Here is a 52,624-nt window from a genome sequence, read left to right on the forward strand (position 1 = left end):
GGAGATACACTTATTATTGAAGGTTGATACATAAAGGCTGCATAATACATTGATTTTTTTATTAAACGACTTGGTTATCGCCTTAGAACGGTCAGTGAAACAATACTTCAATGGGAGTTTAAACTAGTTAACGAGTACTCCTGCATGCTCATTCAAATAAGTACCAATGAAAATAGTTGTTTTGTTCCAGCGTGTGATTTAGTATGATGCACCGTGTGATCACCAAATGTTATATTTCACGATTTGCGATCTATTTTATGCATACAAGTTGTTTTAAAAATCATTAAATTGTACTTTATCAGAGAATACATGCCAACTTAACGTCTGTTCGCGTTGTTGTCTGATTTGAATAGCAGAATTTCAGAAAAAGGGATAAATTAGCTAAATAAAATCAATGTTTGAAACAGTGAAAATCACTTTCATCACTGACAAAAGGTATAGAAACCGCCGGTTAGTATAAAGTAAACACGCCTGATCGGCTCAAATTAAGCCTATAAAGTTAAAACAAACTCAGTGATCAAAGCTTATCCAATTTCAGCAGTTTATTGCACTTTTTACGTGTACGGGAAACAACTTTTACAACAAATACCTTTAACTTGGCTATTAGTACAATAACGTTTTTCTTTTTGAATAAGAATCGGGCAAGCCATATTGTTAAATGTGATAGATGTTGAGTCTTCACAGCCGGCAGGTGGTCTGGACGGTTTGGCTGGTCTCCCGCTCGACTTGTTGGACTTTCCACGGCCGCTTGAGTATTGGCGATCTGTTGATCTGAAAAATAAAATTTGAAAAATAAACTTGGTACGTGCTTTTCTTAATAATACACACATATGAAAACAAGATTAAGATGGTAAATTATATTACGAATATCAATTCCAATTATTTTGAAGAAGAAACAAACAAACAGTTATTCTAAAATTCTATGGTTTTCTATTGAAATGTCTTGTTTAAACTATACAGTCGTCATATTATCATAGTTGCCTTTGTTCAGTTAATGTGTACATGGACTTTGTTGCCTAGAATTATTCTAGAACACTGGATAGGTATTTCCGGTGAGTTTAGCCGTGCTGGAAAATATTTATCAGGCACCCCCTTGCTAGATTAGTCTCGCGCTATGACGCAGTACTTTTTATTACTTTTATGATATGCTTTAATTGGGCATAAATATGATATTTCAATAGATGATTGAAGTGTTGAACTCTATTTACAGAATTTTTGCTTATTTAAGATGAACTCGATACATCACATGTATATGTGGAAGCAATTTAAAAGTATGTTATTTATAAGTTGGGTTACTATACAAAAAATGGACATGCATGATATGTTGCTCTAAGATAAATAAAACATTTTCTCTGAGATGTTAACACTGGTTTTGAAATGTATGTAAAAATAGTAACTGTAAGCAATAACCATTTGCATACCCAATTATCAACAAACAAAGTTATTGCCCTGTCTTCATATTTTCAAAGCCAATGTTAGGTAATTACAGTTTTTTCTAAGAAATAATACATGTCAAGAAAGACTGTTGGACAACATAGTTATAAGTCTTCAAATTGATATTAGCATCAACCAATTCTTAATTTGATCTCTACCGTCAGTAATTTGGCCAAGCCAACTTGTGCAATTTAGGACGAAAAGAGGAGTTATTTCAAGTTTCCTTCACTGTTTGAACTTTCGATAACACATTTTCATATCATGGGAGGCAAGTTCGTAACAATGGTCACATGTTTATTATTCTTTAACAACACACAATATTGCATTGTCGTCTATGGATGCTTTAATATCATAATGAAAACTACATGGACAAGCCCATATGTCCAAATTTCAACAATAAACCCTGCTTAGAGGCAAAAAGCAGTTATCCAAACGACAATGTTTGGTGATAGCGTTTGTAAACTTACTTTGATATCTTGTTTGAAATGTACGGTCTTTGGTTGGAGGATAGGCCCGAGTATCGACCATCGAAAGAACTTGATCGACTTCCGGATCCAGTGGAGGATGACTTAGATTGACCTCTTATTTTAAGAAGTTCTGAAGCATTTGAATGTGTTCTTTTTATTTCTTTATGCGGAAATTTTGAGTAAGTAGATAAACAGCGTTTCTCGTCATTCTTGTCACAGAAGCTACAATAACACAAATACCTATTTCACGATTTAAATGTTTTGGCCAAGTTAGCGATCCGCCATTATAAAAACAAAACAATCATATAAAGGATATTATTTCTCTAGGATTTGAATCTGCGACAGAATCTATTCACAATAAATATCCAAAGAACAAAACATCGCAAAAGTAAGCAATCCACAAAATGCATATACATCTTGAACATTAAACACATCTCACATCACCTCCGTTTAACGTTGGGTTCCATTTGGAAGGCAGTGAAGTTCATGAGATTTACCACAAGCGAGCCAAATATATTCCATAAACTTACTTGTACACCCATCACAGCACATCTCTTTAACGTTTGGCTCCGTCTGACAGGCATAAAAGCCCATGGTCTCCTTCATAAGCTGATCACACGTAAACCCGTTGATAAGTATATGGGAGTCCTTGCACACGTTCTTGAACGCTGAAAACAGATGTTATTTATCATTCAACTATAGTTACAAGTTACAGACCATGGTGCCGTTTCAAAAAAGAGTCGATTTTAGTACACTGACCAAATCTTAGTGCCATGGTTTCATTATTTTGCTATATAATTGAGTAAACTGAAATAGGCCAGTGTTAAAAATGAACACTAAGTTGAGGAAATAAAACATGATATATTGCCATATGTGACGTTTATACAGATTAAGAATTATTGATGTTACGACTAAAATCCTTTATTGAAACCCATACATCTTGTAGTCATTTTTGTTTTAACACAGTACCATTTCCTGTGCTCGAACGGGTTATGTTTAGAGACTTGCATGAAATAAACCACCAAATTGACTCCAGACCCATGTTATGTAGCTTTTTGCATTAGAAATCATGTTTTATAGTATCGAAAGCTTTTTGACGATCCATCATAATCTTGCCAGTAAACAAACCTTTAGACGACTGTTTACGTGTCTAATGTGTAGGGTGTGTGAGGCAGGAGTCAGAAGAGTAGTTAACCTAGAAACCACTTCAACAATCATACAACACACCATTGTTACCAAAACAAATAAGCTGAGTGTACACAGTACGCTCAAGAATTTGGACACAATTCATCAAAGAATAACTGGCTTATAGTTCAAAAATTCTGTCTTACTATTTTTCTGAAAAAGCGGTTTGACATTAGCATTTTTTAGGTTCTTTGGTATCCCCTCATTAACAATGGAACTATTGATTAAAAATGTGACATGTATTTAAATGATAGGAGCTGCAAAGATCTAGCAAGAATATCATCAAGCCAAGTTTAATTCAAACAGTTTAATTCGGATAATTTAAAGACAAATTGCATTTACACTGTATGTAGTTTATTGGATTAAGACTTGGGGTTACTATGCTTATAAGAAGTATTGAAAGACACTAGATGAACTATTTGGCATGCTACTGGCAGTTTCTCCAATACAGCAATAGTAAAATTGTATTAAGATATGTTACTTTCGTATTAATGTCAAGACATGTTTGTCATTTACGTAATGGAATACGTTCGATAAAGATTTAATACTTTTTTATTCCTATATCATTCAACAGATACCACAGACACTTTGGATTGTGTTTAACTTTTGTGTTTGTTACATATTTGCTTATGTGTGTTTTCCCATTCCTTTGAACTTTTTTTTCAAAATGAAGAGAAAGGCGAGTGTGAGTCAACGAATAATTCGAGCCAAGCGAGTTCGAGCCAACGAGGTTCGACTATATATTTAAACTTGAATCACTAACGTTTACTGCATGACTGACAACATTTCTGTCTGAACTTTTCCTGCTGACAGAAGTAGGGCGTGGCATCCTCACAATGGGCTCCGTTTGATGGCAGGTCGGGGTAGGGACAATCATCTGTAAAATGAAATTAGTAGAGCATTTAAACAAACTCAAGTCAAAATGTCAACCGTTTTCAACATCAAATGTTTATTATTGTATTCAGTAATATTTAATATTAAATAAATGTGATAAAACTGCGATAATGTTGGATGCGAACGCTTACATAAAATATGATTACACTACCTGGTACATCTTTGCCCTTGGAATCAGTAACACACTTCCCCATATTGCATATCTGCAATGGAAACAAAGCTTCACAATCATACATAAAACATAGGCATACCTTGCGAAAACAGGTTTAATCAGTCAGGTATGTACCATGTCAACGGTGGTTACCAGGAGTGTCTTGAAGTGACCAGCGTCTTCCTAGTCCACCTTTGTAAGGTTCTAAACAAACATTTCAATTCAATATTTCAAATTATTTTAAAATCTGTATAGTGACAGGCAGGCAATATTAAATGTTTTATAGATGGCTAAGCCTATCTTTAAAACAATATATAATTATAAAGTTAAAGAAAAAACAACCTATATATTAAACCTTTATTAAACACTGTTTTGTGTTGTCTTCAGTACCTTATATTTGCCACACGGCGTACCCGGAGCAGCCATCTGCTCACTGATAATTGCGCATGCGCCTCGTGAGGGGTCGTAACAATACATCCGGTAACACATCTCCTCTGTTGACGTTGGCGGCTGTAATGAGTAATATGTCAGATTAAATAATTAATTCGTTAAAGCTGAAGTCATTCGTACGGTCAAAAAATAGCTCAAGACTTAAAACTGCACATCTTGATTTATTGTAAATTTTCATCAAGTAAAATATTTAAGTAGGATGCAACGTGACAAAATTAACTTAAATTTAATCTACTGCATTTATCATATATAAAATATATGTATTTACTTACACACATGAAAGATCCATCGCCATACAATTGGCGACACTGACTGTGAACATCATCGGTAGTTCCCGGAAGAGTTTTCAAGTGTCGAGCGACTTCCTGGTCCACCTTTACGTCTGTTCGTGACGCACGCGCCCTCTTGCTACATTGGAGACAGTTCCGACCCCTGCAAAAACCAAGGTATACGTGAATGTTAACCTACTTTAAAAAGGACTTTGTTAGGGGAACGCTCGTTTCAAAAACCGGTAGCGTTGGTAGTTGTTTTCTTCTTTTTTCCTAATAAGACTTTATGGAAGAACGTAATTGTCATAATTGGAGAATGGTGTTGAAGTTAGCTTCTATATAGAGCTTTAAACATTTTTAACAACATATTGGAAAACAGACTTTTTAAAAAAAGGTTACCAACCCACTATAACAACGTTAGGGTCGGTGCCTATTTCGTAGGTAGGGTCGGGTTATCCGTACCAAATGTATTCTTAGGTCATATACTAATAATGAAATATCACACAATTACATTCGGACACATAGATACATCAATATAGAAACTCATCATTCTAACTGTCATACTAAAATACTTTTGGCTACTGAGCTTGTTTCTGTAGTTATTCACATAAGTATTGATCAGAATTAACCATCTAAATGATCATTTCTTCTTCTTTGGGAGCAGCGTATATCAAAATTAGAATATCACTTAAGAGAGTGTTAAAGGCCGGTGCCAGTGTTGCACTCGCAATACCTGTCAAGGAGCAGACAAGTATATCAACAAGTTTTTTTGCTCGATTACAAAACTCATCAACATCTTCCCTTTTGATGCTATTTTTATATATCATATATAGCTATATATTTTTAGTATGACACTTAAGATGATAAGTTTCTATATTGATGTATCTATGTGTCTGAATGTAATTGTGTGATATTACATCATTACTGTACTTCGATAAGTTTTACCTTTTGCGTTTTTTTCTTTATTCTAGATTGTTTGGATAAGATTGCGGTTGTGCACACAACTTGGTTTAAACCCCCAGTACATTTACATTTTACTGACCGTTCCAAGCAACCTAGTGTAAAGAGGCACTTTTTCAGAGTGTACTGTACAACGAATGAGGACAGTGCTTTAGTTTACTACTTTAATTAAATGCGAGTAAACCTTGATCTGTTCTGATTTCCAGATAGTATTCTTACATGTTATAGGCGCTAAATAGAGGCTGACGCAAAATATTTTAATGCATTATCATGATTGTGTAACTTATTTGACTCAAGTTAAAAAAGCACAAAAAATCGTGTAAGTTTGACCATTAAAGTAAAATGAATAAAGCATTATAATACATTTTAATTAACTGGTTTTTTGCATCATCCCATATTGTACGCCTTTTATGCGAGTATCCAAGTGATCCTTCATATTTCCACAAAAGATCTTTGAAATGAGAAATTATATTTCTGGCTGTACAATAACGAAGGAGATCGAAGCCTTGGCTTACATATTCATGATATAATTCTTACATTTTAATGAGAGTGTCCATGTGGTCCTTTATCTGTTCTAGAGAACATTTTGAAAAGGAGAAGCTATATTTCAGGTTGTTTTTGTCAATTAGGAAGGATGCCGGTGCCATGATGTAGTTTAATGATGAATCACATGCGGAACCCCTCGCTGTACCCTCGCCATCGTGGAAAAACACACCGAGGCTGAAAAGATAGAAATATGAAATAGAAGTGACTGAGGTAAATAAGTAAATTATATTTTTTGTTCTTCATTCATTTTAAGGGCATTTTAATAGTTAGTTAATTTTCATAGAATTTAGTTTAAAGAAGTAGTTAGATTCCAAAGCAGAATTCGGATTTTCTTACTAAATTACTATTATTTTTGTAATCTGAAAGTGCATTTAACTCGTTATTTATTTCAGTATATGTCTTGTTTGAAAACATGTCACCAAGAAATCGCAAGCCATGGTTTATCGGGTAAATGTGAATAATTTTCGCATAATTACATATTCATTAAGTCTAAACACAATTTTGTTTAAATGAAAAAATAATTTTAACATTTCTCCGATTAACCAATATTAACATAACTACACACAATAAAGATAGTTTACCTTGAAGTGACACTCGTATTTAAAATCAATACATACTGTAATATGTTGTACCCCCTTTATATTTTAACAATTGTCCGGATATCCGAATTTACTTACACTCTGTTGTCTTATCGCTGTTTTTCCATTTCTTGTATGAGTATTCCAGAAGTCTTGTAGTAAATGAATATGTAGATAATTACAATTTCAATTCAGATATAAATTCCATAAGTATACCTTGAATCGAAGCTGTATAACCCGTTTATAAATTTGAAGTACACACGACTGTCACAAATATGTCCGCCATTTTAACTGTTGGGTTACAGCGCAGTAATATTTATTAGATATTTATTCATTGGAGTAAACTTTTCCTGTATGAATTGTAAAGTTAAATTGTTTCAAGCATAATTTTATTATTAATGTTTTATATAAATGTGCTCATGTTACAGATAACAATTACAATGCTGCGACCGCACTATTTGATTCGATTGTTGCTATGACACTATTTCGAGGATGAATGATAATATTATTTCTGCAGCATTAAGATATTTGTTTCATTATAATTAGATTGTTTAATTAAGTGTTCGAATAGGATGCAATTTGTCATTCTCGATCGATTGATGTATCTATTATTATGAATGTCTTGCAAGACTTTTCATATTTACTTGTTTTATTGTACTCGAGCCTTGGCACCTTCTTCTCACATGCAAATGTGAGCTGCAGCCCTGCAGACCAATCAAAAGCCTTGCAGCATTGCTGCAGCATCTTGCGGGTATATAAGAAGTGTCAAGTTCGAGCTTGGGAGTTGACATTTCTGAAACTTGAACTATTTTCAACATCTTGAAAACAAACATGCGAGGTATATTCTTTTGACACGTATTATAATTAAATCAACGCGCACATTTATTAAGTAAATGAACCTCGCATATTATTTAAACTAATATAAGAATAAATAATCATTATAATTACATTGAACTTAACTTTATTAAACTATTGATCAACTCGTCAACTGTCCACTGAACATGTCCGCAATTGTAATTATTGACTTAGCTTTGTGGAGTTGAGATTTACTTGAATAAATAACGTTTAATTGAGAAACGGACTTGCGTTTTCGAATATTCATCACTGATCATTATTAAACTACATATACCTTGGCTCACCAGGCACTAGGCCTGGTGTAAGCAGTGATTCACCACAGATATACTTTGGCTCACCGGGTAAAATACTTGGTGTAAGCAGTGATCCACCACATATCATCGAAAGTTAATAATCATTTAACTTTAAACGTATGAGACGGATGTTACAATACACATATATAACCAACATTAAATTTAAGTGATAAACCTTTAACTACTTACTTAATAATGAATGTATGGTAAATATTAATTACTGATAACACGATAATTACCGTGTATTTTAAAGCTGAAAACGCAAAAATATTAAATGACTGGTGGGTCCTAAAGATTTACAATGATCAACTTTTGTCTCATAAGGTAACAATACCTTGTTTGCTGCAACTTTCTTTCAAATTAAACATTGTATCCTTCATAAGAACCATTGTTTTCGATATATATTCATCCTTTTCGGTACATTTAAGCAGTTGTATTAATTGTGGAACATCTTATTTGGGAATAAGAGTGCATCTTTAAAACATGTACCTCAAAACTTAAAAATGAAAGTTTAAAACATTTTGATGTTTTGCTTTCCCTGCCAACTTTATAATATGAAATGCGTTTAAATGCCCGAATGGACACTACAAACTTATTAAGAAATTAAAATTGAATATTCGTTCTTATTTCCTTGTGTGCATTTACTTACTTGTGCCCCAGTTCGTGTGTGCCTATCCCCGACGCGGTATACGCTCCGTGGTCTACCACCAGAGATGTGCTCTTGCTATCTGAGCAGATGCCGCTCACAAAACTTGTACCTACAACCAATGTATATGGGTGTAATCCGTGATCATTGTTTTTCATACCTGTTTAGGTATTCATTGGTTTAGTAGAACAGCAACAACAACAACAAAAATAATAGTAATTTACGTATTGTTAAAATGTGTTTTGTGGAGAATTTAAACGTGTTGCTTAGGTAAATTCCTTTCACCCTATTATTATCTATAACGCATCATTGTAATCAATATTTATGTCCCTATTTTCAAGGACTATGGTTCAAGCCAATGATTCAATGATTGCTTTTAGTTTCCATTGTAATACTATAGGTTAAACAAACTAAACTAATTGATATGTTAGTACAACATGCGTTTACTTAAATAAGTACGTTAATAGTTTACAACCAAGCCAAGCACAACAAGCATTCAATGCGGACCTCCTATGTCCCCCGCCAAGCCGCCCTTTGGAGGTCCGTGGGTCAAAGCCTCCTCGACCACTGCCTGATCCAACACGTGGTTCACGGACTCTGTAAAATCTCCAGTGGTTAGTACATTTTCTCGCTAGATATGTGAATTAGTTTGGTATGTATTGTTAGTAAGTTAGTGGTAATTGTTAATGTTGTGCGAATACAGAATGTATCATAACCTGCACACAAAAGACACGCTAAATTACTTTTACAATGTTGTCTTTCTCGTTATGATCATAAACAGTCTTCATAATACAGGGACTAATATTGTTAAATGTTAGTTAAATTTGTTAATCTGAAGGTTTATTATCTTTTAAAATATATAAAAGTATTATATCAAATGACACTTGGTATCGTTTGGCATTAAACATGTGCTGAGTTAATGGATTGTCCAAGTAATCTGGCTTTGAATGTTTTTATTCGTTCCAAGGTAAGTTCGCAAAGCTGTTATAGTTGTTCAATAATAAGTGGAAATCTACAGATACAAGTCGAGTTACCAAAACTTTATCGAAGACCCCATGACCTAACATATTTCGTTATTGTTATGGCAATTAGTAGCAAGCAGAAAAGTATGCACGCATTTGCAATTTAAATCCATGTTAAGTAAACGTAATGTTCGTAAAAAGGACGAGTCAAAGCGGCCCAAACCCTACTTCACTCTTTGCAAATGCCTAGTGACAAAGTGACCACAGCAGCAAAATTTTACTTTGCTCTTTGTTAATGCTAAATGTCAAAGTGACTTATGAAGTACGATTACTTCTTTGCTCTTTGCTAACGCCTAATGACAAAGCGACCAAAGAAGCACAAATCCTGCTTTGCTCTTTCCTAATGCATAATGACAAAACGTCCAAAGTAGCACAAATCCTACTTTGCTCTTTCCTAATGCATAATGACAAAGTGACCAAAGTAGCACAAATCCTACTTTGCTCTTTCCTAATGCATAATGACAAAGTGACTAAAGTAGCACAAATCCTACTTTGCTCTTTCCTAATGCATAATGACAAAGTGACTAAAGTAGCACAAATCCTACTTTGCTCTTTCCTAATGACAAAATGACTATAGAACCGGATAGACAAACTATCGTACCCATATAGGACACCATACAACATGCTTTACTGTCCCTGTAGTGTTAAGTGAGAACGTCAAAAAGCACAAATGAGTCTTATAGTAAACATGGCGTATTTGCCACAAAAAGAGGTCATTGTATCCTATGACTAAAATTAGAATGACTAAACATAGAATGACAGCGTTATGGTAGTTTTAAGGAAGTTGACGCTTCTTTTCAGTTTTATGAAAGGCACATTTGATATGATGCCAAAAACTGATATTAAAGCCTTTATAATAAGACGCATTTCTGAACATAACAGTGAACAGGTTATAGAGCATTCCAAATGTTTTTGCTATCAAAGAGTGAACGTCCTTCTACAAAAAGTATGCGGTGTTGATATCAGTACATACCTAAAACAGTACCACCCATACTAGCAGATGCATACCTGAAAAGATTGTCAATATTTAAGCTTTATTTTCGAACTGGTAATGGTACAACAATTTTGTTTTGACTGACGTAATCAGTATTAAATCATATTTAAATGAAGTCGATTTTTAAAAAAAAAAAATCAGTCAACTTTTTCAAAATGGAAAACGAATCGTTTCTACAGACAGTGCAAGAAAGAGGCTAGGCCGACACTACATAAATCACACTGTATTCTTCAATTTCGTAAGAGTACAATAAACAATTTAGAATTAAGAAATCCATTTATGAATTTGATTTACTTACTCAATGAAAAGCATGGCGTGGTTATAGTCGGGGAGTGTCCCCTGGCGTTTTCCAGTTCGTTTAAGGAAATTATCCAACTCTGTAAGGGTATGGTTACTGTCTACACGATAACTGGGGTCATTTTGTAGCTTGTTCGCGTCGATGAACTGTAGATCGTTTGATGACTGAAAGATTTATAAGCCATTTAAATGTTAAAAGAAAACATAATCTAGTGTATGCAATCAAGCAACGGGAAATAAAACAGTCCAACAAATCAACCGTATATATAAGTAGTATTTCCTTTATTTTATACAGTTCAAAGGTACGAACTTCAAGCGAACGACTACTCAAGCCAAGCAACATATTGACAGTCTAAATGAATGTACGTTATTATTTTGTGATTTTACATGATCCCTTTTCAACAATCCATTTCGTTTTTAGTGTTTAGTTTTATTTGAAAATAATAATTTAATTTAATAATAATAATTTATTAAATAAAAGGAATAAAGATTTTAAAAATATACACATTTACTTGACAACATGGTAGTATGTGCATGCCTTTTGTTATGGCAGGAAATATTTATTGTATCTACCTTTGCAATAAAGTATCCAGCTAATCGAACGTTTATACTTAAATCCTTGTCACCAATCGACGAGTATCTTAGATTTATCTGAAAATAAAAATAAAAACATAATGAATAACAAGCTTTCTTTTTAAAGCATACTAATTAGACTGCAATAGAATATAGCATACTATTAAACAATGAGTAAATACTTGTTTAATAATATTTTATTTATAGTGATGCCATTTATTTTTTCAAATATCAGTTTTAAAATTAGAACTACATTCGGGAAACGCGCGTTATAATGATGTTTCCGGTACATATTTGGAACTATTTACAAAATATGTTTAATAAGGTTTCTTTAATTCGACTAAATTAAAGCTGTTGATTTTGATATATTAGTTCATAGGTAATGAAGAAAGGGTTGATAATACAGACATTGATCAGTATGTATGCATACGAACGGTTATACGATTTCTGCGACAACTATAAATATAACTCCCGGAAATGATGATATCTTAAAATAGATATCCATATATTGCTTTTAAAATCAGAAATGTTTATGTTAATAATTTTCTTATAATTCTGTACTTGAAAATGGCCGATAATTACCTGTTTATTTATAGATTATTCGTGGCAGGTTTAATTTTCAACATGTAGTTTGACGGGCCTTATAAAAATAGTGTTTTATAAGCCCTCTGAAGACCAGTTATGTGTTGCCGCTATTAAACTTTAAAAGGCAGATATTTAAACTTTAAAGTTACCAGTCTTAACAAAACTTTGATTGAATTAAAGGTTACATGTTTTACAAAATGTTCATGTTAAAAACACTTTCTGTAAAACTTCCAGGTTTTAAAGAGCGGTATAATATAAGAAATAGTACAGACCACTTCGGATCTTCTGACCTCCGAGTCAGCCCAGAAACATTGAATTGACCTCAACCATCGCCTCAGTCTGTTAAATGTCTCTTGGCTGACTGGTCGGTTACTATAATGAAAGGATCCCCTCAGTGATTTATTTTTAAAATATTGACCAACATTTGGATATATGAACTGACCTGAGATAATATTCATTAAACCTTACCCCATTTATAACATGAGCGTAATAATATCGAATCTTCTCCATGGCGTTTTTTTCTGACTTTTCTTCTTCCTTAAACCTGGAATAATCCAAACAAATAATTCTGAGATTGAGTGACAGTGTCAATCAAACCTTAACTACTTTTGCCATACTTGGCTTCCTTATAAATGTTCTTGTATATCTTATAAGTTACCTACGATTTAATGTTGATCTGATTGTTTAAAAAAAAACAAAAAAAAAACAACATTGAAGTATAATTTAAAAAAGGGTGTTTTCTCGACTAGTGTATAAAGGCGCACAAAAAAGATTGATTCATTTTTTTTTAATTTTAATGTATTATCGTGTTTAAATAATTTGACTTTAATGATAAAATATGTATAAGATCTAGGTACAAAGAAATTTAGCCAAGTAGAAATTGGCCACGTATATATTAAATAAAAAAATAATTAAAGGCTTATATATGTTGTCTGTACCTTAATCATATCCTTTTTTGTTTCTATCAGTTAAATCGATACTGCATCAAAATAAATAAAAAAAATCATCAACCTATATTGTGCGCCTTTAAGATATATACAATGAATACTGAAGAAACGAAAATAGAAGTAATTTTTTTATTGTTAAATGCATATGGACCAACTCACAATATACACTCAGACACCATTTCAATAGTTAGTAAAGAAAAATGCAGACATAAACGATTAACTTAAGAAGAAAACCCATACTTTCGATAAATGCTGTAGTCTACTACCACAAGGACGTCCACACAGTAATCGCTGGCAGAAGAGACCGATGGTATTTTCTTGAAGGGGGACGGCTTCTGGCTAGGATAGGGGCTGTACTTCTGTACTGGTTTTCCTGTATAAAACATTCAATGATAATAATAGTGACACAAGATACGCATTTACGGATTAGAGTAAATGAGCAGTGGTTTATACATTTGTGCGTGTTACATTGTGCCCTATTATTCTACGAAGCAAGCTTTTGTTGAAAATAACATTTATGGTCTTTATTATGGTGAGGTGTCACAAACGATAATTTTGCTTTAAGTCGGCAAAATATATTATGCCATTGATACTGTTATAACTCGTTGTTCCCATGATACCATTACTAATTCAAACGGTTGTTTATTAATTGATTTTGTTCAACAGGGGTGGTGTAGATGCTAAGATTGGAGCTCATACTTTTGTTGGGCGCACTAGATCTGGTGTAGTAGAGTACTGCGTCGTTGAGGAAAAGTTATTAGTACGCTGAGTAATATGTCGGATCATTATTATAATTATTATTATTATTATTATTATTATTATTATTATTATTATTATTATTATTATTATTATTATTATTATTATAAAAGGGAGTGTATAAACAGGTCTTTTTTCAGTAATTTTATAAATGATGTAGGAATGTAATATTGACAATTGTAGTTCAAACGAAGATATTGAAAATAATTTAAATATGTTTTCGTCAGAACTCGAAAATATGTGCATGTATGTATTTGGTCGATCTGGACATAAAATGCAACAGAATTCTGGAAATTACTCAAAGTGTGTGCTACTACAAAATCTCCAAAAACATAACCAACGAACCGTTACCGCGAATATTAAGGCAATATACAAACCCAGAAGACATGGTTTTTTCAGTCAGACAAAGAAGTTTTGAATGGTTAAAGCTTTGTAGATAAAGAGTTAAACTCAATGTTTTTAACTGGATGAACCATTTACTCTACAGAATTTCAACAAAGGCATCTTAAAGCTAAATCCAGCAAAAAGTGCAGGGCCTTATTTATTTTTGAATATATTTTTATTTATGGAAAGCAATTTTTTTTCAAACTGTTTATTGAAATAATGAATACAATTTAACAGTTTGGTTTCCATGGAAAGAGGACTATTTTGTTTCAGTTCATAAAAGGGAAGCGTTAATGAGGTAAGTTATTTCAAGGGAATAACATTGTTAATTGTTTTGGGAAAGTTCGATAAATGAGAGGCTTTCTTAATAGGCAGAATTTTATCATGTATACATTGAATCACAAGTTGGGTATAGGGTGAAATTGGGTTATTTAATCATATTATATTCCAAACCAAAAAGCTATATTGTGTATTTGTTGACTTTCCCAAAGCCTTTGATTATATTGTAAGAGAGATCCTTTGGTTTAAGATATACAGACTCGGAATCGGAGGCAGGCTGTTTAACGTTATAAAATCAATGTATGGTCATGTAAAAACAAGAGTTATACTCAATTGTGAGTTTGGTAATATTTTAAAAAGCTGTTAAGGCGTACGGCAAGGTGAATGCCTCAGACTTTATCTTTCTTCAATGCAAATCAATGATTTAGAAGAGGTTTTACATTTTCAAGGTGCCTACAGGTTACAGTTCTTCATGCTTATGCACGCAAACGACATAGTCATATTTGTGGAATCAGGTGAAGAATTACAATCAAGTTTGAATATACTCAGTAAGTATTGTAACAAGTGGAATCTAAAGGCCAACATTGACAAAAAAAAATTCATCTTCCCAAAGGTGCAAAACAATCCACGTTTATATTATGATGGTAATATTTCAGATAAAGTCAGCAGTTTTACGTATCTCGGTTTTTACAACAGGTGGTTCTTTTCTGCAAGCAGCAACAACATTCGCTGGACAAGCATGAAAAGCAATATTCCGTTTGAAAATATATTTAAATAAATTAACAAATATTACACTCGGTCATAATTTAGAGCTCTTTGATAAACTAATTATGCCTATATTATTGTATTGGTTTGAAATCTAGGCTACCTTAAAAAGAATGGGCATCCATTTTATTTATGATAAATCTTTTATTGCTGTAAAAACAACAACACAAACTGACTTAGCTTACGCTGAGCCTGGTAGACTTGATATTAGATAGTAAAATTAATATTGTACGGTTTGGGTTTTAAGTATACAATGCATAAGCACACCGATATCTTAACATCATTTATAAATTTATGCTGCATGATTTTGAAACACGCCCACGAAGTAAAACTTGGGCATCGGGCATCAGGAAAGATTTTACAGATTTAGGATTGTATCATGTTTGGCTAAACCAGGGTGTCAATGATATCCCGTTATTTATGGCTATTTTTAGACAATGTGTCAGAGATATTTTAATTCAAAACCTGGAAATAGGATTCATGACTCTTAAAGGGCAAAGTTTTACAGTACTTTCGTTAATTTTAATTTCCAACCTTATAGGAATTGCCTATAATAGAAGTGAGAAGATGGAATATAACGCCTGTGAATGAAAGACTGTGTCCTATATGTAATGAACTTGAAGACGAGTTCCATTTTATTTTTGAATCCCAGATGTATGTTGAGATAAGATATATTGCATACCTACATATTTTCGTCAACGACCCTCTATTTTAAAAGCTATAGACCTTTACACTAAAAACATAACGTATACTACGTGAAGTTTCCATATTTAAAATGCTACGACATGTTCATTGCTTTGAATTCGTAACAGCAACAATTTTGAAACATATTAAGATTCGGTCGTTGAAATATACTTGCCTTCCTTGGGTTTTTTTGTCTTCCTAGACTTTTTGGATTTAAACCTTGACGTTGCTCCCCTTTTCAGTCTAGTTTCTGGTTAGTAAGCGGTGAAAACATGTTAGTACAATAATAAACATGCACAAAATGTCTGTGAAAAAGCAGCATACAATTCATACATTATATGGTTTTATTCTGCATAAGTAATTATCCAAAATGCATGCAATGGAGTGATATTAATTAATAATGATTAGTTACGTGGATTTTTTTAAATAATCATTGTTACAGGGCGTTTTTCTAATAAAGTGCAATTGAATGTCATTAAATACCGCTTTAAGACATACAACAAAAAATATATGGTTCGTTTCAGTGTAAGATCGCAATATTCACGCCTCCAACATAAATTACGCAACGCCATTGGTCCAGGACTTATCACGCGGTGATCCCATATTATTTTGCCATATAGGGTCACCAAAATTTATATCGTACCAAAATGGCGTCTATTTTCCGATTCCGATTAATAAATGAAACATTTAAACATATAAACAGGTTATCGAAATGATATTTACATTACGGGGTTAGTAGGTGACCCGATAAGGGATACAAGGAGCAAAGGAAACTATATTCGGGTTCGATCTTCGATCTAACCCGATATGGTTTCCTTTGCCACGTATATCCCATATCGGGTCACTTTCTAGCCCCGTAACTTATAATATTTCACCACGTGAACACCAAAAGTGAATATTTCATGTCACACTTTCAAAATAACCTTCGGACTAAATTGAGTATATGTTTAGTGTCAGACTCCTATTTTAAAACCTACCTGACAGAGGTTGAACAAAACAAACTAAATTTTAGAAGAACAAACATAAACTTAATTTCTTTGCCTCTGACATAAACAACAGGCGCTCCGAAATCCGACAGTGTAAAACTTTGAAACAAAGCTATATACTTGCAGGTTCATTAATTTCTTACACAAACCAGTTGATGGTGAGTGAGCATGTAACATGATTAGATTATGCTTATTCATTTGTCATAACTTCATAGACAATGATGCTGGTGTTACTGTTGCAAAGGCCCAAAACCTACCAGCCAGATGATGCTTAACATAAAATCAAGCTCGAATGGTCTTATGAATTTACAAAATATCACAGGAGTTGCGCCCGATATTTTAAACGCTATATATTTTGTATTGACAAGGGGTTCTACACCAATCGCGCAATCCTGGTACGCGTAACAGCGTATGTAAAGGTATCCCTATCATCGACAAAACAGACGAATATCTAACGTTGTTAATCATTACATAACATACAATATTCAGATTGTATGCGCATTTCTTACCATTACATTCGGAACAAGAGCTCAATACACCAACTTTTCACACAATATTGATATGAAAAATTATAGAGCCCAATAGCCAAACGTTTAAACATAGACAAGTTTGATGGCACTGAGTAAACGCCAAAGACAACACTGTTATTTAATTTGTCAAACTCGCCATTTTATGTGACGCCAGTCATCAGCCAATGAAATCGCTCGATACAAACTTTGTGTTCAGAAATCAAAATGACCAATAAAAGACTAAAATAAAAATTGGTTTGTGACTTTCGCCAATTCTAGAATAGAATAGAATTTCATTCTTAAACAACGTAAAAAGTGGTTGGAGTTTAAACTTATGAATCTGCATTGAACTGGACGTGTTTTTGCCTACAACGTTGAACACAACCCGATTGTACTAAGGTAATCTCATTTTTTCGAGGGTTTGTCTGATTGCAGTCATATATATTGTTGTTAGTGATTACTCAATACTGTGGTGATTTCGGACATTTAAAAGTTTTTTTTTCAATATCAGTAACTTTATTAAAAAATATATTTGAACTTGTATACATTGTTTATTTCATTATTTTTAAAAATTGAATAAATAGTCTATTGAGAATTGAATGAATTGTGTTGTACCCCTTGTCTATACTATATAAAGGATAAAAAGAAAGAAAATCCATGTGCATGGAATATAACAGACTACACACGCAATGTTTACGATTGAAACTTACGTAATATATTTGCAGTCCAGCGCTTTTTGATCACGTGGTATCTGTTTCTAGGCAACCCTTTGCCTTGAAGAGGCTCCAGCTCCCGAAATCCTTTTTCATCATTAACCATACCTTTCTGAAATAGCGATGTATTTATTTTGAATTATATGTATGTATGTAGTAACAACTATAAGTATAAGTAACACGATTTTAATTCATGTTTCTATTTTTAGAAAAGCTGTCATTGTATTAAGTATTACACTGTTACCGTATCTAATAACAAACTAAATAACGAACTCGTATAGAAGATTCATGATCCATGATTATCACAAGGGAGAGGCTGATTACCAAATGTCAAAACACGGTCTCAATATTTAACATCCGCATTTAAATCCATATTTTATCAAATTGACGGGAGCTGTTTCACTTGATAGAAAGTATATGATTTTTTGCATGTGTCTTGAATGCTAAGTTAAGATAGGAGCTTAAACTTTACGAATAACATAGTCAATTGTTATGAGTATTTTACGAATACTCCGAAAGCCAGATATCCGAAATAACATAAAATGAACAGTCCCTTGTAAAGGGTAAATAAAACACCTGCAGTCAATTGTATTAAACTGGTTATTTTTTGTATGGGCAAAATTAGACAAAATATGTATTTATTGGTGCTATTAAAATGTCATATCAGTTATATGTGCAATCCAGATGACCTGCCGAAACTGTAAGACAACCAGTTGCTGTCCTCTTTTGAACATGTTGTATAATACTTATTAACTTATTTTGAACCATCACCATTTTGCTTAACCATCGAACCAATAGTGCGCGGTTTCAATTGCACTGTTGCATCTGTTGAGCGATTTACGAGAGAAGGATTATAGCTTTATGAAGCAAAGCGGCATAAAAACAGGCCGCCATGTGCATACGGACATATTGGACAAAGTTTAAGTGCTATGTAACACAACATGATAAATCCTCTGGTATTTGTATAACTCATGTTTTATTACAGTTGTTGCCTCGGTGTATGCAAATGTATTGACAGCAATAAATGTTGAATATGTGTTGTTGTGTAGAGGTTCTCGTTTACTTTAACTTTTACTGCTTCTTTTTTAAGGAATGAATTGCGCTATTGATGTCATAATCGGGGATTGAATGCAATTGGGTTGGTATAAGTGTATGGAGTACGAAAGAATAGAAGTTGAGGTGTGAATATTTGGCCTTGAGCTAAAGTATAAATTTTGGTTAAAGGAATACTTTGGTAATGCAATCTCTGTTTATTTACCCGGGTGTCCGCTATTTTTATTGGCTAATCGCCATTCGGGCTGTTTTAAAACAGGCTGCATCGGTTCATTTATCAGAAATCTGATCGATATTAGCAGACCCCAGCGGCCATCAACAACAATCAACAACCTCATATTATACACCGGATTTAGGCGCGGGGGTCACTTTAAGAATACTTTAACTTGGCCTTTAACCATTTTAAAGATAACACTTTATTGTCAGCAAACATATCTATTCTTCATTTTTTGCATTAATATTTGTGTTTGTTCTGTTTAGACATGACCTTGGATGCTTTCTTCGTCATGAAAATCATTATAAAGTACTTTTAACAATTGCTTCAAAATATGTTACAGTTCAGATAATGTTGACTCACCAAAGCTTAATTCTTTCCTTAAGAGGTTTCCTTAGGCATTATAAGCATTTCAAAGGTAGATAACGTTGAATCATCAAGATTGAGTCCAAACATTACGGCAAATTCATTTTGGGCACAAGTTTTTGTTTCTAAGTTATTTCGATACCATGTAAGGATATAGACCCATCTAGTATAATTTACTAGTAAATTGTTCAAATACAGAAAGAAATATCATTCATATAAATTAAAACTATTCAAAAATGTTAACTACAGACCTTCTTAGTTTTTCTACTATTTTAAAACATACTTTTCACATATTTGTAGGTTCTTGGTGTTGTTTGAATACGAATTTAATTCTGACAAAGTGGGGTCAAACAAAGGTCGTATGCAAGTGCTCTTTTGAAATAAACTATTATTACTTTCGTTTCTCAATGCATTAGTTCTTTGCATGAAATTCAAGAAGGTTTAGACAGTTACACAGGTTTGTCAAAGATTCGTCTTCAAACAGAGCATTTAAATAGTGCAAATTGAGTTAAAAAAACCAATGGTACTACATAACCGAACTTCTTCTTTTTCATTTTTTGACGAAACCAAAATTAAGCTGTGAGCTATGGCTCAATTGATTCTGGATTAGCAAAATAAAGCTGACTAGATTGCTGCATTACATACCAGGTTAAGAGTTCCATTCACATTGGATACAGCTACAGCTATCGTGTTGTTTTCGTCCTTGAAGAACTGAATGTCCTGGAAATACAAGTGTTCGTTGAGATTTTTAGAGATAAGCAAGGAAATAAAACTTATTCATAATTGAAGTTATAAGATTGACATTTGTTCAGCTAAGGACAAAATTTGAATGTTTTCAATCAATTTGGTCATTTACATACAAGGCAATACGGCAATTTTATTGTTTAAAAGTTAATCTATTTCATTCTAGTTTCTTTTTATTTAATTAGAAAGCTTGCAAAGTTAAGAATTAAATTGCATATATCGGCTGTTTCTGCAGTATACTTGATAATACTTTGAAGGTCGTCCAACTGAACTAAGGTCACCTGTGTTCCAGTGAAAATATGGTTCAATGATCTAGCCAAGGCTGTTACCCCTTCGTATATCAGTAAAGTTATATTGATGCGTGTGTTTTCTGTGAAATTTGTACATGTGTTTGTAATGTAAATACGTTTGTGTGTCTAGATCTATTGCTTTAAGCCCTTGCCTAATGCCTTTTATCAGGGTTTACATTTTTTATTACTGGACTTGTCCCTGTTCTTTCAATTAGATTAATCATGTTATAACTATTCCAATAATCACGCCCTTGCAGTGACGTCACAACAGAAGTAAGCTCTCAAGTGCTTCATTATCGGTAAAGCTATATTGATACGCGTATATTTACACCTCGGCAATTGCGTTCATCTATCGATGAACGCAACATCTTCAGTTATGTTCGGATCGTAAGTCATCGCATAACAATATACATGAAAACTATTGATCTTGTTTGTGTTTGTATTGTGTCAGCAGGTCCCATAAAATATCAATCAACATTTTAGGAAGTGTCCTTCTGACTCCACACACTTAGACCAGCCCAATTGCGTTCGTACCCCGATAATGACATCAACACCGCAATTCATTCCTTAAGAGGTGTGGATATGGTATTTGTACGTGTGTATCTCTCGTACATTGTCGTCCCTTATGCCTCTAAACAAGTCTTGTATTTCATTTGTTTGTGCTGGGGCGGTGCTCATAATACACCATTTCTATACTTAAAGCTGAACTCTCACAGATTGAACGTTTTGACAACTTTTTTATTTTTTGTCTTGGAACTAGCCAATTTTTGCAAAAATCCATGGAAACCAATTAAATAAGACTGCTGACAAAAAATTAGATCGCAGATTTTAATATTTACGTTCAAAAATTGATATTTTATGCATTTTTCGAAAGGAAATATGAAAATCTTAGATCTAATTTTTTGTCAGCAATTTTTTATTATTGGTTTACAGATACTTACGCAAAAATTTGCTTTTTCCAAGAAAAAAAGTTGTAAAATTGGCATATCTGTGAGAGTGCAGCTTTAAGTCAATTGCCTAATATTTTCGTTGTCATATTATCAAATCAATCAAATATAGTATTTCAGATATTATTAACCGATAATATAATATGATAATTGAGATATTTGTTTGAAGAAAATGACTTAAGTTAGAAAATGACTATAGTTGTATTATGAATATTAACCCTGGGCCAATATTTAATATTGATCTTATCTTTATCCTTCAGAGATGCCTCAGTGACTCCGTTCAGCCTTTTGATAAGTTAAATATACAGGCCAATCAAACCTCATCGTTTTTAAATTTAAGTTCAATCTAAGTTGCTTATTATCATCTTGGGGCTACACCCTGTGTTTTCATTGTATTATTGATATTAAGCACGTCGAGAGGTGAATGCGAAAAGGTTCTAAGTGACATTAAATAGAGAAGAAGATAGAACCTTTCGCTTTCAGCCCTCGAAGTGTTCTTATGTTTCACCTGTTTGTTTCCATATTCACATTTAATTCCGCCATTGTCGATGTAGCACAGTGGTGAGTTGAGATCAACTGATGGATTGCGCATGAGCGGCTTGTAGTTGTCATGGCGATTTGACCGGAAGTAATACTGTAATGTGCTGACGTCTTCACCGCTATTATGGAAACCGTCGTATGTGATGTAAGTATGATCTAGATCGATGATATCATCTATAACAACTGAAAAGTCAAAGTAAAAATAGAAAATAAAAAAATACCTTAATAAGTATTAGATACGTTGTCCTTTCAATCAGTCCAAAAGCCAGGACAAATATTTACATAACAATATTTTATATCACCACAACATTCGCAGGCTTTGCATATTCTTTCTGAAGAAAATATATTAACACTAAATAACTAAGAATTGGACTGTAACACGTTTTTAGTCTTCCCAAAGAAAACTCTCCCTTATATCGTTTGTAAATCAGCATCTTCGAACTACCAGTGGATGCAAACCAAAGGAAACACTATAATTACATGAACACTATTTTACAACGACAAAAACATTCCATATATTATTACAGTTGACGCTTGCAAAGAACAAAAGGTCAACTTAGTCATGGACCAACAAGTATATTGGTTAACAGTTATTTACAAAATATTGACCAATAATTGTTTACGTAGGGCTACCTTGTGCTATTTTACAATGTTGCTGATACGACTTTGCTCATACGGAAGCAGAGAAAACTGTGAAGTGAGCATCATTAATGGTGTTTTAAATATATCACATTACTCATATATTATCCAAATATATTATACAAGGTTTACCAGCATGTACAACTGTGTCATATTGTGGGCGGCCGTTTGTTCGTTCAATGTTTTGCACTTGTCAAGATTGTTTTAGAAGGCAAATGTTACCGCAGGCTGTATGTTAAAATGATGTAAGAGGGATCTCCTTTCGCTTGTCACTCCGCGTAATGCGATCACACGATGAGTGCTGAATGCATGATCATGTCTCATCGCAAGTGTGAGAAAAATATGCACACCGTCTAGCATACGCTGTGTACATATTTAGTGTTGTATTTTTTGTTTGCTGTTGTTGTTGATGTTGTTTTTTAATATTTTTAATTTAGCATTTTATAAAACGTTAAAAGTGTGTTTAACTTGACTGCTTTATGTTGTTAAATGCATTGAATCCTTGTGATCTCGATGCGCTTTACAATGCATGTCATACTGTCCTTGTATAATCGCTGAGCTTCCCATTACATGTCGAACAATCCTTGTGATATCGCTGAGCCCCCCCCCCCCCCCGCAATGCATGTCAGACAAGCCTTGTGATTTCGTAGAGCTTTCCAATACATGTCAAACTGTCCTTGGCTTCCAAATACATGTCACCATGTCCTTGTGATATCGCTGAGCTTCACAATACATGTCATACTGTCCATGTGATATCACTGAGCTTTCTAATACATGTCAAACTGTCCATGTGATATCACTGAGCTTTCTAATACCTGTCAAACTGTCCTTGGCTTCCAAATACATGCCACGATGTCCTTGTGATATCACTGAGCTTCACAATACATGTCATACTGTCCATGTGATATCGCTGAGCTTCATAATACATGTCGTGCAATCCTTGTGACATCACTGAGCTTCCCAATACATGCCATTCAATCCTTGTGACATCACTGAGCTTCCCAATACATGTCATACTGTCCTTGTGATATCACTGAGCTTCCCAATACATGTCAGACAATCCTTGTGACATCACTGAGCTTCCCAATACATGTCATACAATCCTTGTGACATCACTGAGCTTCCCAATACATGTCATACAATCATTGTGACATCACTGAGCTTCCCAAATAGATGTCAGACAATCCTTGTGACATCACTGAGCTTCCCAATACATGTCATACAATCCTTGTGACATCACTGAGCTTCCCAATACATGTCAGACAATCCTTGTGACATCACTGAGCTTCCCAATACATGTCATACAATCCTTGTGACATCACTGAGCTTCACATTACATGTCATACAATCCATATGATATCACTGAGCTTCCCAATACATGTCATACAATCCTTGTGACATCACTGAGCTTCCCAAATAGATGTCAGACAATCCTTGTGACATCACTGAGCTTCCCAATACATGTCAGACAATCCTTGTGACATCACTGAGCTTCCCAATACATGTCATACAATCCTTGTGACATCACTGAGCTTCCCAATACATGTCAGACAATCCTTGTGACATCACTGAGCTTCCCAATACATGTCATACAATCCTTGTGACATCACTGAGCTTCCCAATACATGCCATACAATCCTTGTGACATCACTGAGCTTCCCAATACATGCCAGACAATCCTTGTGACATCACTGAGCTTCCCAATACATGCCAGACAATCCTTGTGACATCACTGAGCTTCCCAATACATGTCAGACAATCCTTATGACATCACTGAGCTTCCCAAAACATGTCATACAATCCTTGTGACATCACTGAGCTTCCCAATACATGCCATACAATCCTTGTGACATCACTGAGCTTCCCAATACATGCCATACAATCCTTGTGACATCACTGAGCTTCCCAATACATGCCATACAATCCTTGTGACATCACTGAGCTTCCCAATACATGCCATACAATCCTTGTGACATCGCTAAGAGCTTCGCAATACATGCCATACAATCCTTATGACATCACTGAGCTTCCCAATACATGTCATACAATCCTTGTGATATCGCTGAGCTTCCCAATACATGTCAGACAATCCTTGTGATATCGCTAAGAGCTTCCCAATACATGCCGTACAATCCTTGTGACATCACTGAGCTTCCCAATACATGTCAGACAATCCTTGTGATATCGCTAAGAGCTTCCCAATAAATGCCGTACAATCCTTGTGACATCACTGAGCTTCCCAATACATGCCATACAATCCTTGTGACATCGCTAAGAGCTTCGCAATACATGCCATACAATCCTTATGACATCACTGAGCTTCCCAATACATGTCATACAATCCTTGTGATATCGCTGAGCTTCCCAATACATGTCAGACAATCCTTGTGATATCGCTAAGAGCTTCCCAATACATGCCGTACAATCCTTGTGACATCACTGAGCTTCCCAATACATGCCATATAATACTTGTGATATCGCTGAGCTTCCCAATACATGCCATACAATCCTTGTGATATCGCTAAGAGCTTCCCAATACATGCCATACAATCCTTGTGACATCACTGAGCTTCCCAATACATGCCATACAATCCTTGTGACATCTCTAAGCTTCCCAATACATGCCAAACAATCCTTGTGACATCACTGAGCTTCCCAATACATACCGTACAATCCTTGTGACATCACTGAGCTTCCCAATACATGTAATTCAACATAACTACAATGACGAGATGGCTCAGCTGTTGGCCGACAGTAATGTGACTAAGACCGAGGATTAAACCATGACTTATGTATTACTGATTATTAAATCATCGTTCGTTTCTTTGTTTGTGAAGTATTTTCTGTCTCTTTGGTCTTTGGACTTGGTTCTTTGTATTTTGACCCTTTGAACTTTGGTCTATGTCAGTTGTCTTTTGGTCTGAGGTCTTTTGGTCTGAGCTCTTTGTCCTTTGGTTTTTGGTCCTTTGTCCTTCGGTCTTTGGTTTTTGCCCTTTGGTCTCTGGTTTTTGTTTTTTGTCTTTCGTCCTTTGGTATTTGACCTTTGGTTTTTGAACTGTGGACTTTGTCCTTTGGTCTTTCGTCATTTGGTCTTGGTCCTTTGTTCTTTGGTCGTTGTTTTTTGTCTTTTGTCTTTCGGTCTTTGTCCTTTGTCTATTGTCATTTGGTCTTTGAGTTTTTGACTCTTTGTTCCTTTGGTAATTGGTCAATGTCTTTTGGTCATTCCGTTGTTGTTCTTTGTCCTTTGGTCCTTTGTCCATTGGTCCTATGTCCGATACGTGGTCTTTGGTCTGTTGTCGTTGGTCTTTGCGACACTTGCAAGTCGTAATACAAAAATATAAAAAATAAATCGTAGTAGGTGGTACTTGGCCTGTCTCTGTATTTTCTTGGGGATAATAACTTGTTCTTGGTGTACAATTACATCGAGCACATTGTTACATTATCGTGAACTCGATATATTTAGAAGAACAATCAATCTTAGCATGAATTGCAGTAATAAAATGATCTGAAAACACATGTTGCATGCGTATTTTATGTCTTTGTTACTTCGGGCACTCCTTAATTTAGTAGTTGTGCCCATGTTGATGCTGTTTAGATAAAACATTAATGTTCTTTGGCTCACCTACGCACAAACCGCCTCATATCGGCATAAAAAGATGATATATATCAGCGTGGTGATCACGACTGCTTCGAGGGATACACATCCCTTTTTCAGATTAGTTTGTTTAAAACAGGTAAAACATACTTAAAATAATTTATTTTGAAAAGAAAATCGAAAACCTGATTAAGCACGGTTATAACCTGCCCCCAAGCCCTTCCCTAAACACAGGGATAATTTGGTAGAAAAACAAAGGGCAGCTCAACGGTATGGCCTTAGACGGGGTTGCATATTTTCGGGCGAAACATTTGATGTTTCAAACCCTTCCTTTGGAAATACCGAAATACATATGATATAATTGTATAAGGGTTTAGGTTGCTTCGTTAAGAAAATTGTGTTTCTTTAGTTTCAAATGGCTTATCGTGGTGTATTCTAATCGTATTTGTTCTCCGATATTGACTTAAAAATACATTTGAGCTTTAAAGGAGGAGGTGCCCCGACCCCCCACTAGAGCTCCTTAAGTATGTGTGATGAATTAATTTCAATCGCAACTACAGGGGCAACCATTGTAACAAAACAAAGGACATGTAGTTCACTGACATACTCATGAAACTGTTTGCTGTTGCAGAAAAAATATGTGACTTCATGGCACTGTTTCCAATTATTGACCAACCATATCACGTCAATTATGACACTGCTTGCAATTGTATATTAGTGGTGTCACGTCAATCATGACACTGATGGCAATTGTAGATAAATGGTGTCACGTCAATCATTACACTGCTTGCAATTGAAGATAAGTGGTGTCACGTCAATCATGACACTTCTTACAACTGTAGATAAGTGGTGTCACGTCAATCATGACACTTCTTACAACTGTAGATAAGTGGTGGCACGTCAATCATGACACTAATGGCAATTGTAGATAAGTGGTGTCACGTCAATCATGACACTGCTTGCAACTGTAGATAAGTGGTGCCACGTCTTTCATGACACTGCTTGCAACTGTAGATAAGTGGTGCCACGTCTTTCATGACACTGCTTGCAACTGTAGATAAGTGGTGCCACGTCTTTCATGACACTGCTTGCAACTGTAGATAAGTGGTGGCACGTCAATCATGACACTAATGGCAATTGTAGATAAGTGGTGTCACGTCAATCATGACACTGCTTGCAACTGTAGATATGTGGTGCCACGTCTTTCGTGATACTGCTTGTAATTGTAGATAAGTGGTGCAACGACAATCATGACATACTTTCAATAGAAGATAAGAGTCACGTCCTTCATGACACTGCTTACAATAGTGAATTAGTGGTGTCACGCCAATCAAGACACTGCGTGTAATAGTGGATAAGTGGTGTCAGGTCAATCATGACACTGCTTGCAACTATAGATAAGTGGTGCCACGTCTTTCATGACACTGCTTGCACTTGTAAATAAGTGGTGCCACGTCTATCATGACACGGCTTGTAATTGCAGATAAGTGGTGCAACGTCAATCATGACAATGCTTTCAAAAGTAGATAAGTTGTGTCACGTCTTTCATGAGACTGCTTAGAATAGTATAAAAGAAGTGTTACGTCAATCATGGCACTGCTTGCAATAGTATATAAGTCGTGTAACGTCAACCATAACAATGTTTGCAATAGCAGAAAAGTGGTGTCACGCCAATCATGACAATGCTTGCAATTTGTAATAGGTGGTGTCTAGTCTTTCATGACAATGCTTGCACTTGAAGATAAGTGGTGTCTCGTCTTTCATGACAATGCTTGCAATAGAAGGTAAGTTGTGTCACGTCAATGATGACACTTCTTGCAATAGTAGATAAGTGCTGTCACATCATTCCTGACACTGATAGAAAATGTAGACAAATGCTGTCACGTCAATCATGACACTGTTTGCATTTATAGACGAATAAAGCGAGTGGTATCACGTCAATCATGACACTGTTTGCAGTTATAGACAAATAACGCGAGTGGTGTCACGTCAATCATGACACAGTTTGCAGTTATAGACATATAACGCGAGTGGTGTCACGTCAATAATGACACTGTTTGCAATTATAGACAAATAACGCGTGTGGTATCACGTCAATCATGACACTGTTTGCAGTTATAGACAAATAAACCTACATTAGTCATAAACATTTACCTTTTTGTGGCTTATGCTGCATGTGGTAACGTTTTGTTTCTATACCGTTTTTAGCGTCAATCATATTCTTCACTTGAAAGTGACAGATCCTCAGGCACTGTGTTTAACCTATTCTTTATGATTTACATAAATTTCTTGGGTGTCTTTATGGCTTGAAGGCAAGATCATTCGCTGACACAAGACATTATTTCGCCATTGCTTCAAAACCTTGTTTACTTTTTTTGATTAATTTCACACGGATTTGTCATCAAGCTAATGTTTATTTTATGGCCTGAACTACATACAACAATACCTTTTCATACCATGATATCAGGACACTAGTATATAGTCCACTGACGTGGTTTCAAGTTACTATACGTATGAAATAGTTTCAAGGATAGAAATGATGTAGATAAAGAGAATAACAAATATGTATACCAGGTGCGGTTGTGTGTGACAAATTGTATTTTAATTGATACCATATAATGGTGAACCATATCATAACCTTGACCATGGCGTCAACACTAACCTATTCTCCCCTCATGAACTTGAACACTGCTTCAGCTATACTAACCCTGCAGTTTTAATAAAGATCTTTAATAAAGGTCGTACATAGAAATCTTGTTAGTGTAATAGATTCATTATTTTCTGCCTTCTAAAGGCTGTTTCCCCTTGCTGAAAACTGTCAATTATTCCCCATTCTTTTTTTCTCCATTTTTTAAATGCAGATAACATTCATGATAAAAGAAGAAATGCATTTCTTGATATTTTAACACAGGCTAATGTATGCATAAGAAAATAAAAACATGTATATTTTCCATTATATTACCTTTATTGGTCTGATTTTGTATTTTTCTCAAAATTGACTTTTTTCAAATTTGCAATGTACAAGCCGTAAAATAATTCCAAATCAAATCACTGATACGCCAGTTATAAAATGACACGATGTTGGGGAAATCAAACAGTTTGTGACGTTTATAAATACAGATTTAAGATCATTATAGGTACGGTAAAATCCCTTATCAACACGGCCCCATGGGGTGTTATATCACAAAGTGTACAATAATATATCGTAATCATGAATTACTAATATGGTAATTATTGGACCACCGTTATGAATGTAAATGCATGACAGTTTATTTTAGCAACCTATTGACCACATTTTGCCCGAAGATCCTACCATTATCACGAAAAAAATGCTATTTATGGCAACGACTTTTTATTTCCTTCACAATTAATCATTTTAACACGGTCTTTACCGCGTTCGTGCATAATGAGACCTGTTTTGCACTTCAGATTAGCAATGTTCCAAAATAGTTTCTGATCACTTCGGGTGATTGGTTATGACTGGGAGAAAATAGTTTCTGATCACTTCGGTGGTTATGACTGGGAGATTCTTGAATAAACACTACAGCTAAAAGGATTTAGTTTAAAGGCACACAATATAGATTGATGCAAACAATAATATTTAAATGCATTATCATGTTTAACATTTGTATTATGTGATAAAAACATAACATATAATGTAGGTATAGATAAAATCCTTAATAAATGTGGGTTTCCTTAGTTAATATTTATGTGGCCACCAGTTTCCCAGTTAAAAAACGCGGAAACATTGCTAATATTGTTTTTAATATTTAAGTAAATCTAAAACATTTTTTAAGTCATTCCAAACCCCGCATTTTTTTGGTTTTAAGCAATTAAAATCTAATGGGTAAAACACAATAAAGCGCTTCAGTAAAAATGATTCAACCTATATCGTGTGCCTTTAAGCTTACATTAAGTGACCTAAAATAAAAGGCAACGTCGGTTGTCTGTCATTTATCGATCACAGTGTGTGTATACCACGTGATAAATTACGTCATATATGCTACGTTAGAAGGCAACATTTTGCATAAATGAAGACTTAAATCAAAGATAACTTTTCTTTTACCCCACCATTTTAAATATATCAAAGGACAGTCTATGCCGCTTAAAGAGCCCCGCCTCCGTTTTTTTACCGAAGTTTGACAAGGTGATTAGTTTCATCAAACACTTCGACAAACCTGCTTCCAAAATAATGTTTTGACAGTGCAACGTCAGACGGCCGTATTTGAAAAGGTTTGTCGAAGTGTTTGAAGAAACTAAACTCTCAATCAAACTCTGGTAAAAGACCGAAGGCGGGGCTCCGTAAGCGGCGTAGACTGCGCTATGTTTCATCTAAAATGGTGAAGAAATGGTGAAGTTATCTTTGTTTTAAGTCTTTATTCGAAGCAAAATATTGCCTTCCGACGTAGCATTTATGACGCAATTTATCACGTGGTGTACACACACTGGATCAGATCTTAGTTCAATGAATGTTGATATGTCAGATCCTGTGGAGGTTTTGAGTATATAAAGTCTTGCACTCGGGCAAGGCCCATTCGGCGAGTGTTCCGATAAGATTATAAGTCAGTATATGTTTTTAGAGCATAATGGATAGACAGAATGTAACCATCTTAGAGCTACACTGGTTGTTTTACGTGCACCAGTGTATAGCACTGTCGGACGGGACCCCCATTTAACGTTCATCCCGGAAGACCATAAGTATTTATTAGTGATGCGGTGGGAAAACGTACATGCGACCCCTGGATTGAAAGTCAAGTTTGTTACCACTAGATCACGGATCCACCGTCATGTCAGATCCTAACCGGTGCAACCGTTTTTATTACAACGCACCACTCATTTGCCATTCGCCAATTAACAGTACATACTACATAGGAACATATCTCTTCGCAAAGCGTCGGAAGAGGTAGTGAGGCCTATCATTAAGACCGTCGCTGTCAGACCCAATAAAACCAGGACTTTGTATGTTTGTATTTCCAAAGGATCTTTTCCCCAGAATATGTTTAACGAGAAAGATGTATTATGTGTCGCTATTAAGCTGTTTTATTGTTTGTGTTATAGCGAGTTCACTTATCGTTTCGAGTGTTATACTGTTAATAATACACTAATGAAATATAACTTGAATTAACGTCATTTCACCCTTTTAATTTATCATCAGATTAGCCACAAAATGATTAAAATCTGCAAAGGCTTGATTCATGAAATTTCTACCTTGTTTCATAAATGGTTTGTATTAAAATACAACACATTGAACTGCAATGTACCTATATATCTGGCAATTTATTGATTGGCGCATTATTGCTGTCTCTTGTGTGCCTAATGCATGTGTCCGTATGCCTCTTAATCCTTTTGTCTCACTCCTCCTCCTCACTATACAAGATCACTTGGTAACTTTCCTAGTCCATGTGACTTATACTGTATAATTAATAAATCTTATATTGAGTTGTATATTCGTTTTACGAGTTTAAGCGAAAAAGTAAGAAAGCAGTTAAAATTAAGAAGCAAAAAAGCTATCATTTCGACAGGGGCAAATTTTTATAACACTGGGTATCTTATCCGCAGGTTATATATCGGTAAGTTTTTGCATGCAAGCAATTTAATTGGTCGACTGTCATTATTGAATAAATATAGACCAATCAATAAAATCTACGTGTAACTTTAACGAAACCAAAGAAATTGACCGGTTGCAGATGTTTAACTGCTGGTTTTTAATCATACAGTTTATACAGTTGGTCGCAGAAATAATAAGTAAATAAAGAGTTTAAAAATGCATAGTGCAGTGAACTCGCTTGCAAGCTAGGTACACACATTCATACTGCACCAAGGCACCAATACCGACTTTTACACCATAACACAAATTAAAGTAACAAACCCAAAACGGTTATCTCAACCTGATCCCGTTTGTCCCTAACCGATTCCAAGAAGCTACTCAAATGTTCCAAACCAAAGATCTATATTTTCAACAACTCTAATTGTGTCCTTGTATTCTGTTAAAGGTAAAGACTCCACTGATTTCATGCCTGTTAAATTTGTTACTAAAATATTGCATTATTTAAGCATAAAATACGGACACCGGAACAAACTTGCGTATTACATACTGTTTTTTTCTGAACCCGTACCACACAGTAGCCTAGTACTACATATAAGCAATCTGACAATTGTCGTCGAGTTTTGGTGCTTTCTTTTTGTTAAGAAACTTATTGCCATTTTTATTTTAAATATTACTTTAACAGTATGAACTATAAAAAACAATATGTTGATATGTGGGGTTGCATCACTTATAGTTGCTTATTAAGGTACCTCTGGTCGCGTGCATATGGATTTTAAGTATTCGACTTCGAAAGATACAACGCATCGATCTTCTTAAAATGTTTTTTTTTTTCTGTCTGGTCAAATTTATTATACGAGTATGCTGTAAGAACGGGGTTAGGAATGACCACAACACAACATATAGGTATGCCTAGCAGACAAGAAGCAGACAAGAAGGAAAAACCTTATTATTTTTTACCATATTGAAATAAGGGAATACTATGCCTCTAATTGTTTGTTTATCATATCTTTAAATAAGGACCAATAATATAGCAAAGTAAAACGTTTATAAACTTACCATCTGGATTTCGTATGGAAGCCGCAAATCCATGTGTGACAAGAAACAAAGAAAAACTTATTATATACAAGTAAAGTTTGCATTCTTTAAGTGAAGTCATTGTGAAATGTTGCACTTGGCTAGATGTTTGTATGCTCCAAGAGTTTGGCAGCCCAAACCATCTAATTGATGTCCAATCTTTTACACAGTTCTTGCAGACTTTGATTTCCGAGTCTTTCTTGATTTCCAAAAATCTTAAATCAATATCATCATCCTTCAGCAACATGTTGGCACGAAATAAATGCGGATTAGCTACAGTGCGGTGAATAAACAACTCAATCCGTTATGTTTTTGCTTGTAATTCCTACAGAATGTTACAAAATCTCATTATGACATTTGCAAAGTACTTTAAAAAATCGCTATTTTCTTCTAAAGCCAGTAAACACTCTCTAACCCTCTAAACAAAAATCGTTTCGTTGGTGATATATATGCCGCTTACTTCTTGGTGTCACTAATAGACGTAATGACAAGTTCAACAAACTCATTGGACTTTATACTTGAACTTTCCTTGAGAAATTGTACTGATTTATTAGTCGTTTGGTCTCACTCCTAGGTTTGGTTGTTTGTTCTTAACGATTAAATGTAGCTGCTGTATCGATTCGTCCTCTTCTGGTCGATGATTTACCACGCCAATCCCGGGATGACTATTAACATCCGTTGAAATCCCCTTAGCAGTTATGTCATCAACAAATTCAGAAAGTGGTGTGATGCACAAATCTAGCGAACCGAGAGCAGATGTCACCAGATTAGTTGCTTTTTGTTCGTCTTACAAACCAGCGTAAGTTGCCTCTTTTTTCGAGAGCTGTACACTTCGCTCTTACAAAACCTCCTTGTGCCTCGGAGAAGTAAGTATTAAACTTTAATCCTCAGATTAAACAAACTCTGCAGACTTTGCTTCAAATCCAACCCCAGAGCTGACCTAGTACCTATTGGCACAAAATCCCAGTCTAAGGTATATTTGGAAAACTGAAGAAAACTGAACTATCCTCTAGTAAATTAAATCCTTCAGAAGCCGCTCTGTGCTGTGTACACTCCCTTACGCTGGTTGTCCACTTCACGTTAACGTCTGGTTGCAACTATGGTGGAACGTCTGTTGACAGCGTGATTAAATACCGCACTCAAAGCTCGTTAGATGTAGCGGCTTTAGCTTTCATGGCGTGATCTGACTTGTTAAAATATAACAAAGAGGTGGAAGATTCTTGAGTTTTTGTAAGTTAGTTATAATCATTCTGAATAAGATGAAAATGTATGAACACTATCTATTGTAAGTGTGATTCGGTTAATTAAACCCATTGGTTAAACGGGGAATCATCCTTTATGGATCAATTGATACTGTGTAACGATCCACGTGTAAAAGCTGAGATCCTCCTAATAAACTCATTTCTTTCACTGGTTAATGTTTAACATTTTGATTTTATATATGAGTATGTTGTATCGTGACATTGTTTATAAATATATGTTATAAAACGGAGTTTATTCACATTTGAATTCAAAGCGAATATTCCTATTTATCTCCTGAGCATGTAAAATAGTGATTTCCTTTAAAACTCAAATAATAGTTATCTTTGTTAATGTATTCGACATAGATTGGTGTGCAAAGTTTTATGATCATACACAAGTATAGTGTATAAAGAATATATAACTGGTTTTGTTTTCAAATACATGTTAGCTATAATTCCTATTTGATACATACGTTTTACAAAATAATTACCACCTGAATGCCCCAATGTAAAAATCATGTTTTGGATGCTATAAAACATCTAAACAAATGCTCCCTAATGCCTCTTTGCTTAAAACTGTTAGGTTGAATATTAACCCCACAGTGATTAACTTTACTTTGATGGAACGCCCGACATAGATTGTTAATCGATGCGTTTAAATTGGTGAAAGCTGCATTGTCGAAGGACGTAACATCATATAAAATAGAAGGTGTAACGTTAGTCTTGCTCTGCATATGTGGTACAAAATTACTCCTCTGGCGAATATCCCATCAACCAGTGGAGATAAAATCCCCCATTGGCTTCAAACTTTTGCACAAGTCACGCTTTGGGATGTGACGGGGTCACGCCATTATGCAGCCATTAAAGGGCACTGGCAGACCTTTATAATCTCAACACAAACAGTCTTGCTCTGAGTCTCCGATGCGTTGTCCTGCATATTTATTATTTGCCTTTCTGTTTTTAATTGTCTTTTGAATTTCCGTTTCGCTGACCGTTTCAAGTCGGTAACCCCTAAAGTTTGTAAAATATATAATTATTCGATGCCTGTCAAGTCAGTCTCCGATGTTGGTGACGTTGTGATGAAATTACGGTCTTTACTTAATGTTTGGCTACTCGGCTTGTCCCCGTAGATCAATTGTATTCTTTGAAGTGTGCTTAAACAGGGTCTTCGTTAGCTGATAGGCTACTGGGCTTGTCCCTGTATTGTATTGTTATGTTGAATATAAGCAAAACAACTAACATCTTCTTTGATCATTCCAAGACGGTAAGCCAGACAAGTACTGATGATAGACGATGTGTAATAATTGATTAAGCTGCAGTTGTAACCTCGCATGTCTACTTTTTCTTGTCCTTTTGAAATTTGGCCTTTGAACCCCCGTTTCGCTTATCTACGATAGTTCAACATTTTTTTAGCTTTGATAATTCATTGTATGTTGAAATATCGTCGATTAATCATGATTAATAGGTATATGATGCAAAAAATGCAGCCTTGCAACTTTTTTTGTTTGTTTAAGCACAGATACAAAATAATACAAAGGAAACTACAGAGGCCAGAACTACAAAGATACTTGAAAGAATTTTTTGCATTATTTTTACTACAATGGAACCATAGCAAAGAACCAAGCAGACAAAATGTATTCGCTAGGTTCATGCCAACGAAATCACACGTCGTCACGTAACTATTGAACAAGTTTGCTCATTAAATGTTAATTCATTAAAAAAATGGTAAAAAAGTCCTTACCAACTTAATAAAATGATTCTAACAATGGACAATTGACAGTTAGTGAAAAAATAAATCAAAATGTGAAGGAAAGATACCATGATGTGCCATGTTTACCCAATATCTAAGTAAATAACTAAAAATGGAGAAAACAATAAAGAAAAAAATCAATACCTATATTACACGATGGCAACAATTAGAATACTAATTATCTTAGTATAACAGCTCTAGTATATAGTAGTTTGTTTAGTGCATTCGAATGAAATATTCAAAAATTCTGTACTTTATAAGTGAGAAGTTTATTTTCATTATTTAATTTAACGTTTATGTTAGAAACACTATTCCGAAACAACAAATGCACACCATCTCTCAAAAAAAATCTACTATCATGCTTTATATATATATATATATGTTGTCTAGAAAATAAGTCCTAAATGCTAATCGGATTTGACAAACAAAGCGTTAGATCAATATTTATTATATTTATTCGTTTGCATTGATATTATTTGGTATACCGGCTTGTATTAAATGTATTAAATTATATATATATATGTCATTTATAACTGTTTGTATGAATGAACATTTGGGCCATCAAAGCACAAACCAGAAAAAAAAACATTGCCATAACTTTATCAAAGACTCTGTTTCAAGGCGCACGCTATAGGTTGAGGCAAAAAGATATTATGTTGAACTCCTTTGACTTTCGTGATCAAAACAAAAAAGCATATGATTCTTGTGCAGATATTAAGTGGCATGCGTGTATAGCCTTGATATTTCAAGGTCAAATAAGTTAAATATACAAAATCATTGTTCATTGTGCGCCTTTAAAGCCCCAAGGCTTTAGCTCGATATACATTGAACGAGGAACTTAGAAAGCACAACAACACATCATGTCACATTCGGAACTCATCGGCCATTTTTATCGAAAACAACCTCGGATGTATATGGAAGGTTTACATACTCAGAAATCGGTATGTTTATGTCCGCTGCAAGTAAATCGCGTTGTAATTTAATTTAGCAGTTAAACTTAATTACTTAAAACTCTTGGGAATCTTGATTATGTTTGCAATAATACACTTCACTGGTAATTCAATTTAAACTTAGGTCAATAAATACAAGTTAAAACACTACATTTAATTAATGATATAATTCAAAATATTACGAACTACTTCTACAGATGTACCGGCAAACATCCGAGGTTGTTTTCGATAAAAATGTCCGAGGAGCTCCGAATGATCATGTCATGCATAAACATATAGTTATGAGTGACGTCAGGATCACTGCTTTGGAACGGTCAGTGAAACAGGGATAAACTGTGATTTTTTTACTAGTTATGTTGTACACAATCAAGTTCAGTAATGATATTAAGCTGTTCTACTTTTGCGACAGAGGTTGATTCATGATACTCATGTGGACGAATAAGACCAGAAGCAATCATAAATAAACCCGAACCTTGCCCTCAGTTTCTGCTTTTCACCACATCAGAGAATAGAAATGAGAAAATCGTGACCTTTCCAAGTTTTTTCTCAAAGCGAAAACATGGTTTTATTACATAAGTGTAGTGGTTTGAGGCATGTCTTGTGATTTATCCTTGACAAAATATTTTTATTGCATAGAACATTGACTTAATATAAACAAAGAGAAAATCATCATTAATTTAACATACTATAATCTTTTTACAAAACGTTTTATGCCCATTGTTAACAGACTGAAAAATAAATTTGTCCGAAGGGACAATTGTGTTTGTGTTGTTTATTGTTTTTTTCATATCTATTGTTCTGCGTGACTGTGTGATTTGCAAGTGCATTGTCGTGTTTATTGCATGTGTGGACTACTTGTATAGGAGGGTGCACCGTATCCCAACCAACCGAAGTTGGTTCCCGTTATGTATTGCTTGTGTGGCTTATTCGTATAGGAGAGTGCACCGCAACCCGACCAACCGAAGTGGGTTCCCGTTATGTTTTGCCTGTGTGACCAACTCCTATAGGAGGGTGCACCGCAACCTAACCAACCGAAGTGGGTTCCCGTTATGTTTCGCCTGTGTGACCAACTCCTATAGGAGGGTGCACCGTAACCCAACCAACCGAAGTGGATTGCAGTTATGTTTTGCCTGTGTGACCAACTCATATAGGAGGGTGCACCGTAACCTAACCAACCGAAGTGGGTTGCAGTTATGTTTTGCCTGTGTGACCAACTCATATAGGAGGGTGCACCGTAACCTAACCAACCGAAGTGGGTTGCAGTTATGTTTTGCCTGTGTGACCAACTCATATAGGAGGGTGCACCGTAACCCAACCAACCGAAGTGGATTGCAGTTATGTTTTGCCTGTGTTACCTATTCGTATAGGAGGGTGCAACGCAACTTAAGCATCCAAAGCGGACTCCCCATATATTTTGCACGTGCGACCTATTTGTTTAGGAGGGTGCACCGCTACCAAAACCAACAAAAGTAGTTTTGTCCATGTTTTGCTGACTTCATCGCTGAATAGTTAGTGACCTTGTTAGTGAAATTTTACGGTGGCATACAGGTGACATAGTGTTTTTTTATCTCGTTAAAACGACTAACGTATCTCGTTAAAACAACTTATATTTCTCGCTAAAACGACTATGTATCTCGTTTGAAATGATAAGAAACTCGTCTTAACGACTAACGTATCTCTTAGGATAAATGGTCTTTGGTTAATGGTTTTAACGAGATAAAATAGCAGGTGGGTGTGTGTCTCTTGGTTTAAGACATTATTTATTTATTTTATTTTTTATTTTATTTTTTTTTTGGGGGGGGGGGTTGTTGTTTGTTTTTGTTGCTGATGTTGTTGTTGGTGGTGATGGTGGTGACGGTGTTGTTGTTGTTGTTGTTGTTGTTGTTGTTGTTGTTTGATGTGATGAATGAGGTGGTGGTGGTGGTACTGATGATGTTTTTGTTGTTGTTGAGTTTTTTGGTTCGTGCCGTTGCGTTGTCATCGTCGTTGTCGTTGATGTTGTTGTTTTGTTTGTTATTTTTGTACCATTTAAACACTGGCAAAAGGTACCATAGAAGGCTTTAGCTAATAAACTATGACTACATGTATAGTTTCTATAGCCATTTTTTTACGCATTGTAAAGAATAATTAACAACAGACCAAATGTCTTCATTGTGGGTTGCAAACTTGACTGTTTATGAATTGGGAAGTTTTGTTATCGGAACATCAAAAAGTCAATTCGTTTGGCGGCTAGGGTGAATAGGTTGACACCTGCTTAGGGCGGTTCCTAGTCATCATCACGTGATTCTCCCTTGTTGCTTGATTAATGGACTTGACCTTATCTTATGAAATAGTTGACCGTAATCTAGTGTCATAGTTTTTAACATTTTTCGTTTATATAACTACCTTTTCAAGCCTGAAGGAAGAAGACTTACTTTATTAAACAGGTTTCGTTTCATTTAGCACAGATTTTTACATTCTGAGAGAGCGATATTACTTACGCTACAGACCGAAAGGCTAAAGACTAACATATTGTGTTGTCAATATCGATATATAACTAAGAAAACATTGATCATTAGTGAAATACAGCAACCCAAGACCTAGTTCTAGCTGCGCAGACTATTCTTATTCGTAAACCTGCCATTGATTCAAAGACTGATGCAATTTGAAACAATCAACTTAGTAGAGTTCCAATTATGGCCACACTGGTAATCGGAACCCCTATGAAATATGATGAACAGAACAACAAACTACATTAGACATGCAGATCACACTGGAAAAAACATATACAAGCTATTTGAACTACAAGCAATTGTGGTAAAACAAACGAAGGAAACGGTAGGAACAATGAATAAAGCTGGGGCATACACAAAAGGCTATACAAAACAGTGGTTGAAACACTGAAACATAGAACATCTGCTTTTGTAGCCACTCCAGGTATGAATCCGTTTTTTGAACTCTTTGAAACCCGTGGTTGTACGTACTTCGTTTGGTAAACTGTTCCATACCTGGACGGCCTAAAACCGAAATGTTTTCTTACCATTATTATCTGTATGCTGCCTTTGACTACTGACACTAGTTTAACAAGAAAGCCTCAGTGCAAAAATAGACTTACTAAAATATTATCTTTGAAACATTTGTGGTGCATTGGTCAGAATCGATCTACGTAAAATTAATGAACAGAAAATTTGAAAAATCCTCGATTGTCATTGGCCCTCTGAAAACTGCAAACACTAAAGCATGTTGAAGTGGATATATGAGTTTGTTTACCCTACTTCCAAACTAAATGAAAAGTAAGTATTTGAAATGTTTTCATTTCTTGCCTTCCTTCGAAAACTTTGTATTGTCTATGAACCTTAAAATATATGCGTACTTTTCTTCTCTGACTATACATAAGCTTTAGCAGTGTTTATTTATTGTAGACAAAGAGTATAATTGTGTTTTTTTCAGTTTAACAAATGCAATATATTTCACCAATTAGCATCAAAAGTAATATTTAACGAGTGGATTTGCCAACAGAGATTTTGTTTTTACCTTTGATGTTCACGAGGTAATATATATTGCAATCTCACACTGAAAACATATATATTTATAAAAAATCATGGTTATAATTAAACAAAAATTAATTGATATTAAATAGGGTGATGAATCACGTAACTTAAAGGGGTTCTCATATAGGTCGCCGTGGGTCAACCAATGTAAAGAAACTAGTAAGCGACTTTAATTTCTTCTTTGACAGAAAATATATTATAATATTTCTTAGTCTTTAAAAGACTATGTTATTTTCAGCCTGTACACGTGTGAAGTACTTTAGATTTGCTTGTATATTAATGATGCAATTCTTGGCCAGAATTCGATTTTACCGAATTTTGTAGGACGATGCAAAGCTGAAATATTGGCCAGGTCACGTAATTCCTCACCCTGTTGATAGGGGATATCACGCGAAATATCAACCAATGACGTTATACCGGAAACGAAATTAAATGACGTCACTGCATTTTCTTCCTAGCATTGTATGCGTTTACTTTATTACAATTTTTACAACGAAACGGCCAAAATCTTAGAAATCAGTGAAATTATACTTCGATAAACTCACTGTTTCAAAAGGTGAGTTTATACAGATATTATCCACCGTTACATTTCGATAAACCACCGGATGACTATGTAGTGTCCATAACAAGTGAACAGGTGCTGCATGCCAGTGGCGATGTCTAGTGTCCAGTCACTGTCATGTGAACCCCTTTATATTTCTTAATTAATGAACTTGACCTGAACTTATGAAATAATTTACCTTGAGCTAGTGTCATGCTTTTAATATATTAGGTTTTTCGCTGCATAATTTATGTATTGCTAACGAGATATGCTTCTGTTACTTACTCACTTTAATTAAGTCTAGATCAACGTTACTATAAATTATGAAAAATAATTATTGCAACGAAATATTGGGAACGTATTGCAAAATCGTTTAAAAAAAGAATGACCTTCGGATTTGAATATTAAAATGCAAATATTCTCATTAATTAGGTATTTGGAGACTACAGCTATGATCACTGGGACTAGCTTGAACAGATACTAATAATGTGCTGTTCGTAGGGTATTGACTTGTTTAATAATATATTCTCTATAACTTGGAACGTCCCGTATGGCATTGAATATAAACAACTAATCATAAAGTCTAAGAATAAACAAATTATTCTCTAGATGAGTTTAATTTCAGTACAGTATTTAATTACACTGCACAATTTGTACTCAATCGAAGCACTTAAAGAAGCTGGTAAAGAATTAAAGGCATTAATCTCATTGTTAGTAAATGTTTGAACTTTTGTTTTAAGCCAAGTACGGTGTGACTGTTGTTTTTGCCTCTGTTGTTTCAATATTGAATTACGGATGTGAGATGTAGGAATTTAGTAGGAATAAGGAAATAGAACGTATACATTTGAAATTCTGTAAAACATTGTTTCTGTCAAAACATTAACATCTACACCAGCTAGGTATGGTCAGCTTAGAAGATACCCAATGTAAATTAATATTATGAATGTGTTAGGATTATTCGATATTTGTAAAACATTAGAATCTAACAATAGTACACAAACTATATGAAAATACGTTGATTGATATTGCTCGAGAAAAAGTAATTGGGCATCTACTGTTAAAAAGTGCTAAACAATGTAGGCTTCCCAGATATCTGGAATAACCCTATTAATATAAACTTGAACTATTTCTTATTACTATTAGTTGTCTACTGATCACCAACAATATCAATTATATTAGCAAGAAACATAATATGTTTACGTTACTTAATAAATATGTTCGTATTTTGAATCTTGAATCTTGTTTCTTTTCGGTGTCCTATTTGAGAATGGGTATAACTTAAGGTCGAAATGACACGAAAAGCAAGGAAATGTCACCGACAGCCGCATAGAAACAATATTATCAATGTGTGTTTAAAGTTGGGTTTTTTGCGTGTAGTATTCGACTTTCGTTATATGTTGTATACTTTTAAGAGTACTTTGTAAAACAAATAGTTATGAAAAGCCCGAAATCCCTCGAAAACAAGAATATTTCCCGAAAAGCCAAAAATGCGAAAGAAATGTCACGAAAGCCACATAAGAAATACATGTGTGAAAATGAATATGAATATATAATTTATACGCGTTTTTTTTTTACATTGATTCAAAGTAAATGGTCAAGAAAAGCCAAAAGATGCTTTTCGTGAGATTTCTTTGCTTTCGAAACCCCGATAATTATTTCAGAAAAGGACTTGACCTTATCTTGTGCAATAAATAGTTCACCTAAGGGTATTCAATAGAAAAATATTAGTATTTTGGATGTCCGGTGACGGCAAATAATGTTGGTACAATTTGAAAGGGTTTCATGTGCAGAAAAGGAAAACCTAATTATGGACACAAAATATCATAACAAACAATAAGCTTTTGTAGCAAACCATGTGTTTTTTAAGGTCAGATATCAGTTGAAATAAAGAGCTAAAACACAAGCTTAAAGAACTGTAAGTATAACGAAGTTTCTGGTCGTTAAGTACTTTTAGAAATCCGCCAGCAATTACCTATGATAACAAAACTACATGGGGTCACCTAGACTAGTACCCTCTTTCTCTTTTTTCCGAAATATTTTTGTAGAAAAATTAACGTACGGTACTAGTCTAGGGGTCACCAGGCATCCAAATTTAGGATCACGGTAAAATGGAGAAATGCGCGAACTAGCTTACTTGTGGATCGGATTTTTTTTAACTCTAGATTAAAGCTTCACTCTCACAGATTGAACGTTTTGACAACTTTTTTTATTTTTTTGTCTTGAAACGAGCAATTTTTTGCGAAAATCCATGGAAACCAGTTATACAAGACTGACGACAAAAAATAGATCGCAGATTTTAATATATAAGATCAAAAATTGATGTTTTATGCATTTTTTTACACCGTTAGTAACGGTTTAAGCCATAAAACATTATTTTTTGAACGAAAATATGAAAATCTGCGATCTGATTTTTTGTCAGCAATCTTATATCACTGGTTTGCAGATATTAAAGCAAAATTTTGCTCTTTCCAAGACAAAAAAAGTTGTAAAATGGTATATTTGTGAGAGTGCAGCTTTAAGCCTAACCCAGGGTGGCTTATTGTACAATGTTTTTATTGGTCTCAATTTATATTGCCATCTGATCTTAGATCAATGAATATTATTATATCAAAGCATAACCAGTGCAGATATTTTTATTTGAACAACCAATAAGCCAATAAACAAAGCACTGGAAATGTTGCACCCTGCTGTGGCACCACGGCAAGAAAAGTGAGATACATAGCTAAGGATTAGCATTACAAACTTTCCTTAACTTATACCTATAAGGCAATATCATATTCTTATATTGCTAAGTATTGTGTGTCACAATTTATTTACAGCAACAAGGGGACATACACAAAGGAAGATAGCTGGTGAAAAAATCCTATGGTCAAAACCTCCAATGTCATTTTGGACTAGGTGGACATCATCTCCCACATAATTTTGACAAGGTCACCTAGTCAATAATGACATGTGAGGTTTTTCTCAATGGACATTTCGTTCTACATACACAAAGGAAGAAAACGTTAGATATATAAAACAAAAGGAATTATAAATCTGATTGTGTCTGGGTTTTCGAATGCTTAATTTTAAATACGAATTAACACGTTGGTAGCTAATAAGTAATACGGTAGTCCTTAATCTTAGAATAACCCACGTATATGACATACTATTGCGTACTATTCGAATCTTCAATAAAATACTTGGCTGAAATATGTAAGCTCTGGTCTCTTATCATATCACATAAAATGGAGTTATTTAAAACAATAATATTGAATGCAATGGTAGAATTTAAAAAAATCAATATTTCTCTTAAACATATCATGCAAGTCTGTTGAAACAGTTGGAAACTTTGACAATTAGTTATGGCATTTTTGTTGAAATATAATTATTTTTTATTTTTTTTTGAAATTTTGATTTTTTGCATAGAAAACCCACTATCAAAATCTAGTTTTTGCACCAAAATATAAAATTCAATTCAATATGAATAATTGTAAAGTGTTAGTTTGGAGGTCCAAAATTAAGTAAATCCTCCAAACTTCATTTAGAGCGTAAAATAAAAAAGTAAATGAATCGAGAGAAAAAAAAAACGTTTCAACAAAAATCTCAATCAATTTTAGTCGTAAATAGAAATTATCTTAGTTTCATTATTTTGCCATAAATTTGTGTAAATTGAACTCTAGCTAACATTGAACATGAGCACAAAGTGGGGAAAATATCATTGAACATGAGCACAAAGTTGGGAAAATAACATTGAACATGAGCACAAAGTGGGGAAAATAACATTGAACATGAGCAAAAAGTGGGGAAAATATCATTGAACATGAGCACAAAGTGGGGAAAATATCATTGAACATGAGCACAAAGTTGGGAAAACATCTTTTTCGATGTATTGTCATTTTTGACATGTATACAGATTTAAGATAATATAGGTTACGACGAACACAATTTATTGGAACGGCCTCCAGGGTTCAACAGAACTTAGTTTGCGAAACACACAACAGTATCACAGTCACGTTCTAGACTATCACCGTACTTGTCATGAGTTTGTATTTATGACTTGGGCATTTTTGTTTACATTTTTAACATGCTTCAATGAGAACCTAACGCCTAAAGGTGTATGTCAACGGAGAAACGAAGTTTAAATTTATAGCTAGAGACGAGCCGTATATTTCAACCGACATATTACAAGGCTATAAAGCCTGCTTATATAGATAGTGACATACGTATTTCAGTCTAGGCACTACCTTTTTCTGGTAGGTTTTTCAAGTCATATGTTAACCTAATGTATATCTCATGACAGACATTTTCTAAGTCGTTTAAACATGTTAGGAAACAAATGTCTTTAACAACGGTTAATATGTCAAACTGGTAAAATGTTTGTTTGTTTTTTCATACTCTAGACAAGCCGCGTGTTTTGACGACACGATTGCTAATCCTCTGTCTTAATTTTTCGGGCAGTTCAGACTGAAAAATAATGGTAAGACGTTATTTTAAACGGCTACCAAAAAGACGTGTGCAAACGGAAGCGAAGTTGATCACTGGCATTACCTCTTAGTTCTGTACTGTGTACTTCTTATTTATCTCATAATTATAAATTGTATTGTTAAGAGCTTTCTTTAAATCAGTCATCACTGTTACAACAGGCCACAACAGGCATATTCGTGCTTGGACACCATAACATTGATTGTCCTACGTGATGCCATTGCCGTAACAACACTGCTCGTAATTATCGCTGATATATTCACGGACGACACGATCGAGGCAGTCTCCTCGCATCGGTGGTCAAAAAGGGAGATGGTTGTTGTCAACATTATACACTGAAGCTGGAAGTAGGATAATTGGTCCCAGACTAAAGATAATAATCTGAAGTTACCTATCATGTAGGCCAACACGTCAAAATGAGCTGGGATGTTTGTCCACCTTGTATATGGTGTGGAAGGTTTTGCCCAAAAATGTTAAGAAACGTTTTGTCCATGGGATTTCTTGTCCGCCGCCCGGTTCTGGCAGTTAACTACACTTCTGCCTCAGCCACTCCAGAACTATAGAAGATAATGTGTAGATATGAAAAGGCAACACACAAGCCTCAGAACTGATACAGGTAGTTAGAAAAGCGCCCTAAAGTATTTTTTTCTTTTATTATTTATCTTCTATGATTATGTTGATTTTATAACGCACTATTCGTAGTCTTTACCAACAAAACTGCTCTTAGGACATTTTTCAGGAATTTAAATTTCGGAAAGTTCGTCATAAATCATACGTGCATTTACTTAAGGAATGAATTGCGGGATTGATATCATTATCGAGGTATGAACGCAGTTGGGCTGGTTTAAAAGTCAGAAGTCCGAAAGGATAGCATATCATTAATTTTCACTTTGATTAAGGTTTGATGGGGCCTGCTGACACAATACAAACAATAACAAGATATACATTTTCAATTTACATGTTTATTGTTATGCGATGACTCACGATCCGAACAAAACCGAATACGTTGCGTTCATCGGATGAAAATCGCAACTGCCGAAAGGCAATCTTTTAAGGTATTTGATTCTCGCACACCAGAGTGATGATGCTATGCTTACTACAGATAGATTTATAATTATCAAACCTCTGATGAATGATAATGAAGAATTGAAGTTTAGGTGTTAATAGTAAAATATAAAACAAATCAGTGGTTGTAACATTTTGGAATAGTTCTTTTTAGGGAAAAAACAGTACGTTCCTAAAAACCTTAAATGGTATTGATTCATTGGTAAATATCGTAAAAGCATTAACGCCATTTATAAAAGTCAGCCTTCAACACACGCTACTACCGTGATACGGGAAACGACCGAAACGTGGTACGGGTAGTTAAATACCGCGTGATGATTTTTCGCTGCTGGATATGGAAAAGGAAAGACATATAATAGGCATATAATAAATCTAAACATAACTTAAGTATCAGCTTGATGGGGACGGTTCATTGACTGCAAACTTAGGTGCAACACTGGCGACGCATCCGGAATTGTCTTTTTTTCAATGACCACTTAGTTATATAATTTGACCCCGAATGACCGGGAAATAAACAACTAAACTGTGAGTAAAGGACTGGGCAAATAACACCGATTCGGAAGTGATAACTTAGTGTTACATGTTGTTGTTGTTGTTGGTCGTGGTGGGTTTTTTTTTTGCTATTTTAACACATAACAGTGAATCAATGCATGGTTATACCATCTTAGACCAGTTGCTACTTTCGATCTTTATGGTGTAAGATAAAAGAGCATGCTGGATCTACTTGATATATTTGTTTTTGTTGGCATTTTCATCGTATCGTCTATACTTCTTAACCCGGTTACGTTCAACATTTTTTTTTATTTAGAAACTTTTTTCTAACGTTGTTTAATGTTTAGTACACAAATGTAACTTTTTTTCATGTATGGTGTTTAGGGTCATGATACTCTAGATTTCAGTGTTCTTTCGCGGGCAAATTGATCAATTAACTATAAAATATGTAGGAAATTTGATTAGTGGTCTCTAACCAACAGAATGATTTCCTTCACAGTGTATACTATATGTTTGTTTGTTTTTGTTGTTAATCTGTTTATTTAATATTTCTAATTTTCTCGCTGTTGTTACCTCTCATGCCCATGTGGGCCATGAGTATGAATCAATCATGAAACTTGAAACGCAACATATTTAAACGCCTGGAATGTCTTTATGGTTAATCCCCAGCAGACCAATTTTAACCCCTATTTAATGGCCCTGATGTAACAGCAGGGTGCCAAATACCCTGTATATCATGTATTTGCCATTGCCATTAAGAAGTATCTTCACAAAAAAAGAAAAGGAGCTCCGCCGGTTATGGTTGAGTAATTGATATTCATTTAGCTGAGATCTGACACAAAGGGCAATACAGAAGGACCAATTAATATCTGTTTTTATTCCAAGATCCTTTTATAAACAAAAGTTTATTTATTAATTATTTTTGGAGTGAGGCCTATAAGTAGTGTGGGTGTAGGATGCTGTTTTTAAAATGTTTGTTGTTGTTATTATTCTTGTTCTTTGTCATGAGTATGTGTTAGTTGACAAACGTGTTACTGTTTAAAGGTATTCGACCCACAATTATGTGGATTTAAGATGCCTGGTGATTCAATATTAGTTTGGTATCACGGGTTGTGTGAAAAAAATGGTTACTTTTACGGCAAAATAGTATAACAAACGAGTTTTTGGCCTTCAAATATTGCAACTTATGTCATTTACGTCCTATTTCAGTTCAAATAAACAGCCAATTTACAAAAAAAACAATAAGCATATATTTAGTGTACTTCCAGTCATTCATTTCACATAGTAATCAGTAAGTAAAGTCGGAACACATCGGCCACTTTCCATCGAAAACAACCTCGGGTGTATGGCGGTACACCAGCAGAATGTAGTTCGTAAAATTTTAAGGAATAGTATCAATTTAAGTGTAGTGTTCTACCGTGTATTTTGTACCTCTAAGTTTAAAATAATTGCCAGTGAAGAACGTGTATTATTGCATAAATAAATAAGATTCCCAAAAGGAAAATCATGAGGTTTAATTGCTAAATTCAAATTACTGCGCGATCTACTTTCAGCGTAGTTTAATGTAAAGATTTCTGAAATTGTAAACCGTCCATAAACATCCAAGGTTGTTTTCCATGGAAAAGTTCCACATGCAGTAAGCAAATACCGTTAAATGATGTCGAAATCGTATCGGGTCACTAGGAATGAAACTTTATGGTAAATGAGCCTATTAGAGAACTTCAAATTTGCTTATGTTATTGTGGGTCGTAATCCTTAATTATCTCGTCTGCTTGTAATCAAATTATTTTTCGCACCTGCCATACCACGTTGGTACTATTGTTTTGTTACATATAAATCATACGACACAACATGGTTCTCGATCAAATATCTTTGTGGCATGCTAACCTACTAACACATTACGCGAAGCTAACATATCTTGTGCCGATGGGCAAACGCTGGCGACTTTGATTAATGGCCTACCACTGTTTGAAGGTACATTTTCATTATTAGTTAGACAGTTACAAATTTCACACCAGTGTCCTAGCCACGTGAGTCATTACTATAACATCAGCACATTTTTATCAGTGTGTGTTTCACATACCAAGTGGTACCTGCAACATTTATCGAGGTATCCTATGTACAAATGAACCTGTCATGTCATTATTGGTGTTAGTGGTCACAATTATGTTTTGTCCAATGAGAATTTGTGCGCATCGCGTTCTTCTTCTTCTTTGGTGGTGATGATGATGATGATGATGATGATGATGATGATGATGATGATGATGATGATGATGATGATGATGATGGTGGTGGTGGTGGTGGTGGTGGTGGTGGTTATGGTGGTGGAGGTGGTGGTGGTGGTGGTGGTGGTGGTGATGATGATGATGATGATGATGATGATGATGATGATGATGATGATGGTGGTGGTGGTGGTGGTGGTTATGGTGGTGGTGGTGGTGGTGGTGGTGGTGGTGGTGGTGGTGATGATGATGATGATGATGATGATGATGGTGATGGTTTCCACGTTTTATACATGCATATTTGCACCGTGTTTACAGTACTCTGTTGAATATATCAGTGTGTGTATACCACGTATAAATTACATGATATATGCTACGTCGGAATAAATAGTGAAGTTATCTTTGTTAAATGTGTTCATTCGAAGCAATATGTTGCCTTCCAACGGAGCATTTATGACGCAATTGAATATTCATCACGTGGTTTATATATACATGGATGTTGTTTGTATTAAAGCACACTTACTTTCATTGGACTTTTTATTAAGAACAGCAACGTATCAAATGTATGAAATAGTGTTTTATCTCTCTTCGTCTCTAAATTCTAAAAAGGGTTATCATTGTCAGCGTGCCAAGCCCATTTAGAATACAACCTACATTTTACTGCAATGAAATTGCAGAAAGGCAACCATTACATAGTAGACATAATCAGTAAGAATTTCAACTTTCGCGCTTGTTAAAAAGTACGCCTCCTGCCAATCATCCAATACACACTCCCTGCGTCAGAGTTTGCGTTGACAATGTACCAGCCAATAAGTTTGTATTCTTAGTTATTTATAACTCCCTACGCTCACTCCGCCCATTCTTCATCATTAAGAATTCACTTCATGTCATCTTACTATTACTAGGTATTCGATTATTTACAAATAAGCTTGGTAGGTATTTGACTTACAAATAAGCTTGTCATATCAGTAGTGGTAGTAATGTCAAATTTTGATGAATGGGTACCCCATTTGGTTTCGGTAATATTTTGAAGGAAAATGCTGAGTGGTTACTAATATGTAAAACGAATGACCAAAAATACGCTGTAAGTAATGTTATTGCTCATTATAACAATATGAAATTGCCTATTCTCAGCGAAAAAAGGCTTGGCTGTAATATATTGTTTTCGGTAAGTTTTATATAGTCTTTCTCTAAACACCAAAGCCTTTTAAATGGTACCAAATTGACTAAGGGTCACTGCGCATTCATTATAGTTTCAAGTTTCAATCTGTATTTACAGAATATCAAAAAGGCCATGGCCCGTACGGACAATAACATACATTATAAATAAGTAAATAAGTGTTACAGTTGAATCAATGCATATGTATACTCAAACATAATTATTTAACCAATATGTTGTTGTTGTTGTTGTTGTTGTTGTTGTTGTTGTTGTTGTTGTTGTTGATTGTTTCAGGCATGAGTTACCATAAAGTTTATCAAGCAAACTTTAACTTGTGGCAACATAAATGGCAGCCAAGTATATAATGTTTATTTCGTATATTAAAACATATTATACTTTAATTATCATTCATTCTCAAAACACTTAATTATAAAACGTATCTCACAAATCATATTGTCGTATAGGAATATATATAGAGGATAATTGTTTGTTTCAGTGTAAGATGGTAATATATTTTACCAAATGAGCTCCGGAAGCTATATTTCACGAGTGAAATATATACGTTCGGTGTTCAGGAGTAGAGAGATTGCGATCCTACACTGATGTTAACAATGACTGTTTTTATTCCAGCCTGAAAACGATTTCTGAACAAAGGGCCTATTTTGTGTTGGGTAATTTAAGTAGCTCATGGCACATATATACGGCAACAATGAACAAGGAAGCCTTCACTGGATATAAGTTGTTTATCGTCCGTGACGTCATATCCGCACCAAGACGCACGCCGTCTCATTTCGTGTCCCGCGTTTTTTGACATTACTAATCGATGTCGGTCTTGCTTTTGGTATATTTAAACATATTATAATAAATACATTTTATGCTACATATCAAGAAACCAGACATACTTTCTTATTGTATTTCTTTAGAAAAGCGCGCCAAACTGTATGGGAACGTAACGTGATTTCGGAAACGACGTCGTTAAATTTGTGTTCTAGCCCTGTGCGCGCTGACGTTTAATAAGAAAGTTATTTTGGATAAAATCATTATAAATTAAAAATACGAAAAGAATGTTAACGAATGCATATGTATTAGCCAATAGAATGAATATACGCAAGTTTGAAGAAAAGTTAAGACCCAAATCCCCGATCGTTACAATAATGATTGAAGTGACACTCTCATTCAAAATCAATACATACACATGTATTACAAACATCAATTTGACTGATAAACCTTTAACTACTTCCTAAATAATGCATAAATGAAGCTATTTATAACCGATAACAAGATTGTAACCATGTATTTAATAGCAGAAAGCGCAAAAATATTAAATGATTGGTGAGTGCTAAAAGTTTTACTGTGATCTACTTTAATAGTCTCATAAGGTAGAAATACTATGTTTCCTACTGTGTTTTCCAAATTAAACTCAGAGAGAGAGAGAGAGACAGAGAGAGAGAGAGAGAGAGAGAGAGAGAGAGAGAGAGAGAGTTAGGCATATGTTTTGGCCCTCTTATGTCAATTCCGGGTTTCGCCCCTAGGCTTAGAATTTTCAACATTACCTTTAGAATCAAAAACTTTTCAGCCTAAAACCTATAAAGATGGGAGGTAGCAAATGATCTGAGATGGTGTAACCATGCGTTGATTCAATGCAATGTGAAAAAGGTAAAAGAACACGTGTAGTCAGTTCCGAATGGGTCTAACTTGTCCTTTAATCGCTCTAACTCGTTAAAAGTAGACACGGACTGCTCGAGTCCGCCGTTGAGACGGTACAAATTGGCTTGTCTCTTCGGTTCAAAACTCAGTTATAATCGTGCTTTAATTAACTGATTGACGAGCACGTTTTAAAAATAAAGTTTCAGAGCACTAGTTCATACACTCGAAATAAGGGTGATTAGCATCTCATACGTTATATGCAATGTAAAACTAAGTCAATGGCCATGTTTCTACTTTTATTTGAACAGCCACTCGATGTATCCCAGTTGCA

The 52,624-nt window shown here is 34.7% G+C and overlaps 1 pseudogene; it reads right to left on the reverse strand.

The window, feature by feature from the left end:
• Positions 1–533: 533 nt before the first annotated feature.
• LOC128241882 (A disintegrin and metalloproteinase with thrombospondin motifs adt-2-like) lies at positions 534–33,338 on the reverse strand (annotated as a pseudogene).
• Between the last annotated feature and the right edge of the window lie 19,286 nt (positions 33,339–52,624).

Source organism: Mya arenaria, chromosome 7 (assembly GCF_026914265.1).
Source record: "Mya arenaria isolate MELC-2E11 chromosome 7, ASM2691426v1".
NCBI lineage: Eukaryota > Metazoa > Mollusca > Bivalvia > Myida > Myidae > Mya > Mya arenaria.